Genomic DNA, 72,089 nt, shown 5'->3' on the forward strand with positions numbered 1-72,089 from the left:
AGACCGGATAAACAGTTCTCTGCACCCAAATCCCGTGGGAGGGAGAGCTAAACCTTCAGAGAGGCAGACAAGCCTGGGAAACCAGAAGAGACTGCTCCCTGCACACACATCTCGGACGCCAGAGGAAAAAGCCAAAGACCATCTGGAACCCTGGTGCACTGAAGCTCCCGGAAGGGGCGGCACAGGTCTTCCTGGTTGCTGCCACTGCAGAGAGCCCCTGGGCAGCACCCCACGAGCGAACCTGAGCCTCGGGACCACAGGTAAGACCAAATTTTCTGCTGCAAGAAAGCTGCCTGGTGAACTCAAGACACAGGCCCACAGGAACAGCTGAAGACCTATAGAGAGGAAAAACTACACGCCCGAAAGCAGAACACACTGTCCCCATAACTGACTGAAAGAGAGGAAAACAGGTCTACAGCACTCCTGACACACAGGCTTATAGGTCAGTCTAGCCACTGTCAGAAATAGCAGAACAAAGTAACACTAGAGATAATCTGATGGCGAGAGGCAAGCGCAGGAACCCAAGCAACAGAAACCAAGACTGCATGCCATCCTCGGAGCCCAATTCTCCCACCAAAACAAACATGGAATATCCAAACACACCAGAAAAGCAAGATCTAGTTTCAAAATCATATTTGATCATGATGCTGGAGGACTTCAAGAAAGACATGAACACACTTAGGGAAACACAGGAAATCATTAATAAACAAGTAGAAGCCTACAGAGAGGAATGGCAAAAATCCCTGAAAGAATTCCAGGAAAACACAATCAAACAGTTGAAGGAATTAAAAATGGAAATAGAAGCAATCAAGAAAGAACACATGGAAACAACCCTGGATATAGAAAACCAAAAGAAGAGACAAGGAGCTGTAGATACAAGCTTCACCAACAGAATACAAGAGATGGAAGAGAGAATCTCAGGAGCAGAAGATTCCATAGAAATCATTGACTCAACTGTCAAAGATAATGTAAAGCGGAAAAAGCTACTGGTCCAAAACATACAGGAAATCCAGGACTCAATGAGAAGATCAAACCTAAGGATAATAGGTATAGAAGAGAGTGAAGACTCCCAGCTCAAAGGACCAGGAAATATCTTCAACAAAATCATAGAAGAAAACTTCCCTAACCTAAAAAAAGAGATACCCATAGGCATACAAGAAGCCTACAGAACTCCAAATAGATTGGACCAGAAAAGAAACACCTCCCGTCACATAATTGTCAAAACACCAAACGCACAAAATAAAGAAAGAATATTAAAAGCAGTAAGGGAAAAAGGTCAAGTAACATATAAAGGGAGACCTATCAGAATCACACCAGACTTCTCGCCAGAAACTATGAAGGCCAGAAGATCCTGGACTGATGTCATACAGACCCTAAGAGAACACAAATGCCAGCCCAGGTTACTGTATCCAGCAAAACTCTCAATTAACATTGATGGAGAAACCAAGATATTCCATGACAAAACCAAATTTACACAATATCTTTCTACAAATCCAGCACTACAAAGGATAATAAATGGTAAAGCCCAACATAAGGAGGCAAGCTATACCCTAGAAGAAGCAAGAAACTAATCGTCTTGGCAACAAAACAAAGAGAATGAAAGCACACAAACATAACCTCACATCCAAATATGAATATAAAGGGAAACAATAATCACTATTCCTTAATATCTCTCAATATCAATGGCCTCAACTCCCCAATAAAAAGACATAGATTAACAAACTGGATACGCAACGAGGACCCTGCATTCTGCTGCCTACAGGAAACACACCTCAGAGACAAAGACAGACACTACCTCAGAGTGAAAGGCTGGAAAACAATTTTCCAAGCAAATGGTCAGAAGAAGCAAGCTGGAGTAGCCATTCTAATATCAAATAAAATCAATTTCCAACTAAAAGTCATCAAAAAAGATAAGGAAGGACACTTCATATTCATCAAAGGAAAAATCCACCAAGATGAACTCTCAATCCTAAATATCTATGCCCCAAATACAAGGGCACCTACATACGTAAAAGAAACCTTACTAAAGCTCAAAACACACATTGCACCTCACACAATAATAGTGGGAGATTTCAACACCCCACTCTCATCAATGGACAGATCATGGAATCAGAAATTAAACAGTGATGTCGACAGACTAAGAGAAGTCATGAGCCAAATGGACTTAACGGATATTTATAGAACATTCTATCCTAAAGCAAAAGGATATACCTTCTTCTCAGCTCCTCATGGTACTTTCTCCAAAATTGACCATATAATCGGTCAAAAAACGGGCCTCAACAGGTACAGAAAGATAGAAATAATCCCATGCGTGCTATCGGACCACCACGGCCTAAAACTGGTCTTCAATAACAATAAGGGAAGAATGCCCACATATACGTGGAAATTGAACAATGCTCTACTCAATGATAACCTGGTCAAGGAAGAAATAAAGAAAGAAATTAAAAACTTTTTAGAATTTAATGAAAATGAAGATACAACATACTCAAACTTATGGGACACAATGAAAGCTGTGCTAAGAGGAAAACTCATAGCGCTGAGTGCCTGCAGAAAGAAACAGGAAAGAGCATATGTCAGCAGCTTGACAGCACACCTAAAAGCTCTAGAACAAAAAGAAGCAAATACACCCAGGAGGAGTAGAAGGCAGGAAATAATCAAACTCAGAGCTGAAATCAACCAAGTAGAAACAAAAAGGACCATAGAAAGAATCAACAGGACCAAAAGTTGGTTCTTTGAGAAAATCAACAAGATAGATAAACCCTTAGCCAGACTAACGAGAGGACACAGAGAGTGCGTCCAAATTAACAAAATCAGAAATGAAAAGGGAGACATAACTACAGATTCAGAGGAAATTCAAAAAATCATCAGATCTTACTATAAAAACCTATATTCAACAAAATTTGAAAATCTCCAGGAAATGGACAATTTCCTAGACAGATACCAGGTATCAAAGTTAAATCAGGAACAGATAAACCAGTTAAACAACCCCATAACTCCTAAGGAAATAGAAGCAGTCATTAAAGGTCTCCCAACCAAAAAGAGCCCAGGTCCAGACGGGTTTAGTGCAGAATTCTATCAAACCTTCATAGAAGACCTCATACCAATATTATCCAAACTATTCCACAAAATTGAAACAGATGGAGCCCTACCGAATTCCTTCTACGAATCTACAATTACTCTTATACCTAAACCACACAAAGACACAACAAAGAAAGAGAACTTCAGACCAATTTCCCTTATGAATATCGACGCAAAAATACTCAATAAAATTCTGGCAAACCGAATTCAAGAGCACATCAAAACAATCATCCACCATGATCAAGTAGGCTTCATCCCAGGCATGCAGGGATGGTTTAATATACGGAAAACCATCAACGTGATCCATTATATAAACAAACTGAAAGAACAGAACCACATGATCATTTCATTAGATGCTGAGAAAGCATTTGACAAAATTCAACACCCCTTCATGATAAAAGTCCTGGAAAGAATAGGAATTCAAGGCCCATACCTAAACATAGTAAAAGCCATATACAGCAAACCAGTTGCTAACATTAAACTAAATGGAGAGAAACTTGAAGCAATCCCACTAAAATCAGGGACTAGACAAGGCTGCCCACTCTCTCCCTACTTATTCAATATAGTTCTTGAAGTTCTAGCCAGAGCAATCAGACAACAAAAGGAGATCAAAGGGATACAGATCGGAAAAGAAGAGGTCAAAATATCACTATTTGCAGATGATATGATAGTATATTTAAGTGATCCCAAAAGTTCCACCAGAGAACTACTAGAGCTGATAAACAACTTCAGCAAAGTGGCTGGGTATAAAATTAACTCAAATAAATCAGTTGCCTTCCTCTATACAAAAGAGAAACAAGCCGAGAAAGAAATTAGGGAAACGACACCCTTCATAATAGACCCAAATAATATAAAGTACCTCGGTGTGACTTTAACCAAGCAAGTAAAAGATCTGTACAATAAGAACTTCAAGACACTGAAGAAAGAAATTGAAGAAGACCTCAGAAGATGGAAAGATCTCCCATGCTCATGGATTGGCAGGATTAATATAGTAAAAATGGCTATTTTACCAAAAGCAATCTACAGATTCAATGCAATCCCCATCAAAATACCAATCCAATTCTTCAAAGAGTTAGACAGAACAATTTGCAAATTCATCTGGAATAACAAAAAACCCAGGATAGCTAAAGCTATCCTCAACAATAAAAGGACTTCAGGGGGAATCACTATCCCTGAACTCAAGCAGTATTACAGAGCAATAGTGATAAAAACTGCATGGTATTGGTACAGAGACAGACAGATAGACCAATGGAATAGAATTGAAGACCCAGAAATGAACCCACACACCTATGGTCACTTGATTTTTGACAAAGGAGCCAAAACCATCCAATGGAAAAAAGATAGCATTTTCAGCAAATGGTGCTGGTTCAACTGGAGGGCAACATGTAGAAGAATGCAGATCGATCCATGCTTATCACCCTGTACAAAGCTTAAGTCCAAGTGGATCAAGGACCTCCACATCAAACCAGACACACTCAAACTAATAGAAGAAAAACTAGGGAAGCATCTGGAACACATGGGCACTGGAAAAAATTTCCTGAACAAAACACCAATGGCTTATGCTCTAAGATCAAGAATTGACAAATGGGATTTCATAAAACTGCAAAGCTTCTGTAAGGCAAAGGACACTGTGGTTAGGACAAAACGGCAACCAACAGATTGGGAAAAGATCTTTACCAACCCTACAACAGATAGAGGCCTTATATCCAAAATATACAAAGAACTCAAGAAGTTAGACCGCAGGGAAACAAATAACCCTATTAAAAAATGGGGTTCAGAGCTAAACAAAGAACTCACAGCTGAGGAATACCGAATGGCTGAGAAACACCTAAAGAAATGTTCAACATCTTTAGTCATAAGGGAAATGCAAATCAAAACAACCCTGAGATTTCACCTCACACCAGTGCGATTGGCTAAGATCAAAAACTCAGGTGACAGCAGATGCTGGCGAGGTTGTGGAGAAAGAGGAACACTCCTCCATTGTTGGTGGGATTGCAGACTGGTAAAACCATTCTGGAAATCAGTCTGGAGGTTCCTCAGAAAATTGGACATTGAACTGCCTGAGGATCCAGCTATACCTCTCTTGGGCATATACCCAAAAGATGCCTCAACATATAAAAGAGACACGTGCTCCACTATGTTCATCGCAGCCTTATTTATAATAGCCAGAAAATGGAAAGAACCCAGATGCCCTTCAACAGAGGAATGGATACAGAAAATGTGGTACATCTACACAATGGAATACTACTCAGCTATCAAAAACAACGAGTTTATGAAATTCGTAGGCAAATGGTTGGAACTGGAAAATATCATCCTGAGTGAACTAACCCAATCACAGAAAGACATACATGGTATGCACTCATTGATAAGTGGCTATTAGCCCAAATGCTTGAATTACCCTAGATCCCTAGAACAAACGAAACTCAAGACAGATGATCAAAATGTGAATGCTTCACTCCTTCTTTAAATGAGGAAAAAGAATACCCTTGGCAGGGAAGGGAGAGGCAAAGATTAAAACAGAGACTGAAGGAACACCCATTCAGAGCCTGCCCCACATTTGGCCCATACATATACAGCCACCCAATTGGACTAGATGGATGAAGCAAAGAAGTGCAGACCGACAGGAGCCGGATGTAGATCGCTCCTGAGAGACACAGCCAGAATACAGCAAATACAGAGGCGAATGCCAGCAGCAAACCACTGAACTGAGAATAGGTCCCCTATTGAAGGAATCAGAGAAAGAACTGGAAGAGCTTGAAGGGGCTCGAGACCCCAAAAGTACAACAATGCCAAGCAACCAGAGCTTCCAGGGAATAAACCACTACCTAAAGACTATACATGGACTGACCCTGGACTCTGACCCCATAGGTAGCAATGAATATCCTAGTAAGAGCACCAGTGGAAGGGGAAGCCCTGGGTCCTGCTAAGACTGAACCCCCAGTGAACTAGTCTATGGGGGGAGGGCGGCAATGGTGGGAGGGTTGGGAGGGGAACACCCATAAGGAAGGGGAGGGGGGAGGGGGATGTTTGCCCGGAAACCGGGAAAGGGAATAACACTCGAAATGTATATAAGAAATACTCAAGTTAATAAAAAATAAAAAAAAAAGGAAAAAAAAAGATATTTGCCTTAAGATAAACTCTGAAATAGTATTAATCTAGGCTGGAACTCAGACATACATACACACATGAAGAGGCAGACATGACTCAGTTTGGGGAGATCCCACATCTATAGATAATTTTGAGTGATTTAAAGTAAATCAGTGATGACTATAATTCTGCCTCCAAACTCTGTCTATAATTACTATAAAATCCAAAATGCCTGGTGAACAAACAATGCTCAGTCTTTTCTGTCCCTCTAAGCTTAAAGGAATAGGGATAGTTCTGTTGAGAGTTTCATGGTATTCTATCCAAGTACAACAATTTACCAGTCATTATTTAGTACTCTATACAAAGAGAAAATGTACTCTCTTTCTTAGCTATCCTCTTCTGTTGCAAGTCTGCTTTTCCATTTTTCATCAGAAAAGCACAATTACCATTATGCATTTGGGAAGTGTGTCCATAGCTTTTATAGGAGCAATATCAAGGAGACTGAGGGGTAATAGATGCTGTTCCTAGGCATCAGCTGCCTCTGCGCTCTGTGGCTTGTGTGCCCAGAGTAAAAGACTGGAGCCTGCTGTATTACTAAGTGGTCCTCAGTAAGCCTTACAAAAGCCGGAGAAGCCAAAACCCAGAAAAGCGTTTGTCTCTGGGAATCTGATGAGAGAAATGCATTTAACTCTCTGAGGAGGAAGAGAAAGGCAGAAAGGACTGGACTGTAATTCTCTCACAGCCATGCAGATCCAGCCCAAGCCATGTGTATTTTGTCAAGTGGTTTTGAACTCTGTAGGGCAGTCTAACATGTCTCCTTTTCTTCTCAATTATAATCCTTTCACCACTGTGTCACTGCACTGATTACTTTGTACTGTAAGACCACTCAGTCCCTGGAGAGTAGGGATGATTTCTTACTTAGGGGAGACTTCCCACAGCGTGATACACATACCTGGATTCTAACTGATCCTGCATCTGACTGGATATGGAAACACATACCCAACTGTTTAAATTACATAATAAATAAAAATGAAAAAGGTCCTAAAGGACTTGAAGTTGTAGGAACTTGATGAAGCAGAGGCTCAACTTTGGGACAAGGACATCATAATAAACAGAAGAGTATCTACTGAGGGGTGACCCCTGAGCTTTGATGTTCCCCGACCTTCATGATACTCTGGGTGATTTACAGAAGAAGCGGCTCTGTTGAATCTCAGGTCAGACAGAGTTCTAGATGTGTATAGAAAAGAAGGGATTTGATGGTCACTAGAACTTACAGTTCCACTGCCTCTAGAGGGCAGGAAGGCTCCTCTCCAGGCTATGGCTTCATTCTATCCCTAAGCTCCTTAATAGTGGCCTGGATTCCATGAAAGTACAAGGAAGGGAAAGACAAAACCACAGCCAGAGATGTAGAAATGGTGGGTCCATGATAATGCCCTGATGTAAGAGGAAGACACAAAGCACTCAGAGGCATGGCTCCAACTGACAGAGAACCTGACAGGACAAGCAGGGCACTCTCTTCCTTGTGTCTGGGCTGTGCTCAAGGATAGTATTTAGAATGGGGGAGTCTTGAGATTCGGGAAGGTTCTACTAAGACTTTCTCCCTGATCCACAGTTTACAGGCACCATTCCAGCCTCCACAGTGACACACTGCTCTAGCTTTGGAGTAAGGATGGGGAGACACAGTCCTCAGAATGGCTGCATAGCAATTTCTGAATGTTGAAGAGAAAATTAAACACATCATTCATGGCCTGTGAAGCTGATGCTTCTGAAGTTGTCAGCACTATTAGTAGCATCCTCCCAGGCTAGTGTGCTGTGAGGGTGAGAAAACAAGAAAGGGCTGTGAGAAAGGTCTGGGAGAGCCTCCAGCTGACTGTGAGGTTCAATGAGCTCATTACAAAGGACTTGTAGCAATGTGTCCTCCATGGTCTCTGTGTCTATGTGCTTAATTCCTCCTGTCAGTGCCCATGCCAGACCTGTAAACAACAAACCTTCTGACTCAGGGGGACAATATCTAAAACCACTAAGAGATGCTGGGCTGGAGAGAAAGCTCAGGTAGTCAGATGTCTGCAGTGCAGGCAGTGTGGGACAGAGACAGCAGAGGTTACATCTCACTGGCCAGTCTAAGTCAGTGAGATCAGGGTTAATGAGGAACCTGGTCTCAAAAAACATGAGATGGAGAGAGATTAAGAAAAACACCTGCTATCTACCTCTGACTTCCTCATGCACGTGCAGTCACGTACACATATGCACACATCCACAAAATCATGTACATTTACCATACAAACAAACACACAAACACACAAACACACAAACACACACACGGGGGGGGGGGAGACTACCAAGATATGTTAAAGCAGTTATATTTTCAGATTTACAGCCCCATTAATCAAGCTAAGAAATAATACTTTCCACAGGACTTTCAAAAAAAAAAAAGCTCTCAGTATGCTTCCCCCAGCACCAAATTCCAAATCTGACCTTATTTCCACAGCCCAACTCCTGTGCTTTATCTTCTTGCTGGTTGTGGAAGTTATGAAAATTCCTTCTTGATGTCCCATCAAAAGGGCAACCATGACTGCGAACAGACTCTGGGAAAGGGTATTAATACCAACTGGTATATCCCTGAGGACCAGCAGCACATGTGGTCAAAGCCTAAGTTATTCTCCAGACTGGAGAGACACATGGGGTGAGTGAACATCCCAGAAGGATGGGTGGTTGGGCAGGAAGACAAGGCTAGGGATGAAACCTTGACATGTGGTGTAAACTGTGGCAGGCAGAGAGAAGGCATATAGCATTGATGATTGAGGCCAAAAGTTATTGGCTTATGGCATTTAAACTCTTTCTTCCTTTTGGGGAGGTAAAAGCTACTGGCTGCTAGTAATTTAACTCTTTCTCTGGGGCCAGAAGCTGGCAACTTCTGGCAATTTAACATCTGCTTGAGGGGATCAAGGGGGGAAAGCTTAGTTACTTGGACTCCTTTCTCTTAGCTCAAAGGCCCCTTGCTGGCCAGGCTAAGGGCTCTTCTTGAGCCAGAGAAAAGAAAAGAAAGGAATGTCTCTCTCTGACTCTCTGTCTCTCTGTCTCTGTCTGTCTCTGTCTCTGTCTCTCTCTGTCTCTCTCTCTCTCTCTCTCTCTCTCTCTCTCTCAATCCTAACCACCTGCTTCATCATTTTCCCAAGTGCATCTGCATACTTAGATACATACACATATACCTACATATGTATGTATGTCCATACATATACATATAGACAGATGGTGGATGGAGCAGAGACGCAATGCATGCTCTGTGAGCCATGAACCTCAAACTGCTCATTCTCACAAATTAGGCTTAGCCCCAAGTAAACTCTATCTTCAAAGGGTGTTCTGATCGCAGATGCTAGAAGTATTAGCTACTGGAAGCTCTTAACTGAGTCAGTTTTCTATAGGGGACTGGGGGGGGGGATTTTCTTACCCCAAACTATTCAACTCTCACTGGACTAGTGCCATAAGAATATAAATGTAAAGCCCACTTCATTTAAATTTTAAAAAATACTCAACAGTCGCCCATCACATACACAGTGTTCACAGTTTCCATGACAGCAATGCTTCAGCTCCTTATCTTTTCCCTCTTCTAGTCAACAACTATTCCAGTCACACATTGTGGGAGGCTACAAAATTTATCAAGTAAACAATTTGCACATAGTTTTAAACTTCCTAATGTCCAGCTTTATAGTGGCACAAAACTGTTATGTGTTCAGTCGAAGCCATATGATTTTGAATTTTGATGCTTTCCAGGTTAGTGATGTATGATAGCATTCTCCTTTAATGCTGCACAGTGTCATTGAGCTCTGCTTTCTATGTAGCTACATAGAAGTGAAATTATAATATCTGTGGTACACTATGCTGCTAAGCTTGAATGTTCAACAGATTAGGTGTATAAAGTGTATTCGTGACTTACAGTATCTTAATTTTATAATGGGTTTATTGTTTGTCATAACATCTGAAGAATATCTATTTAATCTACCAACTCCACGCACTATGCTAAGTATGACACAACAGTCCTTTTGAGCTGTGGGTTTATTATTTATTAAATACATTGTAACAGAAATACTGATAATGATCATAAATGTTATAGATTAAGGCCAAATTATTTAATAAATATGATATGAAGCCCTTCCTAGTATTGTGGACTCAAGAAATACCACATTAATAAAAATCAGTAACCATTAGTATTGGTTAAAAGTGAATGTGTGTGGGCCATGAAGAAAGAGAATCTGGCAATTTTTTCTTTCTGCTCTTTATTTTGGAGATTATAATATTATTACAACAATTCTCCCTTTCCTTTCCTCCCTCCAAATTATTTTACATAACTACCCACTTCACTGCCCCACATCCCTCTCACACAGTCTGTTCCACTACACCTCCCTGTCCTTCTGTGAGAGGGTGGAGGGCCCCCTGGTTGTCCCCCACCCTGGCTCATCAAGTCTCTACAGGACTAGGAGCATCCTTTCCCACTAAGGACAGACAAGGCAGCCCATTTAGGGGATCGTGTTCCACAGACTCAGAACAGCTTTAGAGATAGCTCCTGTGCAGTTGTTGGGAACCAACATGAAGAGCAAACTATATGATACTACATATGTGTGTGGGATCTAGGTTTATCTGTGTATGCCCTCTGGTTGGTGGTTCAGTCTCTGAGAACCCCAAAGGATTCAGGTTAGTTGATTGTCTTCGTCTTCCTGTGATGGTCCTATCCCCTTCAAGAATGTCAATCATTCCCCCAACTCTTCCATAAGAGTCCCTGAGCTTTGTCCAATGTTTGGCTGTGGGTCTCTGCATGTGTTTCAGCCAGCTGTTGGGTGAACCCTCTCAGGAGACAGTTATGCCAGGTTCCTGTCTGCAAGCATAACAAGAGTATCATAAATAGTGTCAGAGATTGGTACTTGCCCATGAAATGGGTCTCAAGTTGAGCTGATTATTGTTTGTCCATTCCTCAGTCTCTGCTCTGTGTCACTGAATTTCTTGTAGACAGGATAAATTTTGAATCGATAGTTTTGATAGTAGGTTGGTGATATCACTCCACTGATACCTGGCTACAGGAGGTGAACTCTTCAGGTTCCATATCCCTATTGCTGTGAGTCTCAGCTAAGATCACTCCCATTGATTCCAGGTAGCCTCCTTCATCCCAGGTCTCTGACATGTCCTCGAGATGTCTGCAACCACCACACCTTGACCAGCTGCAGATTTCCAACCATTCTCCTAGCCCAATGGCCTTCTCTCCTGTCTCTCCACATAAGTGATCCTGACACTGCCCCATTCCCCCCCTCATCTCCTCTCCTACCCAGTTCCCTCCCTACATCTGCCTCATATAACTATTTTATTCCCCCTTCTAAGTAAGATGCAACCATTCTTTCTTTAGATTTTTGGTTTTGTGGAGTGTAGCAGAGTATCCTGTACTTTATGGCTAATATACACTTATAAGTGAGTATGTACCATTCATGTCATGTGGAGTCTAGGTTACCTCACTCGGGATAATGAACTCAGTTCCATCCATTTGCCTGCAAAATTCATAATGTCTTTGTTTTTCAGAGCTGAGTAGTACTCCATTTTGTAGATTTCCACATTTTCTTTATCCATTCTTCTGTTGAGGTGCATCTAGGTTGTTTCAACTTTCTGGCTATTATGAAGAAATCTACTGTAAACATAGTTAAGCAAATGTCCCTGTGGTATAGTTTGGCATCTTTTGGGTATATGCCCAAGAGTGGTGTAGCTGGGTCTTGAGGTGGAACTATTCTCAAATTTCTGAGAAATCACCTAATTAACTTACAAAGTGGTTGTACAAGTTTGCATGCACTCCCACCAGCAATGGAGAAGTGTGTTCCGTGTTCCACATTCTCTCCACAATGTGCTATCACTTGAATTTTTTTATCTTAGCCATTCTGATTGGTATAAGATACAATCTAAAGGTCATTTTGATTTGCATTTCCCTGATAATTAAGAACATTGAACATTTCTTTAAGTGCTTCTTGGCCATTTGAGATTCCTCTGTTGAGAATTCTGTTTAGCTCTATACTCCATTTTTTAATTGGGTTATTTGGTTTGTTGCTGTCTAACTTCTTGAGTTCTTCATAAATCTTGGATATTAGCACTCTATCAGGAGTACTGTTGGTGAAGATCCTTTCCCAACCTGTAGGATGTTATTTTGTCCTAATGACATGGTCTTTTGCCATTCTCAGCTTTGCAGTTTCCTGAGATTCTCTTTATCAATTGTTGATCTTAGAGCCTGAGCCATTGGTGTTATGTTCAGAAAGTTGTCTTCTATACCAATGAGTTCAAGGTTATTCCCACCTTTTGTTCTAAAAGATTTGGTGTATCTGGTTTTATGTTGTCTTTGATCCACTTGGACTTGAGTTTTATACAGGGTGAAAGATATGGATGTATTTGTATTCTTCTACAACAGACTTCCAGTTAGACCTGCACCATTTGTTGAAGAGCTTTCTTTTTTTGTTGTATGGTTTAGCCTTCTTTGTCAAAACTCAAGTGTCCGTAAGTGTGTGGGCTTATTTCAGGGTCTTCAACTTGATTCCAGTGATTAGCCTATCTGTTCCTATACAAATACCATGCAATTTTTATTATTATTGCACTGCAGTGTTGCTTGAAATTAGGGATGGTGATACCTCCGGGTGTTCTTTTAACATACAGAATTGTTTTAGCTATCCTTGATTTTTTGTTTTTCCATATGAAGATGAGAATTGCTCTTCCAAGGTCTGTAAAGAATTGTGTTGGAATTTTGATCCACATCACATTGGATCTCTACCATTTTACTAAAATGGTTATTTTCACTATGTTTATCCTACCTATCCATGAGTATGGGAGACATTTCCATCTTCTAATATCTTCTTCAATTTCTGTTTTGAGGGATTTGAAGTTCTGACAAGAATTGTTGAGGCTTAGTCTATTGCTATGTATTGTAATGCTTAAATTATATACAATTCTATATGAAATTGGCAGCAGCCAATTACTGGGGGTGGGGTCACCCCTATTCTACTCTTATAACTGCAGTCCTGGCTACCTCCCCAGTGATATACCCCAGATACTTGTTCCTTCTGGCGTGTGTTCATGATTCCTATCCCTTCACAGATGCTTCAGAGGAGGCTTCTCTCCTCCATCCCCTTCATCCTTCTCCCCCTGGTCTCTCCTCCTCCAACTGGGTTACTCCAAGCCCTATTATTTCCTACTTTATCTAACCAATAGTTTTAAGTCAATGAACACAGTTTGCACAATAAGGGATATAAACACAAAAAGTCACTGGTAGGACTAGACCTTTCAGTATAGGAGTTAGCATCACAATATTTAGCAACAGAACAAACTTCAACAATTCTCAAGAACCACAGTATAAGAGCAGGTGACCAGGATCCGCCTTTACTAACAATATTTTTCATTAATCCAACATATTCAGAGGATGGTGCAAAAGGGGTTTATCCTAAGCCCTCAGAGACTTCTAAGTCCCTTGGAGATAATCCTTCATCCACCTATAGAATCCACCTGCATAATCTTGAAGTTATTCCTTCTGTCCCTCAGATCTTCATCTCAGTAACATGCTGAAATTCTGAGAAATGTTCAAAATGATATGAAAGAAAATGACATCAGGGAAAAAAAGAAATGAAGAACAGCAGAAAACAAATGCAACAGGAAAGGCATTAGTATTTGTGATCTGATAAGAATGAGGGATTATTTTATTTCAATAAAATACACTGAACATTCACTGTTGTTATATAAAAATTTATTTATTCCTTTATTTATTCCAAAACAATATTATTCTGATATGTCTGATGGAAAATATGCTATTGCTAAAGCAGTTCATTAAAAAGATCTATTTGCTTACTAGCAAACATTTATTATTTCCTAATCAAATACCAGGAACCATGAAAAGAATGTGATCATTGTCTGCTGTGGATGCAGAAAAAACTCATTCATTCAAAAATACATATACATTAGTAAATTATAATAAAGAATGGAAGAAACAAACCAAGATTTCTGGCAGTGGAAAACTAGTGACTTGAAGTGGTTGGAAAACTTCCCCAAAGCAAATACAAATTAATAAAACAAACAAACAACAGTGGGATTAAGAACAGGCATATCTGCTAACTCTGATTGAAGGGAGCACAAACATTTGAGGACTGCCCCCCCCAAAAAGGCACTCCAAATACAGAATACACAACACAAGGGAAATATTATGTACGTATTTCAAGGACATGTAATATTATTAAACATACACCAAATACATTAAAGAGAGTGGCAATGGGAGGAGTGTGCAGAGAAATAAGTGAGAGGATTAGAAATGAAGAGAGAAAATAAATAAATAGGATGAGAGTTAAGAAAAATTACTGTGGACAATATTTTATGCTGTACTCTTTACTTTTCACACTCAAAAATGAGAAAATAAAAAATTATTCTTATTATTATTCTTATTCTCATGGGTTAAAAATCTATAATATTGGAGGAAAAATTGTCTATCCCAAAATTAACCTGAAAGAGTATATAAAATAAAGAAACGAGGTTTCATCTGCAATTCTGGAATCCCGTACTGATTTTCAACCTTCCTAAAGCTGCAACATCACCACCCTCCCATAAAAGGGACATTTGACCCTCAGGGAGCTGCGACCTACAGTCTGAGAACCACTGGTCTGTCTAAAGTGTTTTTTTTTTCTTAACTCAAACTCAAGATATTGCTGTAATTTGATACGTCTCTGAAATCTGAATTTCTCCAGCAGAAAGGATCTATTTGCCAAGTGGGCATGCAACATGATGGGAACTGCCTTATTTTCTCACTAAATGCCAGGTGTGTAACAATTGTTTTCTGTGTGTGACATGGTCTTGCTATGTATCCCTGGTGAGATTTCAATTCTTCATGTAGCCCAGGTTGACTTCAAACTCATGATTCTTCTGCCTCATCTTCCCTCCTGTAGTTGCATGCCCAACTAATATCCTATTTCTTAGCTATATGATGTATCTATATTATCAACAGAAAGTATCAACTCTTAGAAGAAAATGATCCAAGTTATACACTTGTTTAGTGAATAACTGAGATTTCGCACCTTTCTTAATTCCAATATGCAAGCATCAGAGATTCCAGAGGAGATTTCCTCTCCTACACTAACCCAGGATAATTTCTGACTCCTTTAGGCCAATGACATGGTTAGTAGAGCTTCAATTCTATGGAAAAGGGATTCCTGAGGTCCAGTTGACAAAATGACAGTCAAGAGGGTTCAATCTTCTTGGAGCCTATAATTGTTAACAGACACTCTCTGATCTGCTTGGTCTTAATCCCATATACGATGGGGTCCAAAGCAGGGGGGAAAAGCAAGTAGAGATTGGCAAGAATGACCTTGGCAGCAGAGGCTGTGGATGGCCCAAAGCGCTGCATGACCACAGAAAGAAAGCCAGGTCCATAAAAGAAGAGGATGACGCAGACATGGGCTGTGCATGTGCTTCCTGCTTTGCCACGTGCCTCAGGGGAAGGAAAACGCATCACTGTCTTCACAATCTGTCCATAAGAGTATGCAATAAAGGCCACATCCCCCACACCAAGAAAGATTGCCACAGCAAAAGCATAGAGACTATCCACAGTTGTGGCCCCGCAAGCCAGCTTCACCACTGACATGTGCTCACAGTAAGTGTAAGCAATTGTGTGCGAAGCACAGAAAGACAGTCGACAGGCCAGGCTCGGAAAGAAGATGGTTAAACCCACACCTCGCAGTGCCACTAGGCCTCCAATCTTGGCAACAACCTCAAGGGTAAGGATGGTTGCATAATGCAATGGGTTGCAGATAGCCACAAAGCGATCCAAGGCCATGGCCACCAGCACCCCTGACTCCATGGCAGAGAATGCATGGATGAGAAACATTTGGGACAGACAAGCATAGGAGCTGATGGCTGTGGCACCAAACCAGAAAATAGCTAGCATCTTGGGCAGCGTGGAGAGGGAGAGGACCAGGTCAACAAAAGAAAGCATTGCAAGAAACAAAAACATGGGCTGATGGAGCCTGTGTTCTTTCCAGATGAGAGAAAGCAGGACGGCATTCCCAGTTAGTGACAGGACAAACATGAAGCAGAAGGGAAGGGATATCCAAACATGAGCAGCAGTCAGTCCTGGGATGCCAGTCAAGAAGAAAGTATGTGGAAGAAGAAGAGAATTATTGGAAAAAGTCATGGTTCCTATCCCACACAAAGAGCAAAGAGCCACTGTAAAGAAAGACAAAGATACAAGATCCAATGAGTGCAGATTATTAAAGTCAGGCTCAACAGTCTCACTGATAACTACACCAGCACCACGTCACTTTTACCTCATAGTTCTAAAGAAAGGCTCAAAAATAATTTTCAATGTATTCTATATTTCTGAACATTTGGTGAGAAGTTCAGCAATCCGATTCAAAGCTTAAATCCACAATTTGTGTGTTCTGGGCTAATTTATGTATCTGTGAATGAATATCAAGTAAGAATTATCAGTTTAAAATTATTCCTGTCAAACTCGTACTCCAAATGCTAGTATATCATTGGCCTTGGTATCATCAAGTCTTTATCTTGACCACATAAACTGCCCAAAATGCTAACACCTGCAAAGTCTTTATTTAGAGCCCCTCACTCTTCTGGATTTTTTTGGCTGCCAAAATTAGACAATAATATGCAATCCCCAGAGACACCAATGCTGATCAGACCCTTCCTTGCATTATTCTAATCCTATTCACTTGCTTCCCGACCCAATATATCAGTGACTGAGTGCCTCACCTGCCATATCCCCCTCTCCTTCAAGGTGGTAGTATGCTGGCATATAGCATTTTGGTAACCTGGAGTAAACAGAAGGTCATGCATACATAGGTAACATAAAAGCCAAAGAATATATCATAGCCACATACTGAAGGGGAGAATGAAGTTATTTGATGTTACCGCAGCAACAGTTTGCAGCATTCTCTGTGTTCACAAGATGCTCCCTAATAAATCTCATCAATGTGGGTTATTAGACACACAGCAATCTAGGAAGAAATAAGTGAACCAGTGGCACACACATCTGCATAAATGAACAAAATCCACAGCCGTCATCCACTGACCCCTGAAACTAGAAGATTGCCTCCTGTCTCTGTGTCACAGTAGCTCTTACAGGGCAAGAACAATCTAGGACCCTTGGACCATGACTAAAAGTGGGTAAATGAGATGAAACAGGACTGAGGAGCAGTGACTGGGGCATTATGAGTCTCTCTGACATCTTCATACCTCAGGTAGAATGACCTTTCAAGTGACAGTTAAGCCTAGTGACACAAAAATATAAAGACTTAATTAGCACTGTCCTCAGGTGATCATCAAACCTTAACCCACCACACATCTGAAACTGTCTAGAATATGAATATCACTTAATGGCATCTCAGTCTTCCTGATGTTACTTGACTGGCAAGATTAACATACATGTATGAAAGCTTTGGTTATAAGGAAAGTGAATCACATATCACATGCTAGGTGTGAAAGGAATAGCCATTGATCTTACAGGCCCAGTGATGACAAAAGTGAGTCTCTGGATAAAAGAAACAAAAGTCATCTCAGAATGTAGTTCAAGAAAGCACAGTTTTAAAGTGGCTAAGGAGTTTGCCTCTCCTCCTAATGGAAGCCATATAATTATTCTCCTTTCCTTCAATCACAGCTGCCAAGGAGGCTGTGTGATTATAAGAGTTGGGAAGGCTAGAACATGGGATTTATAGAGTGGCCTAGAGTCCCAAGATAACGGAATAAATGCATCAGGCATCGAAGAACATCTTTTCTGACAGGTCAGTTGTGCTAAGATTAAGAAAAGCACCTAGGCATTTTCAAACTTCCAAATAGGCCTCCTCGCATGTGAAAGGCTTATATTAAAATCTGCCTTTCAAGGGCATAGTGAAATTGAATGAGGTTTAATATTAAAAATTGTCAAATTTCAAAAATATCACTTTAATTGGACTGTAAATAATAAATGATATCCTGGAAGCACTCTGGCTAAAGGTAAGAAATTTGGGGGATTTCAAGACAGGATTGTAGTAACTGGAGTTACCTATTCAAAAATACTGTACCCACTCCCACCCATCATGCTCCTCTATCCCTTCTCAGTGGCACACTATTCTCCTAATCACCCCCAGGGTGTGATGCTGTGAGGGGAATAGAGGCTGAAGGCAAGAGTGACTGATTACCTGAACGTCTGCTTTAAATTATCTTCTAAACAGTCCACCCTTAAGCCTCTGTCTTCAGAAAATTTAGAAATAATTATACCTGGTAGCCTTGGAACCAGAAAATATAGTTATTTTTCCAGGTACTTCAAGTAAATGTCTGACCCAAAAACTCAAAATTTGAATCAAGGAGGTAAGGAAAAAAAGGAAAAGGGTTAAAGAACAAGAGAAATCTCAATTCCAGAGTGCCTTCATAAATGTTTTCCTATGACTCGTCTCCTAGACATCAAAAAGGAGCAGGCCTCCAAAAAATCTCCTAATCTAGGACTGAAACGTACTTTGCTGAGGAATTTTCAAATACTCATTTCTTCCTTGTCTGTCCCACAAAACACCACACAGAGGTCTAACTAGGCTTCTAACATGCTATATAGTATTACCTATGTTGTTCTTTTAATTTTTGCTTTACGACAATTAGACCATGCCACTTCACTATAGACTATCAGATCACCCAGACTATAGGACAGTTAAATTATGGATAAAGCCTTTATAAGTATTCCTTCCTACCCTGACACATTACTCACCAAAGAACTGCATTGATTGACCTACAGAAGGGTAAGAGGTTAAGGTATTATTAAGGGCCCAAGAATAGGGTATTTAATAGGATGTTTTTGTGATATTGTCTGTAGGGATCCAAAGTGCATTTTCAACCATCTAGATACCAATTAATATTTCTGCCTTCTCTTCAAGAAAAGTCTAATATCCTTTCTTTTTATTGAGTCCCATGGGAAGAGCCCCAGCAGGGAATATTTTGAACAGCATATTCCAGTGTGCCTTGTGGAAAAGGGCACAAGATCCTACATACAGAAACAAGGAAAGGACTATTGCCATGGTTACTGTGAGTACCAAAACTGGTGATGATCTAGAAAAATCTTGTCCAAGATGCTGAAGAAAGCAGGGCAATGGGGAAGAGTAAGTAGCTTTGGGGGAAGCACAGAACATTACCAAGGAGACCCTCAGAGGGACAGGAAGAACCATGAGAAAAGTAGATCAACGTGTATAGGCAGCTTTTGATGTAAGGGAGAGCTAGGCCAGGGAATGTGCCAATAGTCCTGTATCTAAAGTTGCAATGATGGGTCCAAGACTAAGCCAAGTGCTGTTGGTGTTGTTCCCCATATGTCTTCTAACAACTCAAGCCTATTAATTGAGCTTTCTATACTTTACTCACTTATCAGCCACTAAATCACCCTTAATAAAAATGGCAGATCAACCTACCAGAGATGGGGGTTATCTAGGACCATGGAAGATTTGGATTTTACATTTGAGAGGAAGGAATTGGAGAACTGTATATTCAGCCCTCGGAGGAAAAGATATATGATGGCATGCCTCACTCTTCACAGATTCTTCAAATCCAGGAATTCTCTAACTAGGGAAAATGATTTTTTTTTCTGTGAAGCTTTGCTGGCTAGTTTTATAGTAACATGACACAAGCTAGAGTCATCTGGGGAGAAGGAACCTCAATTGAGAAAATGTCTCCACTAGATTGATATATAAGAAACTCTATGGAGCATTTTTTCAAATTATTGATTGATGTGAGTAGGCCTATCTAGAGTAGGGAGTGCCATTCCTGAGTGGGTGATCTGGGTTGTCAAAGAAAATGAGTTGAGCAAACATTGGAGAAGAATGATGCTTACTGGCTTGTTTTTCATGTTTCTGCCCTGATATCCCTTACTGATGGATTGTGACCTTAGAGTGGTAAGAGAAATGAACTCTTCCTCTCCAAGTTGCTTTTGCTTATGATATCTTACCACAGCAATAGAACCCCTAAGTAAGATGTGCACAACAATTTTTTTTCATTGTGTCTAATTTTTTTTATTAACTTGAGTATTTCTTATTTACATTTCAAATGTTATTCCCTTTCCCGGTTTCTGGGCCAACATCCCCCTAACCTCTCCCCCTCCCCTTCTTTATGAGTATTCCCCTCCCCATCCTCCCCCCATTACCACCCTCCCCCCAACAATCACGTTCACTGGGGGTTCAGTCTTAGCAGGACCAAGGGCTTCCCCTTCCACTGGTGATCTTACTAGAATATTCATTGCTGCCTATGAGGTCAGAGTCCAGGGTCAGTCCATGTATAGTCTTTGGGTAGTGGCTTAGTCCCTGGAAGCTCTGGTTGCTTGGCATTGTTGTTCATATGGGGTCTTAAGCCCCTTCAAGCTCTTCCAGTCCTTTCTCTGATTCCTTCAACGGGTGTCCTGTTCTCAGTTCAGTGGTTGCTGCTGGTATTTGCTGTATTCTGGCTGTGTCTCTCAGGAGAGATCTATATCCGGTTCCTGTCGGCCTGCACTTCTTTGCTTCATCCATCTTGTCTAATTAGGTGGCTGTATATGTATGGGCCACATGTGGGGCAGGCTCTGAATGGGTGTTCCTTCTGTCTCTGTTTTAATCTTTGCCTCTCTATTCCTTGCCAAGGGTATTCTTGTTCCCCTTTTAAAGATGTGTTCTGTGCATCTAGGGTAATTCAAGCATTTGGGCTAATAGCCACTTATCAGTGAGTGCATACCATGTGTGTTTTTCTGTGATTGGGTTACCTCACTCCGGATAATATTTTCCAGTTCCAACCATTTGCCTATGAATTTCATAAACTCATTGTTTTTTATAGCTGAGTAATATTCCATTGTGTAAATGTACCACATTTTCTATATCCATTCCTCTGTTGAAGGGCATCTGAGTTCTTTCCAGCTTCTGGCTATTATAAATAAGGCTGCTATGAACATAGTGGAGCACGTGTCTTTTTTATATGTTGGGGCATCTTTTGGGTATATGCCCAAGAGAGGTATAGCTGGGTCCTCAGGTAGTGGAATGTCCAATTTTCTGAGGAACCTTCAGACTGATTTCCAGAATGGTTGTACCAGTCTGCAATCCCACCAACAATGGAGGAGTGTTCCTCTTTCTCCACATCCTCGCCAGCATCTGCTGTCACCTGAGTTTTTGATCTTAGCCATTCTCACTGGTGTGAGGTGAAATCTCAGGGTTGTTTTGATTTGCATTTAACTTATGACTAAAGATGTTGAACATTTCTTTAGGTGTTTCTTAGCCATTTGGCATTCCTCAGCTGTGTGCACAACAATTTTTTGAGAGGTCTCATTATAACATTGACTGACCTGGAACCTGCTATGTAGATCAGGCTGGCCTTGAACTCCTAGCTATCTGCCTGCCTCTGCTTCCATAGTGCTGAGATTAAAGCCAGGTACTACTATGCCACAGGATGCATATAAATTTAGTTAGGATTCAGACATATTTTTGTCTCTTCAAAATGATAATACCTTGGCCCCTTCCCCTAGACTCCATATCCCTGCTCACAACTTCAGTGGGAGTCTTATGCTTTACCAGAAACCACACTGGCACTAGGAACCCCAAGTAAGGCATTACCCACACCTGATAACACTCCTCAAAGCCAGCTGAACCGTTTCCAAACAGCACCCCCTCTCCTAGGCTCAATATCCCTCCTGGCCCACAACTCCAGCAGGAGACTTCTGCTTTCCTGGAGTCCACAAGGGTATTATAAATCCTAGATGCCTGGAGGCCAGCATAAACACACAATCAACAACAGCCTAGTCACTATAGTACCATCAGAGCCCAACTCTCCTACTACAGGAAGCCCTGGATTTTACAAGAAAATGACCCGAAATTGAATCTTTTGAAGATGATAGATACTCTTAAAGAGGAAGCTGATAAATCCTTTAAATATATATACACAATTGATCTGGAGAGATGGCTCAGTAGTTAAGGGTATGCACTGACTGCTCTTCCAGAGGTCCTGAGTTCAATTCCCAGCAACCACATGGTGGCTCACGACCATCTGTAATGAGACCTGATGCCCTTTTCAGGTGTGTCTGAAGATAGCAACAATGTACTCACAGACATAAAATAAATAAATCTTTAAAAAAGAAAAAAGAAATATACAATCAAACATGTAAAGAAGATGAAGAAAACTGTTCAACACCAGAAAATGAAAATAAAAAAATAAATAAATAAACTACAAACTGAGGGAATCCAGAAGATGGAAATTGTAGGTAAGCGAACAAGGAGTAGGCACAAGCATCACCAGCAGAAAGTGGGAAGAGAGAATCTCAGGAGTAGAAAATACAATTGAAATTGGTGGATCAGTCAAAGAAAATGTCAAACACAAAAAGTTTCTGACACAAAACATCCAGGGTATCTGGAGCATGATGAAAAGAACAAATCTAAAAATAATGGGAGAAGATTCTCAGCTCAAAGACCATAAAAGAGAAATTACTGGAGGTCGGGAGATAACCCTTAATCTACTTTTCTAATGGCTGGACTGGCCACTTCCCTGCTATATAACCCAAAGACTTGCTGTTTGAATCTTCATGGGTTATTTCTACTCCAGCAGCCTGCTGTCCTGGGCTGGGTTGGGGGCTGGGAATTTTACTCAGGCCCATGCTGCTGGTCCATTATAACTAATGTAGACCTCCTGCTCTTCCAGTCTTCTCTACCTCCACACTCCTCCCCTTTACCACTTTCTTCTCCTCCTGGTCCCTACCTGCAATCCCCAGCCAGGTAACTGAACCTGCCTAATTCTATTCCTTCCAGTAATTGGCTGTAGACATTCTTATTTAACCAATAGTTTTAAATTGGGAAGCAAAGTTTGCACAACAAAAGCTGGTATGCATGGGAATTAGCTCTTCTTGGAACAGCCAGATCTTGAGGTACAGAATTTAGCATTTAAATATATAGCAGTTCCAGATTGTCCCCCAACAGATATTTACTTGTTCAACTATATTCATAGCAGCTTTATTCAAAATAGCCAGAAACTGGAAACAACCTAGATGTCCTTCAACCAAAGAATATTAAAAAAAAAATGTGGTTCACGAGAGAGTGTTGTGCAACTGCTAAAAATAATGGCATCGTGATATTTACAGGCAAATGAATAGAACTAGAAAAATGTCAGGAATGAGGTAATCTAAGCCGAGAAAGACAAACATGATATGTACTCACATATAAGTGGATATTAGCCATAAAGTACAGGATAACCATTCTATAATCCACAGACCCAGAGAAGCTAAAAAGCAAGGAGGACTCAAGGGGAAGCACATGAATCTCTCACTGAAGGGGGAAATAGATGAGAAATCATGGGTGGATGAGGAATGGGGGAAGGCATGGGACAGGGTATGGTAACAGGAGGAATCAGGTTTAGGGGCGGATGGAATAAGAGAGAAATGGCAGAGACTGGGTGAGAAGGGAATCTCTGAGATGAACTAAAAACCTAGTGCAATGAAAACTCCCCAGAATCTATTTGTGTGACAATCACTGAGATGATGCAAGTAAATAAATTTTCAATAAAATGGTATTAAACTGTGAGGAAAGATTAAAGATAATAATAGAAAAGGGTAAAAGATGGTTCAGAGTATGGGCTGCATGATTCAAGCTCTCGAAACTTTCAGATAAAGTTGGGTATTCTACAAAACATCAAGAGATCAGAATAGGGATAACTTAAACACAATCAAGAGGTTTTTTACTTGGATTAATGAACGATGTTGGGGTTTTTTGTTTGTTTTTGTTTTTGTTTTTAAGTCTGAGTTCCTCTTAAGATTGTGGGAGAGTGATAAGTGTATAGTAGCCAAAAAGCTCAAATTACCCAAGATGCAATCCACAGACCACAGGAAGCTCAAGAAGAAGCATGACCAAAATGCAGATACTCCCACTCCTTCTTAAAAGGGGGAAATATTCATAGGAGGGAATATGGAAGCAAAGTTTAGAGCAGCAACTCAAGAAATGGCCATTCAGAGCCTGACACACATGTGGTCCACATATATACAGCAACCAAAAACTAGATAAGATTGATGATGCTAAAAAATGCATACGGAAAGGGACAGGATATAGATCTCTGCTGAGAGACACATCCAGAGCATGTGCAATATAGAGGTCAATGCTAGCAGCAAACTACCGAACTGAGAATAGGACCCCCTATTAATTAGAGGAAGTATTGAAAGAGTTGAAGGAGTTCGCAATCCTGTGAAAACAACAATGCAAACTAACCAAAGCTTCCAGGGATTAAACCACTACCGAAAGACTCTACATGGACTGACCCAGGGCTCCAACTGCATATGTATCACAGAATATCAACAGTGGAAGGGAAAGCCCTTGGTTTGGCCAAGGTTGGACCTCCAGTACAGGGGAATATGGGGGAGGGCAATAAGGGTGATGTGTAGGGGGAATACCCATATGAGGGATGGGGCGGAGAAGGAATGGGGCTTATGGAGAGGAAACCGGGAAGGGGAATAACCTTTGAAATGTAAGTAAAGAAATATATAATAAAAAATTTAGAAAAAGAAAAAAAAAAAGATTGTGGGAGAGCCTGCATACATGCTGTGGTTGTTTAGCTTGGGTTTTTTGTGGGACCCCAAAGAGTGGAAAAGGGAGTGTCTTTCATTCTTTTGTCTGTTCTTGGAACTCCTTTCCTCCTACTAGGTTACCCTGTCCAAGTTTGATAGAAAGGTTCGTACCTAGTTTTAATGCATCTTGTTATGCCATGTTTGGTAGATATCACTGGGAGGCCTGCTCCTTTCTGATGGGAAAATGGGAGATAGAGGAGCAATGGGAGATAGCTGAGGGAGCTGGAGGTATGGAAAGAGGTGACCGTGGTTAGATGTATCTAAGAGAGAAGAATAAATTTAAAAAAAAAATTGTGGGTCAGAATATAGAAATTTTAAACTGGATCACATAGAAGGAGTGTATCAAAGCAGAACACAGCCCTACTGTAGGCAAGGGAGAATGCCAAGTAAGGACGGGTGACCCCAGCTTGGATAGAGAAACACCTTAGAGATACATTGTCTAATTATTCCGTAGGGATCAGACAAGGCTTCCTAAATGAGACAACATTAGAGAAGGTGCCAGGATGACTCAGTAGCATTAAGGGGACACCAAAACTCAGAAAGTAGGGAATTTTTGTTTTAATTATTTATTTTTGTATTGTGTGTATAGATGTTTTCATTCTATGTATATCTGCATACTGCATGTGTGCCTGGCATCTGAGGAAGCCAGAATTGGTGTAAGGATCCTTTGAAACTAGAGTTACAGATGGTTGTGAGCTACTATGTGGGTGCTGAGATTAAACCCATGTCCTCTAGAAGAGCAGCTGGTGCTCTTAATGACTGAACCATCTCTCCAGCCCAAAAGTAGAGGGATCCATTCATTTTCTGGAACAGCAGCAGGGGCAAATACTGTTCTAAAGGAAGGCTAGTTTCAGTCTACAAGAGGTCTTAAGTTTTCCACAAAGAGTATTTCACAGTAAATATGGAGTAAAGAAAGACATTGAAACAGACATGAAAGTGATCTAGTAGGGCAATCTCGTTCATACACACAACAGTGCTGTCAGAGGCTTCCTTCAGAGTATTCTGGGCATAAAAGGAAGTAATATAAATTTTAAGTTGAACTGAATATATGTATTCATTTTATATCCTTAACTTCTATCCCTTTTTTCCCCAAATTCCATCCTTAAAAATCCCTCCCCTCCTCAAAGAAGAGGAAGCGCCCTATCACCCCAGAAGGACTAAATGCATCCTTTAAGGCCCAATTAAGTAGTCCAGTTAGAGGAAGGGGATCCATTGGTAGGCAACGGAGTCAGAGACAGCCTCATGGAACCCGCATGAAAACCAAGCTGCTCATCTGCTACAAATAGGGGAGCCTTGGTCCAGCCCCTGCATGCTCTTTGGTTGTGGCTCAGTCTCTATAAGGCCTTATGAACCCAGGGTTGACTCTGTATGTCTTCTTGTGGTGTCCTTGACCTCCACAGCTGGCTTGATTCTATCTCTGACTGTTCCACAAGACTCCTAGAGCTCCACCTAATGTTTGGCTGTGGGTCTCTGTATCCGTTTCCATCTGCTGCTAAATAAAGCCACTCAGGAAACATTTAGACTAGGCTCTTGTCTGTAAGCATAGCAGAATATCATTAATAGTGTCAGGGATTGGCTATCTTACATGGGATGTATTTCAAATTAGACAAGTCATTGGATGGTTGTTCCCTCAACCTTTGTCCCCTCTTTATCCCTATGTATCTTATAGGCAGGACAAATTTGGGGTTGAAGGTATTGTAGATGGGTTGTTGTTTCCCTCCCTCCACTGGAAGTCCCACCTGGCTATAGGAAGTGGCCATTTCAGTCTCTATATTATCCTCTGGTAGGAATCTCACTAGGGACTTCCCAGAACATGTCAGTCCTAGGTCTCCAGCTACTCCCAGAAGTGCCCCCCGCCCATTGACTGTCATTCTCACTTCTAGCCCTCTCCAACACCCCCTCTCCCTACACCATTTCCCCATCCTGATTCCCCACCAAAACCCCTCTCCCATCTAGTTCCCTCCATCCATCCAACACCAATGACTATTTGGTAAAACGAAAGAATGTATATTAGATTCAGGAAAAGGGATAAAAATCCAGAGCAATAGGACAAAAAATAGTAGCAAGATTGATCAAGGATTTACAGGCAAAGTGTGTCAAATGATAGAAAAGGAAGTGATCATGGTTCTATTCAAGCCTATAGAAAATCAGAGTTAGTGGTGAGGAGAGACAGTTCTGTGGCCACAAGTGCCTGCCAACACTTACAAACAAGTTTGAGGAACTGAGTTCCAATCCCTAGAGCCCACACTGAAAGTTGAACGTGTAGCATGAGCACCTGTAACTTCCAGACTTTTACATGAAGATGCGAGATAGAGAGAGGAGTATTCCCTGGAAGCTCGTAACCCAGCTCGACTAGCCTATTTGGCATGGAAAAGAAAAGAACAAGTACACCCTGTCTCAGACAAGGAGAAAGGGGAGGATCAACACCTAAGGCTGTCCTCTGGCTCCATAGGCTCACTATGCACATACCCACATCCACAGGCAAGAATGTACATGTATGCACACAGATATACACACAAACTTATGTATACAAACACGATCTTAAATATAAAAGAGAACATAATGCTGCATTTTCCGAGTGTACCACTCATAGATAAACAACCAAAAGAAAGGAAGCATGTACATCTGTTTGTGGTGGCACTATTCAAAGCAGTCAAGATATGGAATTAGCTTGTGACCACATTAAGAAATGAATGGACAAATAAAATGTGATTTTTTTTTACACAATGGAGTGTTATTGAGGCATCTGCCTCATAGAATGAAATTATATCATCTGCAAGAAAGTGGATGTCTGGACATTATTATATTAAGCAAAATAAGCTAAATTCAGAACAATGAATGTTGTATCTTCTCGTTTCTGGACACTAGATCTAAACATGAAAATACCTGGAAGGACAGACAACAGGACCATTGAGGCAAGAGGACAAGAGGTATATCAAGTGCTGAGTATAGTATAGGTGAAATGCATTATATACATCAATGAAAATGTCATAATGAAACACATTATTTTTTATAATTAACATTAATTAACTTTAAATGCATTTAATAAATAACATGAAAGAGAATAAAATGAGAGTTTAAAGGGCAACATTTCTCAAACCATGCTATGAAGCTACTAAAAATCTAACAATAATATAACGATTGAAAAATAAGAAAGTCTAGATCAATATCCTTCACACAACAGACATAAAATTCTCAACAAATTAGTTAGTTAAGTAAAATTCAGCAATAAGTGGAAAGAACAGTATATAAAGAGCACATAAGGAGATTTACTAACAAAAATTCAAGATAATTTGACATTCAAAATACCTCAAGATAATTCAGCATATTAAGAAAATACATGAGAAAAAATCATAGTCTTATTCTATAGACACAGACAAAAACTGCAAACTCAGCACACAGGAAGCAGCAGGGAACTTCACACACATAAAGATGAGCCTGTATATTACAAACGCTGCTAATGTGGTACATGAAAGTGAAATCTGAACACTTTCCCCTAAATTTGGGGTTTCCACTGTTTGACATTGTCAACACTTCTACTGACCACTGTACTAGAGGCTCTAATAATGTCAATAAGACAGCAAGAGTGAAGATTGAAAAGGCAGAAGTAAGAAGCTGTCATATGCTGACATTGTGGTCATACAAAAGCCTGAGAGAACAGAACACTGTAAAAAATTATCTTCAATCTACAGGGTTTTTACAAACCTCTTCTGTATCTGATATGTGCATATGAGCCTTCTTAATAGCACACAAGATATAATCTTTTTATAAAAGTAATTTTTCTCAATACAGTTTTAATTTTTTGCCAGTATACCAGGAAGGTGGGGAAAATATTCTTATGAATATGAATGTAGAAAAATAAATATTTTTCCTCTAAATTCCCTTCATGCCTTCTACTGACAAACTTTACCTTGGGGAAAACTGAAAGGACAGTACAATTTAAAGGGCCTACAGGTGTTTTATAAAAAAAGGCAAATCCGTACATATGTACACAAGATGCAATGAGCTTATTAAAAATAGAATTCACAGTTACGACATCAATGTTAAACAAGCCATTATGATTATGTAATTGCAACATTTAAATTTGTGTTCTTTCCATTAAATTTCACTATTTGACATTGAATCACCAACAGATACAGAAAAGACTATTATGGGCATACGGCATATAGTCCACTTGCCTCCATTGAATCAATACATTCTCTTTCTGTTTGGTAACTGGAATACATCACTCCAGAAAACAGCTAAATACTTTTTCATTGATTCTGCAGTAATAAAATAAACCCTTTGGTATAAGAACTTTGAAATAGTGGATCTAAATTTGAAAGTTTCAGGGCTGGAGATTTAGCTCAGTAATAGAACACTCCTGAAACACACACACACACACACACACACACACACACACACACACATTTTTATTATGGACCTTTGTTGATATTTGAGTATTTTTCACTGTCATAAGTTGAAATCCAGAATAAGTACCTATCCCAACCAGTAAATATCAGTACCTGCCGGGCTACCACATAACCTACTAGCTGGCACCACAGTAATTCGGACAGAAGCCTACAGGAGCCTTACATCTTTCATTGTAACAGCTCATCATCTCATCAACTTTGAATTTGAGAAGCAGCCAAGAATTACATCTATATTCCTATACTTATTATCATCAAGCATTACTAGACCAGCTTTCTGACTATTCATCTAAGAAACCTAAGAAGACTCCTCTAGGAAGTAGGCTAGAGCATTAACTTGTTGATTCTGGTCCACCTCTGAATTTAGAAATGCTTGTTCTGATGAGCATCAACAAGACTCTCCCTCTCCAAGGTCATAAACATTTTATAATAGAGTCTGACTTGATTGGGCTTCATTTTTATTGTTCTGTCATTTAAAGTTCATTTCAGGCAAAATCAACAATTCCATCCCATTACGTTGTCATCATTTAACTACATTAATATTATAAAGAAATTGAGTACATTTATAAAGCTACTGTTTGTGGCACATGAAACTGTGGCCTGCCTACGTGTCTGTGCAACACTTGGGTATGTGTCTAGTGCTTGTGGAGGGCCTCAGATCCCCTGGAACTGGGGTTACTGATGCTGGTGGGCCACCATGTGGGTGTTGTGGTAAAATTAAAAAAGCAGCAGAAGTGGTTCCCACGAGTTCCCACTCCATGCTCTAGCTGTTTCTCTGTCAGCCATTTTCACATGCTGTCCCCTTGGTGGGTTGTTACCATGCGTGAGACTCACCATGTATTCCGTAGCCTTGCACGACTTCCTGTCATGGACTCTGCTCACACTCCGAACAACACGGTGAAGTCATGAATCAACAAACTTTAACCCAACAACCAGATTTATATATTAATTACTCAATGTACAATACATCCACACAATTAACTTACAACCAAATGATAAAAGGTTGTAAACCACCCACCTAGATACGATCTAATTTATCTAGACATACAAAATTCTGTACACATCCATCCCTTAAGAATAGTCATAACAACCTGTAAATGTGAAGAGAGAAATCTTAGCATCTGCCTCCTTGTTCTCTCTGCTGCTCCCCTCCTTGATTCAGTCTCCTCTCCTCTCTAAAACTGCCCCCCACACACCCTCCTTCCTTCTCATCCAATAATAGGCCTTGTTCTATTCTCTACCTGCCTTTACCTGCATAATGACATCAACCTTCATGTGAGCATTGGGAATTGAACCCAAGTCCTCCAGAAGAGCAATCAGTGCTCTTAAACACTGAGCCATCTGTCCAGCATGTCATTACCAACCACCATAGAGTAAATTCATTTCTTTTCAATATAGATTGGTTGGTGAAGATTATCACAAAAAAACAGCCTTTACCAAGACAGATTAGTGCTTCTGTCAAAGAAAATGATCTCGTTTGTTTTTTATTCTAAATTAACATTCAAAACTTGTCATAAAAGAGGGAATATAGTTATCAGCATTTTGAATTCCTTAGCAAGTACAACACTTGGCTTAAGACAAAAGAAATGACTGCAATTTTTAAAAGTCTGCAGAGCCCAAATAAAAGGAACTAAAACAGACTGTAGCCTTTAGAAGAGATATTGACTAAAGATATTGATCATACCATTCAAAACCTTCCTATAATTAGAGGGTGATTGCTAAGACTGGAGTGAATTAACGTCTGAAGAACCTAGAGTGTTAGTCTGTTAGACTGCTCTTGGGACCAGGGTTACTTGCCATAAAGCTCTTGAGTCATATCCCCAAGGCAGCATGTGAAGTATTGGGCTCTTGAGAATAGAGTAAGGAGTTCCCAAGAATCATCATCCCAGAAGCAGGCAACTAGGGGAGTTATTTAAACCTCCAGACTCCAGATGTGAGGAATAAGAGAAGTGTTTGAGATGGTAGGATGAACACAGGCCACTGTAGCATGAAAAGCAGAAATTGCTGCAGGGCTCTGTAACAGGGAGTCTCTCCACACCTTCCTGACGGGTAAGTAACCCAGGGAATGGCCTTCAAGTTCAGAGGTGAAAGGACAGAGACCCTGTCTTATAATAGTCCTGATCTCTGAGAGGTGAGGCAACAGAGTCCCTAGCCTTTAGTGCAATCCTGTCTCTGACTACAGACATCATCTCTAGCTTCCACAACTGGTTTTCTTTTCCTTTCTTTTTAAGATTTATCATCATCAATACTTCCTATCACTGACCTCCTCACTTAGGTAGAGACTGAGATTTGTGATCAAAAAGCAAGAGAGAAATAAGGCTGAAGTCTAGACTGATCAGTGAGAGACCATAGGACTTATAATAATACTCCTTATCCACTTTCCCCAGTAACATTAAACTCTAAAGATTATTTCACAATGTTTGAAAAAAGATATAAACGATCAAAGGCAAAAATATAAAATATATTGTATTTAATGTAAGTCCTATCTTAATTCCCATTAACATAAATTAAAAATGTGATTTACATAGTCTCATAATAACATTGTTTTACACTGATATTCTATTTATGAATTTCAAACCATTTCAGTGACACAGGAAACAAAATAAGGGACATAAATATTTAGAAAGAGAAAAATGCTGTGTTTATGTAACCTTTTGTTCTATCTATAAAATAAATGTTTTAGAAGCACTACCAATGAGAAATTGTAGATATTACTGATACTTTACTAAAAGGGATGATATAGAAGATAAAAAAACTGCAATGTGTAAAATAAGAAATATAAGGTACTTTTGGGCAGCAGTGATTGTTTACTTGATACAAGATTTTTAAAAAATCATAGAGTTTTAAAGGGAGCACAAACTCAGTAGGGCATAATGGCACAATCCTGTAGTCCCAGCACTTAGGATGTGGAGGAGGAAGGATCAGGAGTTTCAAGTCATCTTTGGATGAAGACTAATTTTGAAGCCAGTTTGGGTTATATGAGAATCTATCTCAATAAAGCTTACAAAATAGTAACATCACAAGCTTATTAAAGTTAATGTACACAAAAAGAAATAACAAAAATAGCAATGTAAAGATTCATTCAACAGATGATCATATGCCAGAAAAAAGTATATTTTTAAAAATATAGATAAATAATATTTGTTTTTAAAAGATCTCAAAATATTAATGATTAGAAGAACATCCTGAAGATTTACTTTTTATTACTTGCGTATAAGTGTAAGGGTGTATGTGCTCATATATGTGGGGGTGCTCTCAGAGGCCAGAAAAAGGTGCCAAGTCCACTGGAGCAGGAATTTCAGGTCTTTATGAGTGAAGCTGAGAACTCAATTCCAGTCCTGAAGAGCAGAAACCACTCTTGCACACAGAGATGTCAATTGAACCACACAGTACAAATTTTCGAATGACAATTTTTTTAAAAATGTAATGAGAGGAAGATATAATCCATATTTATGAATGCAAAGACTTGGTACAAATATACCTCCTTTTTTTCAAAATTTTATCCATATGCTACCTCAAATTAAGGGTGCTATTTTATAAATCAACACAGAAACTCTGAATTTAGAAAGTTATTGCATGCATAGGAATTAAAATCGAAGAGAGCACTGAAAGGAATGAAATTTGGTGTCTATTAAACTTACTAATCTTTATACAAAAATAATCAGAAATAGAAACAGTGGATTCCCAGAATAGAATTGTGCTGTGTGTGAGGGTGCCCATGTGCAAACACATGTGTACCTACATGTGTCTCCACTATATGAAAAAAGAGGCATTCAAATCATTCGATGAGAGACACAGAACCTATGTTTGATTATTCAAAATAAACATGTTTACATGTCTGTCATTAATACCAAAATCAATTCTATGTGAATAAACCAAACAATTCCATGTGATAAAACAAAAAGTCAATCATTAAGAATTAATATTAATTCAGAAATGTATATAGGTAAAAAGAATTTTTGAGGGAAAATAATATTATATAACTGTTACTTGTTTACATAATGAAATGTAAATAATTTACATTTATGTAAATAGTAAATAAGGTGTAATATGTAAATGTAAATAGTGTATAAGGTGGATATTTTATATCATGTAAACCACCAAACAGAAATTGGGAAAAACTAATGATAACAATCAATGTTTGGGTTCTTTTGTTCCTCTGTCAAATTTTTCTAGAGATTTTTAGGATTTTGGTTTGGTTCGGTTGGTTGGTTTGCTTTGGTTTTAACTTAATCACTCTAAATCCTGCACACTGTCCCCTTCTGGTCACCCTTCCCACAATTTAAGGTCTTACTGCGAATTCAGTATGTTCAAAAGATCAGAACATTGTAGGTTAGACCTATTCCTCTGCCTTAAACCTAGATAACAATAGTAATTTTCTATTTCACTCAATCTACAGCAGATTCTGAGAAGAAGACACTCCATGAAATGGGTACTGCCTTGCATGAAACCAACAACTCAGAGGTCCACGTGACCGAGTTCTTTCTGCTGGGATTCCCAGGCATTCATGACTTCCAGCACTGGATCTCCTTGCCTATGGCTCTGCTTTACTTTGTAGCTCTTGGTGCCAATATCCTTATCTTGATCACCATCTACTGTGAGCCGAACCTGCATCAGCCAATGTACCAGTTTCTTGGTATCTTGGCTGCAGTAGATATTGGCTTGGCTACCACCAGCACCCCCAAGATCCTGGCCATCTTGTGGTTTGATGCCAAGACCATCAGCCTCCCTGAGTGTTTTGCTCAGATCTATGCAATCCATACTTTTATGGGCATGGAGTCAGGCATCTTCCTATGCATGGCAATAGATAGATACGTAGCCATTTGTTATCCCCTCAGGTATCCTTCCATAGTCACTGAAGCTTTTGTAATCAAAGCTACACTGACCATGCTGCTAAGGAACAGCCTGTTATCCATGCCAGTCCCTGTACTAGCTGCCCAGAGACAGTACTGCTCCAGAAATGAAATAGATCACTGCCTTTGCTCTAACTTGGGGGTTATTAGTCTGGCCTGTGATGATATCACTGTTAACAGGGACTACCAGTTGACTTTGGCCTGGTTTATACTTGGAATTGACATGATTCTGGTCTGTGTTTCTTATGCTTTGATTATTCGCTCAGTACTGAGGCTGAACTCCACTGAGGCAATATCTAAGGCCCTCAGTACCTGCAGCTCCCACCTCATCCTCATTTTGTTTTACTACACAGCTATTGTTATATTATCTGTCACTCACCTAGCAGGAAGAAGGGTTCCCCTCATCCCTGTTCTCCTCAATGTGTTACATATTGTCATCCCTCCATCCCTTAACCCCATGGTATATGCCCTTAGGACACAGGAGCTGAAGGTGGGCTTCCAGAAGGTATTTGTCTTGGGTGATTATGTATCCAGAAAATAAACTGACTATATGTTTAAGAACACTCAATGCAGTATTGCATGACAAAGAAAGTATAGGCTTTAACACCAAAATCCATTTTTGCCAGTTTCCAAGCTCATCCACTTTGATTGACTGATGCCAGTTTCCAAGCTCATCCACTTTGATTTTACATTCAATATGCAAAGTGTTGCTGGATTCTTTTCATTAATGCACCTTCTCACCTCCTGTAATATACTATCATGCAATTACTGCACACTGTGAGTTCTATAGGCAAGGAAAATGAATTGGGAAACTGCCAAGGTTGACGAGGAAGTTCAAACCTGAGATTTGGACTCAGATATTATCCAGTCTCTGCTCTTAACTCTTCTGTCCCACTCACTTCATTATTTATCTTCAAAAGTAAGTTAAGAAAAATAAGGTAAGATTGTATATACTCATTTTTAGTAAAATCCCATACTGAGCATGGAAGTAGAGGTAAATGGGAGCAATGGAATAATCAGTTCTATCAACATCAAGAGAAGGAAGGTGGGAGATAGATGACTCAGTAGTTTAAAGCACTTGTTGCTCTTGTGAAGGACCAGGATTTGATTTCCAGAACCCACATAGTGGTTGCACATCTATGTTTAATTCCAGCCCCAGGTGATCTGATGTTTTCTTCTGACATCCTCAGGCATGTATTTAGTACCCAGATAAACATACAGGCAAGATGCTCATATGCATAATATAATAAAGTATAATAATCTAAAGTAAGTATATTTTGGAAAAAATAGGAGAAAGATGTTCATGATTACAACTTAACTAAGGAATAGAAAATGGTCAACTCCAATTGTTCAAGAGTATGAATATTCAGATCACATGACTAAGGTACAATTATAGGCTCTGGTAGTTTGAGGAAAGCATTTGAACAGTGTTCAAGAGCCATGTTTAACTACAGAAGAGCATTCAGACTCTGAACTCTTCCAAACACTAAAATAAAATCTCACAGTAATTATCACTGTCCACACACCCTCAGAAAGCAAACAACAAAATAATAACATATTCCCCAAGACATGTCTACAGTGAAGAGAAATCAGAAGGGGTTTTTTCCCTTTTTTCTTCTCTTATACAATAATATATCCTGATCACATCCTTCCTTCCCCGCATTTCTTCCAGTTCCTCCTACCTCCAATCTACCCCAGATCCACTAGCCCTACATTTCTCTACAAAAAAGACCAAAAAAAGAAAAAGAAAAAGAAAAACAGAAGTTTGTATGAAGCTCATGTAGAAAAATATTACCATGAAAACCTGATTTTTCTCTTTATGTCGAAGAAATGAAATGAATCAATTCTACATTTCCTTTAACCTAATGTAGCTTTATAGAATGAAAATTTAAGGAGCAACTTTTAGAAGGTGAAAACCTGGACATAGTCATGGTCTCTGGTCCCAGATTATGGGCTCTTCGATTCTTGGGGAAAACAAAGTACCAGCAGCAATTCTCCTTCAACTGTAACTATAGTACTTTTAAATCCTCTGCAATGACTCACTCCACACAACTGTCTAATAAGAGTTGGACAGGGTTTATTTCTTCAGTTCAGAAACTCTTGAATTAATTTGGCCCTAGAGCTCTACAAAGAAGAAATCAAGGCATTACAAAAAGAAAAAATTTCAACTTGACCTAAACTTCTGTCTAGTAAAATATAGATGTTCTATGGTTCTGATAATTCACTGGCACCATAAAGAACAACAGAATCTCTATTGGCAAGTGACGATTGGATAGAACAGACAAGTAATAAAGAGCAATTTGCAAATAAATAAATTTGTTACCTATTTAAATATTCAAGTTTGGAGCAACAAAGATGAAATATTGGCTTGGGACAATGTGTTGATTTCCTGACACAATACCATGACTTTAGGATAGACTCTGGGAAAAGAACAACTGCCAATAAATTGCGAGAACTTTAAACCACTGACAATTAAGCAGTAGAATCATCTTTCCTTTGGAAAAGTCAGTCAGATGCCATGGGCCTCCTCTGAATAAGGCAAGATTTGATCCTATGCACTTCTCTGGCATTCTTCACTAATGCTAAGACTATGTTAGCCACATTCCATCTTTGTCACAAAGTATTTGATAAAAACAAATCGAAGAAATAAAAATGGGAACTTAGGTTTTCAAGTGATTCTCAGCTGGCTCCATTGCTTTCACATCTGTGGCAAGACAGATATCAGTATAGAAAGGCATAGGTAAGGAGGTTGTTCATTTCCTGGCTATAAGAAAGTAGAGAGAGTAGCAAAGGTTTATGGACAAGACCCTTCAAATTCACGCTCCTGGCATCCTACCTACATCCTTTAACTACCCCCTCCACTTTCTAAGAGCTGATGCACATAAGAACTCTTCCATAGATTAATTTGTTGATAATGTTAGTCCTTTCATAATCCAATTGCCTCTTAATATTGCCACTAGCTAAGAACTATGCTTTCATCACATGAGCCTTTTGGGAAAAACCTTCATATCTTAACTATAATATTGTATGCCTTAGCCCTAAAGACCCATGCCCATCTCATAATGCAAAATGCATATCCATTTTCTAATGCAAAATGCATAGACCTTCATAAGTTCCTGACGTCTCAATGTTTCTGCATTTCTCAAAGTCCCAAATCCCTCTTGACACTCAAGGCAGATTCTTTCTGTGAGCCCCCCAAAACAGAAAATTACATGCTTCTACAATGCAATGATATACTGCTATCATTCTTGAAAGAAGGGACATGACAAGACCCAACCCCAGCAAGTAAGGAGTCAACATCAAAATCCATGTTCATCATCAAGGGCACATGATGCTGTGTTATAAATTCCAAAGGACTGAGAGAGCCCCATTCACATGGCTTTTCTGGGTATAGTCCACAGAGCATGTCTCCTGGGCTAGCTCTGCTTCTGGGGCACATTCTTCCCTCCAATATCATGTACCTCTCCCCCTTTTGACTAAATACAAAATAGGCTTCATCTCTAACACAGTAAAACTTTTTGCAATAAAATAGTCTTGAGGATTGTTAATAAACAAATAAAAACCGATATAACCAATCAAATGTTCACAATGCACATCTCATTTGCATCTGAAAGACTTTTAAGTATTTTGAATTCAAAGTTTGTGAAATGTTTGCATCAGACCCATATGAACTCAGCAGTTTGAGTGTCTTTATGAAGTACCTGAAACATCAGACAATGTGATGACCTTCACACTCTTTCAACAAACATCTTTTTTTTAGTAAATGTCTGTCTCAGCCCTTTTTGCAGGAGTGTCTTGTTAAGTTTGTCTTGATCTCTGCATCATCTGAAATACTTGCTTTTCTCTGAAAACATACAATCATTTAAAAGTATCATGCAGAAATATTTCAGGAAATTTTCCCCTGTGCCTTTGTGTCCGAGAATCTTCCTCACTTTCTCTTCTATTTGATTCAGTGTATCCGGTTTTATGTGGAGGTTTTGATCCACTTGGACTGGAGCTTTGTACAAGGAGATAAGAATGGTTTGATTTTCATTCTTCTACATGCTGAACTCCAGTTGAACCAGCATCATTTGCTGAAAATGCTGTCTTTTTTCCACTGAATGGTTTTAGTACCTTTGTCAAAGATCAAGTGAACATAGGTGTATGGGTTCATTTCTGGGTCTCCAATTCTATTGCATTTGTCTATCTGCCTGTCTTTATACCGATACAATGCAGTTTTATCACTATTGCTCTGTAATAAGCTGGAGGTCAGGGGTGGTGATTCCCCCAGAAGTTCTCTTATTGTTGAGGATAGTTTTCGTTATTCTGTTTTTTCGTTATTCCAAATGAATTTGCAAATTGCTCTTTCAAACTCTATGAAGAATTGAGTTGGAATTTTGTTGGGGATTGCATTGAATCTGTAGATTGCTTTTGGCAAAATGGCCATTTTTACTATATTAATTCTGCCAATCCATGAGCATGGGAGACCTTTCCATCTCCTGAGATCTTCTTCAATTTCTTTCTTCAGAGACTTGAAGTTCTTGTCATACAGACCTTTTCACTTGCTTGGTTAGAGTCACACCATGATATTTTATATTATTTGTGACTACTGTGAAGGGTGTCATTTCCCTAATTTCTTTCTCAGCCAGTTTAACCTTTGAGTAGAGAAAGCCTACTGATTTGTTTGATTTAATTTTATAGCCAACCACTTTGCTAACGTTGTTAATCGGGTTTAGGAGTTATCTGGTGGAATTTTGGGGGACACTTAAGTATACTATTATTATTATTATTATTATTATTATTATTATTTGTTTTAGGATGAAATGTTCCATAGATATCTGTTAAATCCATTTATTTCATAACTTCTGTTAGTTTCACTGTGTCTCTGTTTAGTTTCTATTTCCATGATCTGTCCATTGATGACAATGGGATGTTGAAGTCTCCCACTATTATTGTGTGAGGGACAATGTGTACTTTGAACTTTAGTAAAGTTTCTTGTATAAATGTGAGTGCCTTTGCATTTGGAGCATAGATATTCAGTATTGATAGTTCACCTTTGTGGATTTTTCCTTTGATCAGTATGAAGTGTCCTTCCTTATCTTTTTTGATAACTTTTGTTTGAAAATCTATTGTATTCAATATTAGAATGGCTACTCCAGCTTGTTTCTTGGGACCATTTGCTTGGAAAATGTTTTCCCACCATTTTACTCTGAGGAAGTATCTGTTTTTGTCACTGAGGTGTGTTTCCTGTATGCAGCGAAATTCTGGGTCTTGTTTATGTATCCCGTCTGTTAGCCTATGTCTTTTCATTGGTGAATTGAGCCCATTAGAAATCTCTTTCTTTATGTGTTATTCTATTAAGCCTATTCTATCTTTCTCTTGCTCTTCCAAACTGAAGAGGGCTTCTTAGTTTTCATTCACTGAATACTGTTCTACCTGAATCCTGTCAGATGTTTCTCTGTGGTTCCTGCAAGCTCAAAAAGAAAGTTCCTATCTCTTGCCCAGGGCTCCTTTCATGAAGGCTTTTCCAAGAAAGAGAGAGAGAGAGAGAGAGAGAGAGAGCTCTCAAAAGTCCAGTTACTTATCCAAGAAGTCTCTAGCTCTTCCCCTATACCCATAGTATGCTGAACAATGTCACCACCATTCTGAAGGAATCCAAGCCAAATCAGTAGGCACTGGACCATTTGACCTTTACAGTGAAGTAACGCAAGACAAGGCCATCCACCTCACTTAATTTATGAATTATGTGAAGAAGAAAAAATATTTGAAATATAGATGTTATTTTAAGTTAGAAACCCTTGGCATCCTCATATTCTGATGGACATGATACAAGAAAAAAAACTGCTACACAGTGGTTGCACACTGGGGAAACAGAGGCAGGTGAATCCCTGAGTTTGAGGCCAGCCTGGTATAAAAAATGAGTGCCAGGAACAAAGTCTACAACAAGAAACCCTGTTTCAAAAACAAACAAATTTAAAACAAAAATAAAAAAAGAAGGAACAAAAGAAAGGAAAAATGTTTCAGATAAGAAATATGGAATACAATCATTTCCTATTTAAAACACAGATATATTCCAAAATCTCTAATATTTTAGGAAACAATTTGACCCTGACTAAATTTTATATTCTCATAAGAGCAACTCAATCCATTGGAAACTTACTGGATACAGCAATAAAGGGAAAAACTACAATAAACTTAGTTTACCCATTAAATTAAATTATACCTATCATTCTAGAATTGAGCACCAATTCATTTCATAGCATACAATAAATGTTTTCTTGAACAGAGGTGGTTTTGGGGAAACGAAAAAAAAAGAAGGGAAGAGAAACAGCAAAAGTAGATGAGCTGTTTCTGCTACTTTTCCTAAAAGGTCAAAATTAAAGGGACTTCTCTTTTTGTAATGTCTCAAGTTCACTAGAACCTCTTATATAAGAAAAAGAAAAAATTTGCAGACCGGTGCGCCTGTCTCCTCTTACACTGCATAGCCTGCCTGTCTTCCAGGAAGTCTGTTGTAATCAGGAACACAGGTGAGACCCCTGCCATAATACCCAGGCTAACTGGGACACCCTCAGAGCCCAGCCGACATAGATCTATCCTCTCTGCCCAAGCCCCATCTTCCTTTTGGTCTGTACCTCCACCTGGGGCAGATTGACCTGCTTGCCCCCTCCCACAGCCTGCCTGCCTTCAAGAAGGTCTGCCATAACCAGGGACACATTTGAGACTGCGACCCCTATGCTATCTGGTTCATCCCACTCTGCCTGACATCCATATCCCTTCCAGTCTGCACCTCCATCGGCAACTGGGACAGATACTGCCCCAGGACCACAAAGCCTGCCTGTCTCCTAGGAGGTTCAACCTAACCAGGGACATAGAAGGCCTGCTCTAACCAGGGACACAGGAGGCTTGCTCTAACCAGGTTCAGACGAGAGCCCCACCCCCACCCCCGCCTCAACCAGAGACAACACTGGCTGCCTCTTAGAAGGAAAACTATTCAAAATCTCAAAACACACATTGAAATTCACACAATAATAGTGGAAGACTTCAACACTGCACTCACACCAATGGACAGGTCATTGAAACAGAAACTAAAGTAAGACAGTGAAACTAACAGAAGTTATGAGCCAAATGGATATAATGATATCTACAAAACATTTTACCCCAAAACAAAAGAATATACCTTCTTCTAAGCATCCCATGAAACCTTCTCCAAAGTTGGCCATAAAATTGAACACAAAACAAGCCTCAACATATACAAGAATATTGAAATAATGCCAGGCATTCTATCAGATCACCACAGACTAAAGCTGGACTTCAATAACAACAAAAAGAGAACACCCACACTCTCATGGACACTGAGCAACTCTCTACTCAATGATAAACTGATCAGGGAAAAAGTAAAAATAGAAATGAAGGGACAGCATACCTAAATTTATAAGATACAATGAAAGCAAGGAGGAAAATTCATAGCAATAAATGCCTTCATAAAGAAATTGGAATTACATGAAATTCATAGGCAAATAGAATGAACTAGACAATATCATCCTGAGTGAAATAACCCAATCACATAAAAATTGGTATACACTCACTGGTAAGTGGATATTAGCCATAAAGCTCAAATTACCCAAGATGCAATCCACAGACCACAAGAAGCTCAAGAAGAAGGGTGACCAAAATGCAGATGCTCCAACTCCTTCTTAATAGGGGGAAAATATCCATAGAAGGGGATATGAAAGCAAAGTTTAGAGCAGCAACTGAAAGAACGGCCATTCAGAGCCAGCCCCACATGTGGCCCATATATATACATACACACAGTCACCAAAAGTAGATAATATTGATGAAGCTATAAAGTACTTGCTGAAAGGGACTGGAGATAGATCCCTCCCGAGAGACACAACCAGAGCATTTCCAATATAGAGGTCAATGTAGCAGCAAACCATTGAACTGAAAACAGGACCCCTTTGTGGGGAATTAGAATAAGGATTGAAAGAGTTGAAGGAGCTTGCAACCCCATAAGAACAACAATGCCAACCAACCAGAGCTTCCAGGGACTAAACCACTACTGAAAGACTATACATTAACTGACCCTGGGCCCCAACCTCATATGTAGCAGAGAATAGCCTTGTTGGAGCACCAGTGGAAGGGGAAGCCCTTGGTCCTGACAAAGTTGGACCTCCAGTGCAGGGGAGTACTGGAGGGGGAGACAGTTCAGGGGATGAATTGTGGGACTACCCATATGGGAGAGGTGGGATTGGGGCTTATGGACAGGAAACTGGGAAAGGAAATAACATTTGAAATGTTAGTAAAGAAATACATCTAATTAAAAAAAATTTTAAAGAATAATTCTCTAGACAATGGTCACATACCAAAGTTAAATCAAGATCAGGTAAACTGTCTAAATAGTCCCATAACCCCTAAGGAAATAAAAGTAAACATTGAAAACCTCCCCCCGCCAAAAAAAAAAAGACCAAGGCCAGATGATTTTAGTGCAGAGTTCTATCAGACCTTCAAAGCAAAGCTAAAACAGGCCTTGCTCAAACTATTCCACAAAATAGAAACCAAAGGAACACTATCTAATTCACTCTATAAAGTCACAGTTATTCTGATACTTAAACCATGCAAAGATCCTACAAAGGAGGAGAACTTCAGACCAATTTCACTTATGAGTATCAATGCAAAAATACTCAATAAGTTTCTTCCAAAAAAATCCAAAAACATATCAAAATAATCATTCACCATGATCAAGTACACTTCATTCCAGGGATGCAGGGATGGTTCAATTTATTAAAATCATTACATAAACAAAACTCAAAGAAAAAAATCACAAGATTTTTAAATGCTGAAAAAGCCTTTGAGAAAGTATAACACCACTTCATGTTGAAAGTCTTGGAGAGATCAGGAATTCATGGCACATATTTAAACACAATGAAAGCAATATACTACATCCAATAACCATCATCAAATTAAATGGAGAGAAACTTGAAGCAATCCCACTAAAATCAGGGACAAGACAAGGAGGCCCATTCACTCCCTACCTATTCAATTCAGTACTTAAGTTTTAGCTAAAGCAACTAAAAGGAGATCAATGGAATACAAATTGGAAAGGAAGAAGTCAAGGTATCACTATTTGTGGGTGATATGATAGTATACTTAAGTAACCTAAAAATTCTACTAAAGAACTCCTACAACTGATAAACAACTTTAGCAAAGTGGCTGGATATAAAATTAACTCAAACAAATCAGTAGCCTTCCTTTATGCAAATGCTAAGCAGGCTGAGAAAGAAATTACAGAAACAACACCCTTCACAATAGCAACAATAATATTAAATATCTTGGTACAGTTCTAACCAAGCAAGTGAAAGGTCTGTATGATAAGAACTTCAAGTCCATGAAGAAAGAAATCAAAGAAGACCTCAGAGGTTTTGAAAAGATTTCCCTGGCTCATGGATCAGTAGCACCAATGAAAATAGCCATTTTCCCAAAATCAATCTACAGATTCAATGCAATCCCCAAGAAAACTGAACATAATTCTTCACAGACATAGGAAGAGCAATTCTCAACTTCCTATGGAAAAACAAAAACCCCAGGATAGTGAAAAATATTCTCATCTGACATCAAACTGTACTATAAAGCAATAGTGATAAAATTTTTTAAAAAGCATGGTAATGATACAAAAACAAACAGGCCTATCAATGGAATAGAGTTGAAGACCCAAAAATAAACCCACAAACCTATAGATACTAGATCTTTGGCAAAGGAGCCAAAAACAGTGGAAAAAGAAAGTATCTTCAACAAATGGCTAAACTGGTGGTCTAACTGGTGGTCTGCATGTAGAAGAATGCAAATAGATTCCTGTCACCCTGCACAAAACTCAAATCCAAGTAGATCAAAGACTTCAACATAAAACCAGATAAGCTGATTCTAATACAAGAAAAAGTGGTAAAAAGCCTTGAGAACAATGGTACAGGGAAATTTTCCTCAACAGAACACCAATGGCTCATACTTTTAGATCAACAATTCAAAAATGCAACCTCATAAAACTGAAAAGCTTCTGTAAGGCAAAGGACACTGTCAATAGGACAAAATGGCAACCTACAAATTGGAAAAAGATCTTTACTAACCCTACATCTAATAGAGGGCTAATATTCAAAATACATAAAGAACTGAAGAGGTTAGACTCCTAAAATCCAGACAACCCAATTTAAAAAATGGTGACAGAGCTAAACAGAGAGTTTTCAACAGAGGAATATTGAATAGCTAAGAAGCACATAAAAAAATGTTTAACATCCTTAGTCATCCGGGAAATGCAAATCAAAACGACCCTGAGATTCCACCACACACCAATCCAAATATCTAAGATCTAAAACTCAAACACATGCTGGCAAGTATGTGGAGAAAGAGGAACACTCCTCCATTGCTGGTAGGATTGCAAACTGGTACAACCCCTCTAGAAATCAACTTCATGGTTCTTCAGAAAACTCAAGATAGGTCTACCTGAAGACCTAGCTATACCTCCTGGCATATACCCAAAAGATGCTCCACTGTATCAAAAAGATAAGAGATCTGCTGTGTTGATAACAGACTTATTCATAGTAAGAGAACCAGGAAACAACCCAGCTGCCCCTCAACTGAAGAATGGATACAGAAAATGTGGTTCATTTACACAATGGAATGCTATTCAGATACTAAAAATGAAGACAACATGAACTTTGCAGGTAAATGGATAGAGATGGAAAATATCATCCTGTACGAGATAACCCAGACTGAAAAGAGCATGCCTGGTATATACTCACTGATAAGTAGATATTAGCCAAAAAGCACAGAATATCCACAATACAATTCATAGACCTTATGAAGTTTAGAAAGAAGGAAGGGAAGGCCCACGTGTGGATGCTTCAATCCCACCTAGAAGTGACAACCAAATAATCACAGGAGGCAGAGGGAGGGAGTGATCTGGGTAGGAGATTGGATGGGGAGAGGGTGGGATCAGATACAGGGGGAGACAGGAGAGAAGGCCAGAGGGCCAGGAGAATGAATGAAAATATACAGCTGTGGGGTTGGGACTGGGGGTGGGGGAAACCTCTAGAAAATCCCAGAGACCTGGGATATGAGAGGCTCCCAGTAGGTAGTCAATGTCCCAGTTGAGGGATGGGGCTACCCACCCATTTTCAAAATTCCTGACCCAAAATTGTTCCTGCCTAACGAAAATGCAGAGACAAAAATGGAGCAGATACTGGAGGAAAGGACATCCTGTGACCAGGTCAACTTGGGATCCATCTCATGGGAGGTCACCAAAACTTGACACTATGCCATGTTGTGCTTGCAGACAGAAGCCTAGCCTAGCCTCTGAGAGGCTCTACCAACAGCTGACTAAAACAAATGCAGATACTTACAGCCAACTTTTGGACTGAGGTTGGGGACCTCAGGTTGGGGACTCCTACTGAAGAGTTAGAGGAAGAACTGAAGGAGCTGAAGGGGATTGTAACTCCTTAGGAAGAACAACAATATCAACTAAAATGAATGCCTGGGAGCTCCCAGGGTCTGAGCCACCAACCAAAGAGCACACACAAGCCAATCAAAGGTCACAGCACATATGTAGCAAAGAACTGCCTTGTCTGACCTCACTGAGAGAGTATGTGCCTTAATCCTGTAGAGTCTTGATGTCCCAGGGTGGGAGGATACCAGGGGGCAGGGCTAACCTCTCAAAGGCAAAGGAGAGGGACAAGGGGAAGAACTCTGAAACAGAGGACAGGGAGGAGAGCAATAACATGGATATAAAAAAATAATTAATAAAAAAGGAAAAACTTTTCTGAACTGTAGATGTAGCACAGTAATAAAACATTCCAGAAACACATTCACACACGCGTGCGTGCGCGCACGCACACACACACACACACTGACACACACATTCTAGGCCTCTATTGATCTTTGAATTTTTTCACTGATATAAATATTAATTGAAATTCAGAATTCACACCTATCCCAACAGGGAAATATCAGTACCTGCTGGGTACCATATAACCCACTAACAAACACCACACTAATCTAGACAGAAGTCTACAGAAGCCTTACATCTCTCACTGTAACAGCTAATCATCACATCAACTTTGAATGTGAATAGCAGCCAAAGATTACATCTGTGTTCCTATACGTACTTCCCATCAAGATTCCCATCACTAGATCAGCTTCCTGACTACCCCTCTCAGAAAACCTAGAAGACTCCTCCAGGAAGTAGGCGAGAGCACCAACTTGTTGATTCCAGTCCACCTCTGAAATTGGAACTGTTTGTTCTGATGAGCATGAATAAGATCCTCTCCCTCAAAGTCATACACATGATTTGTAAAAGAGTCTGACCAACTGGGGTACAGTTTGTTATTCTGTCATTCAACGTTCATCACCAATTCATCATCTTTGACACAACATTTGCATAATTCTATGCCATTATATCATTGTGATATAACTTCACTAATACCATAAAGAAATTGAGTACATTTTTATAGATCTATTTATTTTCCTTTGTGTATGAAGCTTTTGCTTATACAACACTTAAGTATATTTCTTATGCCTATGGACAACATCATACCTCCTGGAACTAGAGTTACAGATGCTGGTGAGCCACAATATGGGTGTTGAAAATTGAACCCAAGTTTCTAGAGAATCAATCAGTGCTATTAACCACTGAGTCATGTGTCCAGCATGATATCAACAACCACCATTGAGTAAATTCATTTCTTTTCAAAATAGATCGGTTGGTGAAAACTACCAAAAAGAACAGCCTTTACAAAGACAGATTAGGGTTTCTATCAAGGAAAATGGTCTCATTGTTCTTTAGTCGAAATTAACATTCAAAAGTTGTCATAAAAGAGAAGAAATAGTTTTTGGCATTTTGAGGTCTTTAGAAAGAACAAAACATGTGTTAAGACAAATGAAATGACTAAGGTTTAAAAGTCAGTAGAACACAAATAAGTAGAAAATAGAGTGTGTTTTTGAGAAGAAATATTAACTAATGATAACAGTGATCTTAACATTCTCACTATAACTAGGAGAGAGATCGATGAGACTGGAATGGATTCCCTCAGGAAACTGGAGTGAAAAGTAGTCTTACAGGCTGCTCCTGGCACCAGGGCTACATGCCAAAGAGCACTTTAGTCTTATTCCCATAGCAACCTGTGAAGCATGGGACTCACGCTTACGGATAGAATAAAAAGGGCCCAAGAATCAGCACCTCACAAGCAGGAGACTTAGGGAGTTATGTAAGCCCCAGACTTCAGGGCTGAGGAATGAGAGAAGGGAAGTGTCCAGGATGGTAGGATGAGCACAGGTACTGTAGCATGGAAAGCAGAAGCTGCTGCAGGGCCCTGTAACAGGAAGCCTCATCACACGCTCCTGATGGGTGAGTAAGCCAGGGAAGGGGCTGCAGGTTCAGAGGGGAAGGACAGAGTCCTGGTCTCTGAGAGGTGAGGCAGCAGAGTCCCTGTCCTGTAGGTCAACCCTAGTCTCTGACTACAGTCCTCATCTCTGGCTTCCACAATTGCTTTTCTCTTTTCTTTCCTCTTAATTCCTTTCCTTATCTTTTCTCTTGTTTTTAAAATTTGTTCTCTTCAATACTTGCCTTCTCTCAGCTCTTTACTTCGATAAGGACTGGGAACTGTGATCAGAAAGCAAGAGAGAAATGAGGCTGACGACTAGACTGAGCAGTGAGTGACAGACAAGGTGACTTGTAGTAAAGTATACCAGCATCCCCAGAACAATAACAATAAATTCCAGACTATTGTTTTATATTTGATAAAAGATATATAGTGTCTAAGACAATTTTTAATGTGAATTCAATTAAATCCTAATGAATTCCAATTAACATAAATTTAAAACTTGATTTAGAAGTGCTCATGATGGCTTCCAGGGACTAAGCCACTACCTAAAGACTATACATGGACTGACCCTGGACTCTGACCTCATAGGTAGCAATGAATATCTTAGTAAGAGCACCAGTGGAAGGGGAAGCTCTGGGTCCTGCTAAGACTGAACCCCCAGTGAACTAGACTGTTGGGAGGGGGGCAGTAATGCAGGGAGGATGGGGAGAGGAACACCCATAGAGAAGGGGAGGGGGAGGGGTTAGGGGATGTTGGCCTGGAAACCTGGAAGGGGAATAACAATCGAAATGTAAATAAGAAATACTGAAGTTAATAAAGATGGAAAAAAAAAAAGAAGTGCTCATGATGGCAATGTTTTACACTGATATTCTGTCCATGAATTGTAACCATTTCTTTGAGACAGGAAAAAAGAATAATGGGATATAATATTATAAATATTTGAGAACAGGAAAACTATATTTTTGTGCAACTTTTGTTCCATCTATAAGAAGTATTTTAGAAAAAGTACTAATGAGATATTGTAGAAAATAATGATACATTAGAAAATGGATGATATAAAGGACAAAATGAATTTAAAATATAAGATACTTATAACAAGCATTAATTATTTACTTGGTACAATACAAAATGAACAAAAATCACAGAGCTTTTAAATTGAGAACAAAGCGAGTTGGGCATTGTGACACAATCCTGTAATACCAATACTGGAGAAGAAGAGGCAGGAGGATCAGGCATTTCAAGTCATCCTCAGATACAGAGTCAACTTGAGGCCTGCTTGGATTACATGAGCATCAATATCAAAAAGTAAATAAATAAATGGAAAATAAGAGCACCAATGCTTGTTACAGTTAATTATACAAAATTAAATAATAAAATGAGAATAATAAAGATCAACACAACAGATGATTCTATGCCAGAAAAAATATGTTTAAGTACATAACATAGATAAATATCATGTTTACTTAAAAGGTCTCAAGACATTAATAATTATAAGAACAGCACAGCACAGCATCCAGAAGCTTTATTTTTTTACTACTTATGTGCAAGTATGAGTGTATATTTGTGCACATATGCGTGGGAGTGAGATAAGAGGCCACAAAGAGTCAAGTCCACTGGAGCTGGAATCATAGAGGTTCATGAGCCCAGACATGAGTGAGCACTGAGAACTCAGTTACAGTCTGAAGAGGACCAAGCATTCTTGTCCACAGAGAACTCTCTCAAGCTCCCAGTGCACAGTTTTACTGTGAATGTTAAAGGATGTAACTAAGACAACAAATGGTCCATGTTTGTGAATAAAAGACTTGATGCAAAAGTGACACTTCTTTTCCAAAATTAATCATTTGGAACCCCAAACAAAACAATGCTGTTTTATGAGTTGATCAAGACTCTCTGAAGTTTATCTGAAAGTGAGTACATGCATGGGAGATTAAACTGAAGAGAACGATAAAAGGAAGGAAATTTGGTGTGTGTTAAGGTTACTGATGTTTACACAACAATAATCAGAAATAGACACAGTGTATTCCCAGAAAGGAATTGTGCTGTGTGTCAGTGTGTTGATGTGCACACAAATATGTGTTTATGTATGTTTTTATGATATGACAAAAGAGGCATAATAATCATTTGATGAGAAAGCAGAACCTATGATTCACTATTAAAATAAATTTGGTTAAATAACTCTCATTAATAGAAAAATCAATTCCATGTAAACTAGTTATGTTATAAATGAAAAACTCAATTATTAAGAATTAATAGTGCTTCTGAACTCAATATTGATAAAAATTTCCCATCACTGATTCTGTATATTACTCGTTACAATAATACAATATACATGTTTTAAATATATATACTTATGCAGACATTCAACAGTCTGGATAAACAACCATAAAGATGTTGGGGAAAAGATAACAAAAACAATCAATGTTTGGGTTTTTTGTTCTTATCTGGAATTTTTCTAAAGGTCTTATTGAGAATTAATATCGTCAAATGATTGTATTGTGGGTGAGATATATATCACTACCTTAAACCTAAATAACAATAGAATTTTTCTGTTTCACTCAATCTACAGACAAATGCCAAGAACCAGACACTCCATGAAATGGGTACTGCCCAGCATGAAACCAACAGATCAGACTTCCACGTGACCGAGTTCATTCTGCTGGGATTCCCAGGCATTCATGACTTCCAGCACTGGATCTCCTTGCCTATGGCTCTGCTTTACATTGCAGCTCTTGGTGCCAATATCCTTATCTTGATCACCATCTACTGTGAGCCAAGCCTGCATCAGCCAATGTACCAGTTTCTTGGTATCTTGGCTGCAGTAGATATTGGCTTGGCTACCACCAGCACCCCCAAGATCCTGGCCATCTTGTGGTTTGATGCCAAGACCATCAGCCTCCCTGAGTGTTTTGCTCAGATCTATGCAATCCATTCTTTTATGGGCATGGAGTCAGGCATCCTCCTGTGCATGGCAATAGATAGATACGTAGCCATTTGTTATCCCCTCAGGTATCCTTCCATAGTCACTGAAGCTTTTGTAATCAAAGCTACACTGACTATGCTGCTAAGGAACAGCCTGTTATCCATGCCAGTCCCTGTACTAGCTGCCCAGAGACAGTACTGCTCCAGAAATGAAATAGATCACTGCCTTTGCTCTAACTTGGGGGTCATTAGTCTGGCCTGTGATGATATCACTGTTAACAGGGACTACCAGTTGGCCTTGGCCTGGATTATGGCTGGAAGTGACATGGTTCTGGTCTGTGCATCCTATACTTTGATTATTCGCTCAGTACTGAGGCTGAACTCCACTGAGGCAATATCTAAGGCCCTCAGTACCTGCAGCTCCCACCTCATCCTCATTTTGTTTTACTACACAGCTATTGTTATATTATCTGTCACTCACCTAGCAGGAAGAAGGGTTCCCCTCATCCCACTTCTCCTCAATGTGATGCATATTGTCATCCCCCCATCTCTTAACCCAGTGGTATATGCCCTTAGGACACAGGAGCTGAAGATAGGCTTCCAGAAGGTACTTGGCTTTAGTGAGTAGATGTCCAGGACGTGAACTGTATGGGAAAGAACTCTAAAGGCAGTTTTGCAGGAAAAAGAAAGTAGACTTTAACCCCAAAACACATTGTTAAAATTTTATCTCTCCCCATTTCTAGATCATTGACTCAAGCTCACAAACGGTGAGTAGTATATTCCATATATAAATTGTGTCCGGATGCTTTTCATAAATGTTCCTTCCCACTTCCTATGAGAGCCTATGATGCAGTACTGTTTTTTGTATGTTCTGCAGTGGAAATAGACTGGGAAACTTTCCCAATGTTGACTTGGAAGATTAAACCTGAGATTTGAACTCAGATAGTATCTTAAACCTTCCTCTCCATTCACTTCATCATTAGTTTTGAAGACTAAGTTGAGATAATAAAACAAGGTAACATTTATGTATTCATTTTTTAGTAAAGTTGACTTTAGATCATGGCCACAGAGTGAATGGCAGCAATGGAATAATTAATTCTACAACCATCAAGAAGTGGAAGGTGGGAGCTAAAGAGATGACTCTGTGGTTAAAAGCACTTGTTGCTCTTGAAGAGGATGTGGATTTAATTCCTAGCATCCACATAGTGGTTCAAAGCTGTGTTTAACTCCAGTCCTAGGGAATCTGGTGCCCTTGTCCATGATCCTTGAGCATGCATTTTTTACCCAGAAGTATATACAGACAAAACACTCACATACACAATATAGTAAAATAAATTAATCTTTATTTCTGAAAAAAGAAGAGGAAGATGTCCATGACTGAGGAACAGAAAGAGATCAAGTCCAGTTGAAAAGGAGTATGATTATTCAGATCATGTCAATCAGGTGTAATTACATGCCACCAGAAATACTTTGGGAAAAACATTGTACAGTATGCAACAGCCATGTTTAACCACTTCACAAACACTACCATAAAACACTTTCAAAGAGTAAAATAAAAATCCAAGGTATTATCATTGTCCATACTGTGTGTTAGTGTGAATGCATATGTGCTTGTGTGTATGAAGTTATTGGCGTCTGCCTTCTGTTTCACCTACTCTGTGTGTGTGTGTGTGTGTGTGTGTGTGTGTGTGTGTAAATTACTTGGGAAGCAAAAGAAAATGCCAACCCAAGGGCCATGCATTGGGAACAGTGATTGGTTTTACAGCTCATGGAATACTGCCTACAGATTACCACAGCCACAAGAATGTGCCTCAGACCCAAGTACTACATGACCTGAAGACTTGATGCTGTTATGGTGTTCTGCTCTGCTTGCTGCCCTCACATCCCTCTCAATCTAATAATTATATCACAACTCTAAGGGAGCTTCCAGTCCTTCACTGGACAGTATCTCTGGCAATCACAATAATAATATTTGATCACTTTCATGAATTGCTGGTGGAGCAGGTAAATGATTCAGTCACCACACTAGGAAAGAACTTAGAGACATAAATTGTGTGACCACCACACTTAGAAAACATTTGGAAAAATAAAACTGTTAGTGAAGGTAGGCTGTGATGCTTTTGCTACTGGCTCTTGTTTAAAAAAAATATTAGGAAACAATTTCAGAAAGAGAAACTCTTATTAGTTAAGCTAGGGACCTCTATGGTCAGGGAACAGTAACAATAGCAGAACTGGTTGATGTGATTCTCACTGAGGCTGGAACAGTGATGATTGATTTCTTTTTTTTTTTAATTTTATCTTTTTTTTATTGAGTATTTCTTATTTACATTTCGAGGGTTATTCCTTTTCCCGGCTTCCGGGCAAACTTCCCCCTAATCCCTCCCCCTCCCCTTCTTTATGGGTGTTCCCCTCCCCACCCTCCCCCCATTGCTGCCCTCTCCCCATCAATCACGTTCACTGGGGGTTCAGTCTTAGCAGGACCAAGGGATTTCTCTTACACTGGCGATCTTACTATGATATTCATTGCTTCCTATGAGGTCAGAGTCCAGGGTCAGTCCATGTATAGTCTTTAGGTAGTGGCTTAGTCCCTGGAACCTCTAGTTGCTTGTTCATATGGGGTCTCGAGCCCCTTCAAGCTCTTCCAGTTCTTTCTCTGATTCCTTCAATGGGGGTCCTATTCTCAGTTCAGTGGTTTGTTTCTGGCATTCACCTCTGTATTTGCTGTATTCTGGCTGTGTCTCTCAGGAGAGATCTACATCCGGCTCCTGTCGGCCTCCACCTCTTTGCTTCATCCATCTTGTCTAATTGGCTGGCTGTATATGTATGGGCCACATGTGGGGCAGGCTCTGAATGGGTGTTCCTTCTGTCTCTGTTTTAATCTTTGCTTCTCTATTCCCTGCCAAGGGTATTCTTGTTCCCCCTTTTAAAGGAGTGAAACATTCACATTTTGATCATCCGTCTTGAGTTTCATGTGTTCTATGCATCTAGGGTAATTCAAGCATTTGGGCTAATAGCCACTTATCAATGAATGCATACCATGTGTGTTTTTCTGTGATTGGGTTACCTCACTCAGGATGTTATTTTCCAGTTCCAACCATTTGCCTATGAATTTCATAAAGGCATTGTTTTTGATAGCTGAGTAGTATTCCATTGTGTAGACGTACCACATTGTCTGTATCCATTCCTCTGTTGAAGGACATCTGGGTTCTTTCCAGGTTCTGGCTATTATAAATAAGGCTGCTATGAACATAGTGGAGCACGTGTCTTTTTTATATGTTGGGGCATCATTTGGGTATATGCCCAAGAGAGGTATAGCTGGATCCTCAGGCAGTTCAATGTCCAATTTTCTGAGGAACCTCCAGACTGATTTCCAAATGGTTGTACCAGTCTGCAATCCCACCAACAATGGAGCACTGTTTCTCTTTCTCTGCATCCTCGCCAGCATTTGCTGTCACCTGAGGTTTTGATCTTAGCCATTCTCACTGGTGTGAGGTGAAATCTCAGGGTTGTTTTGATTTGCATTTCCCTTATGACTAAAGATGTTGAACATTTCTTTAGGTGTTTCTCAGCCATTCGGCATTCCTCAGCTGTGAATTCTTTGTTTAGTTCTGAACACCATTTTTTTCTCTTTTTTTTTCTCTTTTTTTTTCTTTTTTTTATTAACTTGAGTATTTCTTATATACATTTCGAGTGTTATTCCCTTTCCCGGTTTCTGGGCAAACATCCCCTCCCCCCTCCCCTTCTTGATGTGTGGTCCCCTCCCCCTCCTCCCCCCATTGCCGCCATCCCCACAACAATCTAGTTCACTGGGGGATAAACCCCATTTTTAATAGGGTTATTTGACTCCCTGCGGTCTAACTTCTTGAGTTCTTTGTATATTTTGGATATAAGCCCTCTATCTGTTGTAGGATTGGTACAGATCTTTTCCCAATCTGTTGGTTGCCATTTTGTCCTAACAACAGTGTCCTTTGCCTTACAGAAGCTTTGCAGTTTTATGAGATCCCATTTGTTGATTCTTGATCTTAGAGCATAAGCCATTGGTGTCTTGTTCAGGAAATTTTTTCCAGTGCCCATGTGTTCGAGATGCTGCCCTAGCTTTTCTTCTATTAGTTTGAGTGTATCTGGTTTGATGTGGAGGTCCCTGATCCACTTGGACTTAAGCTTTGTACAGGGTGATAAGCATGGATCGATCTGTATTCTTCTACATGTTGACCTTCAGTTGAACCAGCACCATTTGCTGAAAATGCTATCTTTTTTCCATTGGATGGTTTTGGCTCCTTTCTCAAAAATCAAGTGACCATAGGTGTCTGGGTTCATTTTTGGGTCTTCAATTCTATTCCACTGGTCTATCTGTCTGTCTCTGTACCAATACCATACAATTTTTATCACTATTGCTCTGTAATACTGCTTGATATCAATCAGGGATAGTGATTCCCCCTGAAGTCCTTTTATTGTTGAGGATAGTTTTAGCTAGCCTGGGTTTTTTGTTATTCCAGATGAATTTGCAAATTGTTCTGTCTAACTCTTTGAAGAATTGGATTGGTATTTTGATGGGGATTGCATTGAATCTGTAGATCGCTTTTGGTAAAATGGCCATTTTTACTATGTTAATCCTGCCGATCCATGAGCATGGAAGATCTTTCCATCTTCTGAGGTCTTCTTCAATTTCTTTCTTCAGAGGCTTGAAGTTCTTATTGTACAGATCTTTTACTTGCTTGGTTAAAGTCACATCGAGGTCCTTTATATTGTTTGGGTCTATTATGAAGGGTGTCATTTCCCTAATTTCTTTCTCGGCTTGTTTCTCTTTTGTGTAGAGGAAGGCTACTGATTTATTTGAGTTAATTTTATACCCAGCCACTTTGCTGAAGTTGTTTATCAGCTTCAGTAGTTCTCTGGTGGAACTTTTGGGATCACTTAAAGATACTATCATATCATCTGCAAATAGTGATATTTTGACTTCTTCCTTACCAATCTGTATCCCCTTGATTTCCTTTTGTTGTCTGATTGCTCTGGCTAGAACTTCAAGAACTATATTGAATAAGTAGGGAGAGAGTGGGCAGCCTTGTCTAGTCCCTGATTTTAGTGGGATTGCTTCAAGTTTCTCTCCATTTAGTTTAATGTTAGCAACTGGTTTGCTGCATATGGCTTTTACTATGTTTAGGTATGGGCCTTGAATTCCTCTTCTTTCCAGGACTTTTATCATGAAGGGGTGTTGAATTTTGTCAAATGCTTTCTCAGCATCTAATGAAATGATCATGTGCTCTTGTTCTTTCAGTTTGTTTATATAATGGATCACATTGATGGTTTTCCATATATTAAACCATCCCTGCATGCCTGGGATGAAGCCTACTTGATCATGGTGGATGACTGTTTTGATGTGTTCTTGGATTCGGTTTGCCAGAATTTTATTGAGTATTTTTGCGTTGATATTCATAAGGGAAATTGGTCTGAAGTTCTCTTTCTTTGTTGGGTCTTTGTGTGGTTTAGGTATAAGAGTAATTGTGGATTCATAGAAAGAATTCGGTAGTGCTCAATCTGATTCAATTTTGTGGAATAGTTTGGATAATATTGGTATGAGGTCTTCTATGAAGGTCTGATAGAATTCTGCACTAAACCCGTCTGGACCTGGGCTCTTTTTGGTTGGGAGACCTTTAATGACTGCTTCTATTTCCTTAGGAGTTATGGGGTTGTTTAAATGGTTTATCTGTTCCTGATTTAACTTCGGTACCTGGTATCTGTCTAGGAAATTATCCATTTCCTGCAGATTTTCAAGTTTTGTTGAATATAGGCTTTTGTAGTAAGATCTGATGATTTTTTTGAATTTCCTCTGATTCTGTAGTTATGTCTCCCTTTTCATTTCTGATTTTATTAATTTGGACACACTCTCTGTGTCCTCTCATTAGTCTGGCTAAGGGTTTATCTATCTTGTTGATTTTCTCAAAGAACCAACTTTTGGTTCTGTTGATTCTTTCTATGGTCCTTTTTGTTTCTACTTGGTTGATTTCAGCTCTGAGTTTGATTATTTCCTGCCTTCTACTCCTCCTGGGTGTATTTGCTTCTTTTTGTTCTAGAGCTTTTAGGTGTGCTGTCAAGCTGCTGACATATGCTCTCTCCTGTTTCTTTCTGCAGGCACTCAGAGCTATGAGTTTTCCTCTTAGCACAGCTTTCATTGTGTCCCATAAGTTTGGATATATTGTACCTTCATTTTCATTAAATTCTAAGAAGTCTTTAATTTCTTTCTTTATTTCTTCCTTGACCAGGTTATCATTGAGTAGAGCATTGTTCAACTTCCATGTATATGTGGGCGTTCTTCCCTTATTGTTATCAAAGACCAGCATTAGGCCATGGTGGTCTGATAGCACGCATGGGATTATTTCTATCTTTCTGTACCTGTTGAGGCCCGTTTTTTGACCAATTATATGGTCAATTTTGGAGAAGGTTCCATGAGGAGCTGAGAAGAATGTATATCCTTTTGCTTTAGGATAGAATGTTCTATAAACATCCGTTAAGTCCATTTGGCTCATAACTTCTCTTAGTCTGTCTACGTCTCTGTTTAATTTCTGTTTCCATGATCTGTCCATTGATGAGAGTGGGGTGTTGAAATCTCCCACTATTATTGTATGAGATGCAATGTGTGTTTTGAGCTTTAGTAAGGTTTCTTTTACGTATGTAGGTGCCCTTGTATTTGGGGCATAGATATTTAGGATTGAGAGTTCATCTTGGTGGATTTTTCCTTTGATGAATATGAAGTATCCTTCCTTATCTTTTTTGATGACTTTTAGTTGAAAATTGATTTTATTTGATATTAGAATGTCTACTCCAGGTTGCTTCTTCCAACCATTTGCTTGGAAAGTTGTTTTCCAGCCTTTCACTCTGAGGTAGTGTCTGTCTTTGTCTCTGAGGTGTGTTTCCTGTAGGCAGCAGAATGCAAGGTCCTCGTTGCATATCCAGTTTGTTAATCTATGTCTTTTTATTGGGGAGGTGAGACCACTGATGTTGAGAGATATTAAGGAATAGTGATTATTGCTTCCTGTTATATTCATATTTGGATGTGAGGTTTTTTTGTGTGTGCTTTTCTTCTCTTTGTTTTGTTGCCAAGATGATTAGTTTCTTGCTTCTTCTAGGGTGTAGCTTGCCTCCTCATGTTGGGCTTTACCATTTATTATCCTTTGTAGTGCTGGATTTGTAGAAAGATTTTGTGTAAATTTGGTTTTGTCATGGAATATCTTGGTTTCTCCATCTATGTTAATTGAGAGTTTTGCTGGATACAGTAACCTGGGCTGGTATTTGTGTTCTCTTAGGGTCTGTATGACATCTGTCCAGGATCTTCTGGCTTTCATAGTCTCTGGCAAAAAGTCTGGTGTGAATCTGATAGGTCTGCCTTTATATGTTACTTGACCTTTTTCCCTTACCGCTTTTAATATTCTTTCTTTATTTTGTGCATTTGGTGTTTTGACTATTATGTGAAGGGAGGTGTTCTTTTCTGGTCCAATCTATTTGGAGTTCTGTAGGCTTCTTGTATGCTTATGGGTATCTCTTTCTTTAGGTTAGGGAAGTTTTCTTCTATGATTTTGTTGAAGATATTTACTGGTCCTTTGATCTAGGAGTCTTCACTCTCTTCTATACCTATTATCCTTAGGTTTGATCTTCTCATTGAGTCCTGGATTTCCTGTATGTTTTGGACCAGTAGCTTTTTCCGCTTTACATTATCTTTGACAGTTGAGTCGATGATTTCTATGGAATCTTCTGCTCCTGAGATTCTCGCTTCTATCTCTTGTATTCTGTTGGTGATGCTTGTATCTACGGCTCCTTGTCCCTTCCTTTGGTTTTCTATATCCAGGGTTGTTTCCATGTGTTCTTTCTTGACTGCTTCTATTTCCATTTTTAATTCCTTCAATTGTTTGATTATGTTTTCCTGAAATTCTTTCAGGGATTTTTATGATTCCTCTCTGTAGGCTTCTACTTGTTTATTTATGTTTATTTCTCTAAGGGAGTTTTACATGTCGTTCTTGAAGTCCTCCAGCATCATGATTAAATATGATTTTGAATCTAGATCTTGCTTTTCTGGTGTGTTTGGATATTCTGTGTTTGCTTTGGTGGGAAAATTGGGCTCCGATGATGCCATGTAGTCTTGGTTTCTGTTGCTTGGGTTCCTGCGCTTGCCTCTTGCCATCAGATTATCTCTAGTGTTACTTTGTTCTGCTATTTCTGACCGTGACTAGACTGTCCTATAAGCCTGTGTGTCAGGAGTGCTGTAGACCTGTTTTCCAGTTTTCTTTCAGCCAGTTATGGGAACAGAGTGTTCTCCTTTTGGGCGTGTAGTTTTTCCTATCTACAGGTCTTCAGCTGTTCCTGTGGGCCTGTGCCCTGAGTTCACCAGGCAGGTCGCTTGGAGCAGAAAAGTTGGTCTTATCTGTGGTCCTGAGGCTCAGGTTTGCTCGTGGGATGTTACTTATGAGCTCTCCGTGGGGGCAGCCACCAGGAGGACCTGCACTGCCCTTTCCGGGAGCCCCCGTGCACCAGAGTCCCTGATGGCGTTTGTTGTTTTCCTCTGGAGTCAGCGATGTGGGCAGAGTGTAGTCTCTTCTGGTTTCCCAGGCCTGTCTGCCTCTGAAGGTTTAGCTCTCCCTCCCATGGGATTTGGGTGCAGAGAACTGTTTATCCAGTCGGTCCCTTCAGGTTCCGGCGGTGTCTCAGACCGATGATTGATTTCTTATACCTATTTTTGCCCTCAGCTCCCTGATATGATTTATTAGGAATTGCTGATGAGTAGGTATGCTTTTTGAGGATTTAAGTTAGATATAAATAATTTTATATAAAAAATTATATTTGTGATTCTCTTAAGATTTTTACAAGATTGCCTTTAAATTAAATAATAAAATGGTTAATCCTTTCTTTGTAACCATACCTTGCTGCCTACCAGTAAGAGAAACTGGCTGGTAAACTCCCTTGCTTGCTTGCTCTTTGTTAATCTATAAGAAGTTGCTTAGTTACAAATGTATAAGGGTTTGGGGGAATAATTTGTTTTCTTTACCTCTACTACATAATGTTATATCTTATAATAGTATTGGAAAACACATTGTTTTGTCATAACCATTTAGTAGAAGAAAACTAAAATGTAATAACAGTGTCATTTCATACCACTTGAAAGATTTCGCTGGGATATATAAGCCTTGGAAGAAAGAATAAAGTATGGGGATTGAAGCATCCCTCAACTATGTGTATGTGTAAGGTTTGAAGGTTTGTGTGAGTGGAAGGTTGGAGCATTGTTCCTTCCATCCATCAACCAAGATTGTATGTATGTATGTATGTATGTATGTATGTATGTATGTAAATATGTATGTGTGTATTTATGTATATATAGACATTTGTAGGTATGTATGTACGTACATATGTATGTACAGCATGTCTAGGTGTGTTTGGAGCTTTCATCATCCAACAATTGTGGGTATGTATGTATATGTATGTATGTATGTGTGAAATGTTTGGAGCATGCTCACATGAGCTTTGCTCTAACCATTCCATGTGTGAATAACGTGTATATGTCTGTCTGTGGAACAGTAGGAATGTATGTATGTGAGTATGTATGTATGCATGCATGTCTGTGTATAATGTATGTCTGTATGTATGAAATTATTGGACTCTTAATTCTATTTCATCAACTCAGTGTGTGTGTGTGTGTGTGTGTGTGTGTGTGTGTGTGTGTGTGAATTGTCTCTCTTTCCTTCTCTTTCTTGCCAGACCTAAGGAGTTGAAAGATGTTCTGCTGGCAACAGGGAGTGCTAGCACCAGTAAATTAAGCTTTGCTCCCTAAGAAAAAAATGTCTGCTGAGTAATTTCTGTAATCGTTGGCTACCTTTGGCAGCAACTACTACAGGTATCTTACTTAACCCACCCCAATCAATTGCTCTAAGCACTGACCACCAAGAGTTGCCTGCCTCAGTTTTTTTCCACAATATGGATAACAATGCCAGTCATTAGGAAGAAAATAATAAGATATTGCAAGGAAAAGCAATAGTGTACAGAATCCAGAAGAAATTCTATCTGCTTTTTCTACATTCTTCTTCTCTTGTACAATAATGTACTCCTACCTCATCTTCCACTCCCTCAACTCCTTCCAGTCCTCCCTAAAACGGCACTCCCCAGAACCACAGTCCCTCTATTTCCCTTCAAAAACAGTAAAACACAAAAGTTTCAATCACTGTTCCTCTTTAAAATAGAAAAATATCCCTGTGAAAAACTGAATATTCTCTTTTGAGAAGATTCAATTCTTCGAAAAGATCAAATGATTCAATTTCTACAATGTCATCGGCCAAATGTACCCTTACATAACAATAATTTAAAGAGTAACTTATAGAAACAGGAAACTCTGGACATAGCCATGGCCTCTGGTCCCAGATACAGATTCTTCCATTCATGAGGAAAACAAAGACACCAGCAGCAATTCTACATCACTGTAAATGACAGTACTTTCAAACCCTCTTCAAGACACACTCAACACAACTAACTAGGAATAGATGAATAGGGTTTATTTCTTCAGTTCACAAACTCTTGAATTAATTTTCCCTGGAGCTCTATAAAGAATAAAGGAAAGTATTTTTAAAAAGTCAACTTGACTTGAACTTCTCTAGTGAAATTCAAAAGTCCAATGGAGCCTGATAGTTCACTGACACCATAAAGAAAAATAGAAGTTCTATAGGAAAGTGATGCTTGGCAGGAACAGAGAACTAAAAGACTAAATTTGTTTGTTGCCTATTTAAATATCCAAGTATGAGTAACAAAGGCAAAGTACTGGAACAGGACAATTTGTGTACAGTAGGAGAATTTCTGACACAATACCATGGCAATTCCATAGACTCTTCAAAAAGAAGAACTGTGCCAGTAATTTGGAAGCCAAAAGATAGACTATTGACTCCCATGGAGTTGGATCCTCTTTTCTATCGAAGAGTGAGTTGGATAGCATGGCCATCCCCTGTGAATAAGGCAAAACTTGACCTGTGAGTTTATTTGACATTCTTCAATCATACTAAGACTAAGCTAATGATGCCCAGTCACTCTCAGCTGGTTCTGTTGTTTCATGTCTCTGGTAAGGCAGAGGTATCAGAATAGAAAAGCATGTGTGAGAATAGAGAGAGTGGAAGAGGTTTAAGGACAAGACCCTTCAAGTCCATGCTCCTAATGACCTAAGTCTTTTAACTAGGCACCATTTCCTAAGAGCTCATGTGACTATGAATTTATCAATAGATTAAGGTGTTGATGATGTTAGTACTTTCATAATCCAATTGCCTCAATATTGTCACAAGCTAGGGACCATACCTTAATCATATAAGCCTTTCCAGAAGAATCTTGGTATCTTAACTATTTTATGCCTCAACACAAAAGGCCCATGTCCATCTCATGATGCAAAAATGCATATACTGTTAAGTGCATAGACCTTCATGAGTTCTTGAAGTCTCAATATTTCCACATTTCTCAAAGTTCCAAGTACACCTTGAGACTTAAGGTGTACTTTCTGTAAGCCCAAAAGAAAGGAAGAAAGAAAAGAAAAGAAAGAAAGAGAGAGAGAGAGAGAGAGAGAGAGAGAGAGAAATTAAGTTATGCTTTTCCAAAATCCAATTATATTTTACAAACACTCTCACTCCAGAAGGGAGGGACAAGTCCAGACCAAAACCCACCAAATAAAGGGCTAAGGTCAGAATCCATGTCCATCATCAAGGGCACATGATGCTGTGCTATAAATTCAAAAAAAACTGAGAGGGGCTCATTCATATGACTTTCCTGGGTATAGTCCACAGAGCATCTCTCTTGGGCTAGCTCTGCTTACTAAAGAATTTTCTTTCCACTACTGTACTGTAATCAAACATCATGTAACATATCCTACTTCTGTTTAAATTTTTAAAAAGCCTTTATCTCTAACACAGCAAAATGTTTTACAATAAAAACAATCATGAGTGCATACCATGTGTGTTCTTTTGTGGTTGGGTTACCTCATTCAGGATGACATTTTCAAGTTCCATCCATTTGCCTAAGAATTTGATAAAGTCATTGTTTTTAAAAACTGAGACGTACTCCACGGTGTAAATATACCACATTTTCTATATTCATTCCTCTGTTGAAGAATATCTAGGTTCTTTCCAGCTTCTGGATACTATATATAAGGCTGCTATAAACAGAGTGGAGCATGTGTCCTTGTTATATTTTGTAGCATTATTTAGATATGAGCCCAGGAGTGGCATTGCTGGGTCCTTAGGTAGTACTATGTCTAATTATGTGAAGAACAGCCCCAATGTTCTCCACAGTGGTTGTAGAAGCTTGCAATCCCACCAACAGTGGAGGAGTGTTCCTCTATCTCCACATCCTCACCAGCATCTGCTGTCGCCTAACTTTTTGATCTAAACCACTCTGACTGATGTGAGGTGGAATCTCACGGTTGTTTTCATTTGCCTTTCCCTGATGACTAAGAATATTGAACATTTCTTTAGGAGCTTCTCAGCCATTTGATATTCCTAAGCTGAGAATTATTTATCTCTGTACCCCATTTTTAATCGGTTATATGTTTCTATGGAGTCTAACTTCTTGAGTTCTTTGTATATATTGGATATTAGCTGTCTATTGGATGTAGGATTGGTAAAGGTCTTTTCCCAATTTGTTGTTGTCATATATACTCACTGATAAGTGGATATTAACACAAAAGCTCAGAATATCCAAGATACAATTCACAGACCATGTGAAGCGAAGAAGAAGAAGAAGAAGAAGAAGAAGAAGAAGAAGAAGAAGAAGAAGAAGAAGAAGAAGAAGAAGAAGAGGAGGAGGAGGAGGAGGAGGAGGAGGAGGAGGAGAAGGAGGAGGAGGAGGAGGGGGGGAAGAGGAGGAGGAGGAGGAGGAGGAAGAGGAAGAGGAAGAGGAAGAGGAAGAAGAAGAGGAAGAGGAAGAGGAAGAAGAAGAAGAAGAAGAAGAAGAAGAAGAAGAAGAAGAAGAAGAAGAAGAAGAAGAAGAAGAAGAAGAAGAAGACGACCAAAGCATGGATGCTTCATAGAAGGGGGAACAAAATTGTCACAGGAGGAAAAACAGAGACAATGTGTGGAACAGAGTCTGAAGAGAAGGCCATACAGAGACTACCCTACCATGGGATGCATCTCATATACAGTTACCAAACTCCAAAAATATTGCAGATACCAAGAAGTACATGCTGACAGGAGCCTTATATACCTGTCTTCTGAGAGGCTCTGCTAGTGCCTGACAAATACAGAGGTGGATGTGCTCAGCCAACCATTGTACTGATCACATGGTCCACAATGGAAGAGTTAGAAAAAGGACTGAAGGAGCTGAAGGGGTTTGCAATCCATAGTAAGAACAATAAGACCAACCAACCAGAACCTCTCCCCCACAGTATTCCAGGTGAAGGAACCACCCACAAAAGTGTAGACATGAGAGACCCATGGCTCCTTCTGAATATGTAGCAAAGGATGTCCTTTTCAGGCATCAGTTGGAGGGGCATGGGATAGGGGGTTACCAGAGGGGAAGCCATGAAAGAAGATAACATCTGAAAGGTAAATAAAGAAAATATCCAAAAAAAAAGGAAAAAAAGTCATGAGGATTGCTAATTACACACAAAAATCTATGATCTATCAAGCTTTTACATTACCTAGCATGCTTGTATCAGTCTTTAGTATTTTATGACTTAAAGTATTAAGTATTATTACTTATTAATGCTTATGATTGAGTACTAATAAAGTAAAGATATTATTACTTTTTCTTTACACTACATTCATTAACATGTCACAGTCTAACCTCCCACAGTTCCTCATATCATTCTTCATCACACCTGTCTTTAAGAGGAAGGTCTCAAGTCTATGTGGTATAAAGTGCATCTTCTCCCACTGAGGCCAGACCAGGCAGTTTTGTGCTATAAATGAGTCAGGGACTTGGACCAGCTCCTCTATGCTGCCTTGTTGGTGGTTCAGTATCTGAAAGATCTCAGGGGTCCAGGAGAGTTGCAACTGCTGATCTTCCTGTGGGTTTTCTCTCCTACTCAGCTCTTTCAATCCTTCCCCTATTTCAACCCCAGGTGTGCCCGACATCAGTACAGTGATTGGGACCTCATCTGTCTCAGTCAGTTGCTTATTGGATCACTTGGAGGACCGCCATGCTAGGCTCCTGTCTGTAAGCACACCATATCATCGGTAATAGTATCAGGCCTTGAAGCCTCCCCTTGAGACAGAGGTTCAGAGTTTATTAAAAAGATCAGGCCACACCCATATGAATCATTGGTTTGATTGTCCTTATGAAGTACATGAAGGATAACCCAACGTAATGACGTCCATAGTCTTTCAAAAAACATCCTTTCTCATTAAATATCTCAGCCCTTTTGCAGGAGTGTCTTGGTCTCTCAATCATCTGGAACACGTTTTCTTCTCTGAAAGTTTACAAACTTAAAAGTATCATGCAGATATATTTCAGCACTATCGCATATATCAACTTGTGCTGTTTGTATAAAAGATACCATGGTTATTGTACCATAGCACAATTCTTTAATCAACATGTGTTGTTTTTTGAGTCCATGCCAGAGCAGATGAGAGGAAATAGTTTGAGCTGAATGAATAAACAGTCACAAGGGAGTATAAACCCCTGATCCATGCCATTTTAAACTAGAACATTGTCAGTGTATTTATACAGTGGGATACTATAAGGCATACCACAGTTAGACCTGAATTGGAATTAATCACTCGTCTTCTTCAATTTAAAACAATATCACATTGTCTCTAAGACATGTGTGTTTACTTGATTTGTCCCCTCTGACAATAGAGACTTGGACTCTGTATTGTCAAGCTGATAATTAACTTGTAATGCAGGTAATAAGCTTAACAGCATTATTATTTACACACCACCAGTTTAATTCTTTCCTTAGGATAAGTAAGTCAAAATATCACTATTTGCACAGAAAATAACAGTATATTTAAGTGAACCCAAAAGTTCCACCAGAACTACTAAGGCTGATAAACAACTTCAGCAAAGTGGCTGGATAAAAAATTAACTCAAACAAATCAATAGCCTCCCTCTACTCAAAGGATAAAGAAGCTGAGAAAGAAATTAGGAAAATGACACCCTTGACAATAGTCACGAATAACATAAAATACCTCAGTATGACTCTAACCAAGCAAGTGAAAAGTCTGTACAACAAGAACTTCAAGCTTCTGAAGAGAGAAATTGAAGAAGACTTCAGAAGACGGAAAGAACTCCATGAATTGGCAGGATTAATATAATAAAAATGGCCATTTTGCCAAAAGCAATCTACAGATTCAATGCAATCGCCATTGAAATTCCTACTCAATTCTTCATAGAGTTAGAAAAAACAATTTGCAAATTCATTTGGAATAACAAAAAACCATAATAGCAAAAACTAACCTCAATAATATAAGAACTTCTGAGAGAATCACCATACCTGACCTCAAGCTGTATTAGAGAGCAAGAGTAATTTAAAAAAAAAACTGCATGGTATTGTTACAGAGACAGAAAGGTAGATCAATGGAATGCTATTGAAGACCCAAAAATAAAACTAAACACCTATGGTCACTTGATCTTTGACAAAGGAGCTAAGATCATCCAACAGAAAAAAGATAGAATTTTCAACTAATGTTGCTGGTTCAACTAGAAGTCAGCATGTAGAAGAAGGCAAATCCATCCATTCTTATTCCCGATACAAACCTGAAGTCCAAGTGGATAAAGGACCTCCATATAAAAACAGATATAAGAAAAAGTGAGAAAGAGTCTCGATCACATGGGCACTGGGAAAAACTTCCTGAACAGAACTCCAATCGCTTATGCTCTAATATCAAGAATTGACAAATGGGACCTCATAAAACTACAAAGCTTCTGTAAGGGAAAGGACAAAACAGCAACCAAAAGATTGGGAAAAGATCTTTACCAGCCCTACATCTGATGGAGGGCTAATATCTAATATATACAAAGAACTCAAGAAGTTAGACTCCAAGAAACAAATAACACTACTAAAAAATGAGTTACAGAGCTAAACAAAGAATTCTCAGCGAAGGAATATCGAATGGCTGAGAGTTACCTGAAGAAATGTTCAACATACTTAGTTATCAGGGAAATGCAAATCGAAACAACACTGAGATTACACCTCACAACAATCAGAATGACTAAGATCAAAAACGCGGGTGACAACAGATGCTGGCAAGGATGTGAAGAAAGAGAAACACTCCTCCATTGATGGTGGGATTGCAAGCTGGTACAACCACTCTGGAAATCAGTCTGGAGGTTCCTCAGAAAATTGGACATTGACCTACCTGAGGACCCAACTATACCTCTCTTGGGCATATACCCAAAAGATGCCCCAACATATAACAAAGACACATGCTCCACTATGTTTATAGCAGATTTATTTAAAATAGCCAGAAGCTGGAAAGAACCCAGATGCCCTTCAACAGAGGAATGGATATAGAAAATGTGGTACATCTACACAATTGAATACTACTCAGCTATCAAGAACAATGACTTCATGAAATTTACAGGCAAATGGATGGAACTTGAAAATGTCATCCTGAGTGAGGTAGCCCATTAACAAAAAAAAAAAACACACACACATGCATTCACTGATAAGTGGATATTAGCCCAAAAGCTAGAATTACCCAAGATATAATCCACGGACCACACAAACATTAAGAAGAAGAACAATCAAAGTCCTTCTTTAAAGATGTTTGAGTCCTTCTTTAAAAGGGGAATAAAAATATTCATAGAGGGAGATAGGGAGACCAAGATTGGAACAGATACTAAAGGAATGACCTTTCAGATACTGCCCCACATGGGGATTCAGCACATAATGTATATGTGGGGGGGGGTGTGCATTCATGTATGTATGTATGTATGTATGTATGTATGTATGTATGTAGGTATGTAGGTATGTGTGTGTATGTATGTATGTATGTATGTATGTATGTATGTATGTATGTATATGCATATAGCCGCCAAACCTAGACAATACAATGAAGACAAGAAGTGCATGCGAACAGGAGCGTGATATAGCGGTCTCCTGAGAGGCTAAGCTATAACATGGCAAATACATAGGCGATGCTAGCAGCAAACCGTTGAGCAGAGAATGGGTCCCAATATAAAGAGTTAGAGAAAGGATTGAAGGAGTTAGAGGGGCTTGCAACCACATGAGAAAAATAATACCAACCAACCAGAGCTCCCAGGGACTAAAGCAGTACCCAAAGACTACACAAGAACAGACCCATGGCTCCAGCTGCACATGCAGCATAGGATGGCCTTGTTGGGTACCAATGGGAGAAGAAGCTCTTGGTACTGCCAAGGCTGGACCCCCAGTGTAGTGGACTGTCAGGGTAGAAAGGGGGTGGTTGGGAAGGAGGAACACCATCATAAAAGAAGGGAGAGAGGGGATGGATTAGTGGGCTTAGGCAAAGAAACCAGCAAAGGGAATAATATTTGAAATGTAAATAAATAAATCCAGAAAAATTGCTTCAGAAACGAACATGTTACAGGTCTCTATTGATATTTGCATTTGTGCCATTGGCATATATACCAATTGAAAACCAGGATAAGTACCTATCCCAACCAGAAAATATCAGTACATGCTGCGGGACCATATAACACACTAGCTAGTTCCACAATAGTCTGGACAGAAGGCTAAAGTAGCCACACATTTCTTGTTGTCACTGCTAATCATCACATCAACATTGGATTTAAAAATCAGACAAGGATTACATCTGTCTATCTACACTTGCTTCCCATCACTAGACCAACTTCCTGACTACTCATCTAAGAACCCCAGAAGACTCCTCTGAAAGTAGGTTAGAGTATCAATGTGTTGATTCTAGTGTACCTCTGAATTCACCAGTATTCTGATGAGCATCAACAAGAACGTCACCAAAATCAAACAAATTTGTTGTATTAAGCACTAACATCCTGGGGTTTATTGCTTTTATTCTGTCATTCAAAGTTCATTTCACACAACATCAACTTTGACCAAAGCATATGTATATTCCATCCCATTATACACTTGTCATAGAACTCCACTGAAGGCATAAAGAATTTGAGTCCATTTTAAAGATCTATTTACTTTATTTGTGTATGAAGGTTTTTACCTACATATATGACTATACAACACTTAAGTACATGTCTGCTGCCAGTGAACAACATCAGATCCCCTGTAACTGGAGTTAGAGATGGTTGTAGGCCAACATCTGGTTGCTGGGAATTGAACCCAAGTCCTGTAAAAAAGCAATCAGTCCTCTTAAATACTGAGTCATCTGTCCAGCAAGCCATCACCAAGCACAGTAGAGCAAATTCATTTCTTTTCAAAATAGATTGGTTGGTGAAAATTACCAAAAAGAACAGCCTTTACAAAGACAGATTAGGGTTTCTATCAAGGAAAATGGTCTCATTGTTCTTTAGTCGAAATTAACATTCAAAAGTTGTCATAAAAGAGAAGAAATAGTTTTTGGCATTTTGAGGTCTTTAGAAAGAACAAAACATGTGTTAAGACAAATGAAATGACTAAGGTTTAAAAGTCAGTAGAACACAAATAAGTAGAAAATAGAGTGTGTTTTTGAGAAGAAATATTAACTAATGATAACAGTGATCTTAACATTCTCACTATAACTAGGAGAGAGATCGATGAGACTGGAATGGATTCCCTCAGGAAACTGGAGTGAAAAGTAGTCTTACAGGCTGCTCCTGGCACCAGGGCTACATGCCAGAGAGCACTTTAGTCTTATTCCCATAGCAACCTGTGAAGCATGGGACTCACGCTTACGGATAGAATAAAAAGGGCCCAAGAATCAGCACCTCACAAGCAGGAGACTTAGGGAGTTATGTAAGCCCCAGACTTCAGGGCTGAGGAATGAGAGAAGGGAAGTGTCCAGGATGGTAGGATGAGCACAGGTACTGTAGCATGGAAAGCAGAAGCTGCTGCAGGGCCCTGTAACAGGAAGCCTCATCACACGCTCCTGATGGGTGAGTAAGCCAGGGAAGGGGCTGCAGGTTCAGAGGGGAAGGACAGAGTCCTGGTCTCTGAGAGGTGAGGCAGCAGAGTCCCTGTCCTGTAGGTCAACCCTAGTCTCTGACTACAGTCCTCATCTCTGGCTTCCACAATTGCTTTTCTCTTTTCTTTCCTCTTAATTCCTTTCCTTATCTTTTCTCTTGTTTTTAAAATTTGTTCTCTTCAATACTTGCCTTCTCTCAGCTCTTTACTTCGATAAGGACTGGGAACTGTGATCAGAAAGCAAGAGAGAAATGAGGCTGACGTCTAGACTGAGCAGTGAGTGACAGACAAGGTGACTTGTAGTAAAGTATACCAGCTTCCCCAGAACAATAACACCAGAAGAGGGCATCGGATCTCTTTACAGATGGTTGTGAGCCACCATGTGGTTGCTGGGAATTGAACTCAGGACCTCTGAAAGAGTAGTCGGGTGCTCTTAACTGCTGAGCCATCTCTCCAGCCCTAGAACAATAACAATAAATTCCAGACTATTGTTTTATATTTGATAAAAGATATATAGTGTCAAAGACAATTTTTAATATGAATTCAATCAAATCCTAATGAATTCCAATTAACATAAATTCAAAACTTGATTTACAAGTGCTCATTATGGCATTGTTTTATACTGATATTCTGTCCATGAATTGAAACCATTACTTTGACACATGAAAATAGAATAAAGGGAAATAAATATTATAAATACTTGAGAAGAAGAAAAATACATTTTTGTGCAACTTTGTTTCATGTAGAAAAGAAATATTGTAGAGAATGTACTAATGAGAAATGGTAGAAATTAATGATACTTTAGAAAATGGATGATATAAAGGACAAAAAAATTAAAATATAAGGCACTCTTAACCAGCATTAATTGTTTACTTGGGAAAATACAAAATGAACAAAAATCACAGAGCTTTTAAATTGAGAACAATGTTGACATGATCCTGTAATCGGAATCCTTACGATGAAGAGGCAGGAGGATCTGGCATTTCAAGTCATCTTCGGATAGAGTCAACTTGAGACCTGTTTGAATTATATGAGCATCTATAACAAAAAGTAAATTAGAAAATAGAAGCAGTAATGCTTATTACACTTGATGTATACAAAATTAAATAACAAAAATGAGAATAATAAAGATCAACACAACAGTACATAACATAGATAAAAATCGTATTTGCTTTAAAAGATCGCAAGATATTAATAATTATAAGAACATCACAACACAGCATCCTGAAGCTTTATTTTTTACTACTTGTGTGCAAGTATGAGTGTATATTTGTGCACATATGCGTGGGAGTGAGATAAGAGGCCACAAAGAGTCAAGTCCACTGGAGCTGGAATCATAGAGGTTCATGAGCCCAGACATGAGTGAGCACTGAGAACTCAGTTACAGTCTGAAGAGGACCAAGCATTCTTGTCCACAGAGAACTCTCTCAAGCTCCCAGTGCACAGTTTTACTGTGAATGTTAAAGGATGTAACTAAGACAACAAATGGTCCATGTTTGTGAATAAAAGACTTGATGCAAAAGTGACACTTCTTTTCCAAAATTCAAACATTTGTAACCACAAACAAAACAATGCTGTTTTATGAATTGACCAAGACTCTCTGAAGTTTGTATGAAAGTGAGTACATACATGGGAGATTAAACTGAAGAGAACGGTAAAAGGAAGGAAATTTGGTGTCTACTAAGCTTACTGAGCTTTATACAACAATAATCAGAAATAAAGAAAGTGTATACCAAGAACGGAATTGTGCTGTGTGCCAGTGTGTTCATGTTCACACAAATATCTGTTTATGTATGTCTTTACTATATGACATAAGAGGCATAATAATCATTTGATGAGGAACCAGAACCTATGATTCATTATTAAAATAAATTTGGTTAAATAACTCACATTAATAGACAAATGAAATCCATGAAAACTAGTTATGATATAAAGAAAAAACTCAACTATTAAGAATTAATAGCATTTCTGAACTCAATATTGATAAAATTACTCTTCATTGATCATATACATTACTTGTTTCAATAATGCAATATGCAAGTTTTAAATATGTATATAATTAAGTAGACATTTAATAATCTGTAAAAACCACCATAAAGATGTTGGGGAAAAGATAACAAAAACAATCAATGTTTGGGTTTTTTGTACTTATTTGGAATTTTTTCTAAAGGTCTTATTGAGAATTCATATTGTCAAATGACTGTATTATGGGTGAGACATGTATCACTCCTTAAGCCTAAATAACAATAGAATTTTTCTGTTTCATTCAATCTACAGACAGATGCTGAGAACCAGACACTCCATAAAATGGGTACTGCCTTGCATGAAACCAACAGCTCAGACTTCCACGTGACCGAGTTCATTCTGCTGGGATTCCCAGGCATTCATGACTTCCAGCACTGGATCTCCTTGCCTATGGCTCTGCTTTACATTGTAGCTCTTGGTGCCAATATCCTTATCTTGATCACCGTCTACTGTGAGCCAAGCCTGCATCAGCCAATGTACCAGTTTCTTGGTATCTTGGCTGCAGTAGATATTGGCTTGGCTACCACCAGCACCCCCAAGATCCTGGCCATCTTGTGGTTTGATGCCAAGACCATCAGCCTCCCTGAGTGTTTTGCTCAAATCTATGCAATCCATACTTTTATGTGCATAGAGTCAAGCATCTTCCTGTGCATGGCAATAGATAGATACGTAGCCATTTGTTATCCCCTCCGGTATCCTTCCATAGTCACTGAAGCTTTTGTAATCAAAGCCACACTGACCATGCTGCTAAGGAACAGCCTGTTACCCATGCCA

At 39.3% G+C, this 72,089-nt stretch overlaps 4 protein-coding genes across 5 annotated transcripts in view; 3 read left to right on the forward strand and 1 right to left on the reverse strand.

The window, feature by feature from the left end:
• Positions 1-15,397: 15,397 nt before the first annotated feature.
• Or52x1 (olfactory receptor family 52 subfamily X member 1) lies at positions 15,398-16,351 on the reverse strand. Its single transcript, NM_001000188.1, has one exon. The coding sequence runs from the start codon at positions 16,349-16,351 to the stop codon at positions 15,398-15,400; it is 954 nt and encodes a 317-aa protein (NP_001000188.1).
• A 17,228-nt stretch (positions 16,352-33,579) lies between these two features.
• On the forward strand, positions 33,580-34,545 carry Or56b6 (olfactory receptor family 56 subfamily B member 6). The gene has a single exon (NM_001001033.1). The coding sequence runs from the start codon at positions 33,580-33,582 to the stop codon at positions 34,543-34,545; it is 966 nt and encodes a 321-aa protein (NP_001001033.1).
• A 15,401-nt stretch (positions 34,546-49,946) lies between these two features.
• Positions 49,947-50,897, forward strand: Or56b6c (olfactory receptor family 56 subfamily B member 6C). Its single transcript, NM_001001034.1, has one exon. The coding sequence runs from the start codon at positions 49,947-49,949 to the stop codon at positions 50,895-50,897; it is 951 nt and encodes a 316-aa protein (NP_001001034.1).
• An 18,163-nt stretch (positions 50,898-69,060) lies between these two features.
• Or56b6b (olfactory receptor family 56 subfamily B member 6B) overlaps positions 69,061-72,089 on the forward strand; it is a 3,850-nt gene continuing 821 nt past the window's right edge. The window contains exons 1-2 of one of the 2 annotated variants that reach the window (XM_063285557.1): positions 69,061-69,262; positions 71,568-72,089. The exon at positions 71,568-72,089 is cut by the window's right edge and continues 821 nt beyond it. In XM_063285557.1, the coding sequence (XP_063141627.1) occupies positions 71,598-72,089 (492 nt within the window). In that variant the 5' untranslated portion in view covers positions 69,061-69,262; positions 71,568-71,597. Of the gene's footprint in view, positions 69,263-71,567 lie in introns of those variants that run through there. The other variant, NM_001000189.1, reaches the window with a different exon arrangement.

Source organism: Rattus norvegicus, chromosome 1 (genome assembly GCF_036323735.1).
Source record: "Rattus norvegicus strain BN/NHsdMcwi chromosome 1, GRCr8, whole genome shotgun sequence".
Taxonomy (NCBI): domain Eukaryota; kingdom Metazoa; phylum Chordata; class Mammalia; order Rodentia; family Muridae; genus Rattus; species Rattus norvegicus.

Excerpts from the sequence above, each read along its gene's own strand:
- Or56b6 (NM_001001033.1), top strand. The coding sequence starts at position 33,580 with ATGGGTACTGCCTTGCATGAAACCAACAACTCAGAGGTCCACGTGACC.
- Or52x1 (NM_001000188.1), bottom strand. The coding sequence starts at position 16,351 with ATGACTTTTTCCAATAATTCTCTTCTTCTTCCACATACTTTCTTCTTG.
- Or56b6c (NM_001001034.1), top strand. The coding sequence starts at position 49,947 with ATGGGTACTGCCCAGCATGAAACCAACAGATCAGACTTCCACGTGACC.